Below are 71,013 nucleotides of genomic sequence, written 5' to 3' on the forward strand. Positions count from 1 at the left end.
CGCTGGAGGAGAGGTTCCAAGAGGCCAGAACTCAAAGGATCATCTACCTGAATTCAAAAATCACCAAGAATTGTAATAGGAGCAGCTTGAGTGGCAGTGAACCTGGAGCTAAAATAATGACGTAAGGAGCTCATAGAGCTGGGAACAAGAATGGGAAAAGGTGCTATCGTAGAAGCTTCAAAATTAAGGGCTTAGGCAGGAGACAGAGGGAGTGGTTTAGAAGTGGCAATGCGGAGCAAGGAGATCTTATCCCATGTAAGGCCCAGTGGACATCAGGGCTGAGGAGGAGAAAAACAGCTCCTGCGTGGAAGGGCTTCATGAAAGGCGTGTCTTCAGGAGGCAGCTAGGTTATTGTTAGAGCAGGAAGGTAGGTGAAAGGAAGGTTCACAAGGAGTTCAGGAGATGGAGGGATATTGGGAAAAGCCCTCAGTGCCTCCCCGATCCCAGCCTTAACCATTCTGCCTGTGTCTTCTCCATTCCAGCCCTGACCACTCTGGGCTGACGCTGACTGGGGACCGGTCTGTCTCCCACACTGGACTGGCAGCTCCAGGAGGGCAGGGCCCATGACTGTTTCAGTCAACATTGTGTCCCCAGCACAGACCAGAAGGCACGCACTAATCATTCACTGTGAGTGCCAGTTTCAGGTCTGAGGAGCAAGTTGGCAGGTGAAATACCTCCAAGCCAGGAGTTGGGGCCAGAATTCCACAAACTGGAGCTGGCAACCTTAAATCTGCACTGTACTCTGTACTCTGAAGTCCTCTGTATCTTTGTCCTTTAAGAAAAAAAAAAAGTTTTAGTTGGAAGGCAATCAGTAAAATCCATAAGAAGTGTGTAACATTATCCTAGTTGGAGTCATTTGAATTATAATACAGCTCCTAGAAATCCAGAATAGACTCAGTAGATTTTTCCATCTTAGCATTTAAACAGATTTTCAAGAATGATGCCCTGGCTGCTGTGACTCCGTGAATGAGCGCCGGATTGCGAGCCAAGAGGTCATTGGTTTGATTCCACGTCCCGGCTCATGCCTGGGCTGCAGTCCAGGTCTCCAGCATGGGGCACTTGAGTGGCAGTCACACATTGGTGTTTCTCTCCCTCTCGTTTCCCCTCCCTTCCCATCTCTGAAAATGGATAAATGAAATCTTTAAAAAAAAAAATGTTTCTGTGCTCTGGAACATCCTTCCCGGAGAACTCAAAACATTCTGAGCACCCACTCTGTGCCAGGCCCTGTCTAGGTATGGAGTGATACGACAGTGAAGGCCAGTGGATTGGTCCTGGGGGTTGTTTGTAACTTCTCATAGTAGCACTTGTTCTGCTTTGCAGAATAAATTTAAGCATTAATATTAATATGATAAAGCTACAAAGCACTAAATTCTCAATACGTATGCAAACTCTGCTCACTCCTCACCCATTCTTCTGCCCACACCCTGATCTTGTCCATCCTAGTCTTCTACCTGATTCCTTGTGAAAGGCCCCTCCACGGTCTTCCTGTTCCCACCCCTACTCCCACACTGTTTCCTACATGCTGCCAGACTGACTCCATGTCAGACTACGTTTTTTTTTTCTGTTCTCACCACGTGGCGGCGCATGAGGCCCCATACAACTTGTCACCTCTCTGCCTTCGTCTTCTCCCACTCCCGCGCCCCCCCCCCGCCCCCCCCCCGGCTCACACTCCAGCGTTTCTCAGTTCAACCCTCCTTACCCTCCTTACCTTTCCTCCCTCCGGGCCTCTGCAGCTGTAATCCTCTTTCCCTAGAACTCTCTTTCGCTGGACAAGTTCTTGCCTCACTCCTGCCTCACTCCGCACCTCCTTTAGCTTTTTGCTCAAGTCACCTGAAGCATTCCTTGGCCACCCTATGAGAAATTTCACCCCTCTCTCAAGGATTCCTATCCCCCTTCCCTGCTGTTACTGTCTCCAAAGCATGATGGCTTTCTAACAACCTGTTTTATTAACTTGTTTGGCGTCTGCTTCCCCGTTAGAAAATGAATTCCAGGAGAGTGGGGATTTGTGTGTCCACATGTTCACGGCTGTATTCCCAGCGCCTAGCACAGTGTCTAGGACAGACGGACGTATAGTAAAAGCTTTTCTAATGTATGAATGGGAGTCCGCAATCGTCCACGTTCTTGGGGGCCGAAATGGGCCGAGGAAAGCTTTGGGATGTAGAAGAGGGGACCTCAGGGAATTAACTAGAATTAGAGAAGGCGGGCAGAAGGCACAGCCCATGTGAAGGTCTAGGGATGAGACTCGATTACAGGGCGCCCGCATCGGTGAAGGGGGAAGCAGGGAGCACAGTGTTGTGATCGCAGTACAAGCAATGGTAGCGCCGAGCGAGTCGAAAACGCTAGGAGCTCGCGAATCGAAGCCGGAGCGGGCAGGATCCCGGGTTGGCCCGGCGCTCCAAGAGGCGGGTCTACGTGATTGCGTCTCAGGCCTTACGTCGCCGCGCGCGTGCGCTTCTCTCCACGTGCGAAAGCCCCGGACTCGTGGGGGCTCGGACGCCGCAGAATCCTGAGCCGCGCAGCTCCGCGCTCGCCATGAAGCCAGGTGCAGAACGGGTTTGGGGTCGGTTGTCAGGGACTGGGGTCCAGCGGTATCTGGGGTGCGGGGCCTTGGTCTGGGGGCAGGGGTTCCGAGACCCGGGTCCGGTGTGGGGAAGGGGTCCTGGTTCAGTGTCGTTTGGGAGCGGGTCTTGGTTCCGCCCTATGATCGATCCTGAGCCTAGGGGTTGGGTCTAGAGGTTTGTGACTGGTTTCGGAGGTCACGGTCATGTGTCTAGTCTTTAGCCTGGGATTGGGGGGTCCTGACCTGGGATTCGTCTCATTGAGGTTTTCATTAGGCTTTTGGACATTAGACCGGGGCTGCAGCCGGCGTTACTGACAGTTTGGGTCCAGGCATTTGGGGGTCGTCGCTCTCTGGGCGTGGGTTTTGGGGAATCTCTCTTGGTTTGGAGGTGTAGAATCTTCAGGAGCTGAGTCTAGGAAGTTCCTCGTTTGCCTCCACGGCTGCCGCCGCCCTTGACCCTTCGCCTCCCCCAACCTGCAATCTTCTCGATAAGGCTGGAGTGAGTGAGGACTCCTGCCTTGATTATATGTGGCCCTCTGGTCCACCTTCCCGCTCTTTATTCTCCCAAGGGGGCGGGTCCCTGAGGATGGAGTGAAGGTCTGAGGCCTAGTTATTCTCAAACCCCGGGTGAGGTGAAACTTCACAAGCCCAGGACAGGATTAGCGTGAGGTGGAGGAGGGAGGTAGTCACGGGGCAGGAGTGCTTCTATTCGATTTTCCTCCAGAGCTTGGTGAACCCATCCCATCGCCCTCATGGTGGAATGCTGAGAACCCTGGCTTTGACAGCAGAAGGACCTCAGTTCAAAGTTTTCATCCTGGCCCTGCTTCTTAACTTACTTTGCGACCTCGGGCAAGTGGTTTTACCTCTGAGCCCCGGTTTTTCTTCAATAAAATGACCCCCAGTTACAGCTTAGTAAGATGCTGTTAAAAAATAGCACTGCGTGGTAATCATTTTGCAAATAGAAGTGTATGAAATCAACACTTTAAAACTTACACAGTGTGATGTGCCAATTATATTTCAATATATTAAGTTGAAAAATTACACAGTGCTTGCAATATAATAGTATTGGCTCTAAGTGTTATCTTTATATTTCTTCTCAAGGGGAACAGATTAGGATCCCCTTGGTGGGGCTCAGCTTTTCCTAAATCAGGCTGCCTCCCTCCCTCCAACGTGCTCTACTGGAGTTGGAGAAATCTCCCACTGTGACCAAAGGCATCTCATTTTTCTTTTTAATTTTTAATTTTTCTTTTACTCCTCACCTGAGGAAATGTTTTTTAAATTGATGAGAGAGAGAGAGAGAGAGAGAAGGAAAACATCAGTGTGACAGAGAAACATCCATTGGTTGCCTCCCATATGTGCCCTGCCAGGGAATCGAACCTGAAGCCTTTTGGTGTGTGGTACAACGCTCCAAGCAACTGAGCTGCCTGGCCAGGGCAGCCTCTGTTTTCTAGTACACATTGTTTTTGTTTTTCTTTAAGCCTGTGGAGAGACAGGATCATCTGGTGAGGGGGGATTTGTGGATCCACAGCCCCTCCCAAGTTCTCTTTCTCCTTCATCTGGGGATCTGTTGATGGAAGGGGTGGGAGGTGTTAGAGGTGTATCTCCCACGAGACCCTGGCAGCCTCCAGGCGTCCTGTGGTCTGATTGTCCCAGGAATGGAGTACACACAGTCCTCCCAGCCCTTCCCCTTATTGTGTTAGGATAGGAAGTTTGAGAAGTTGTCAGGAGTCAGCTCTTCAATGGGGATTTTAGTCTGAATGAGGGAGGAAGCCTTTGGGAGATTCTTAGTGGTGTCAGTCAGACTTGCTGTCTGTCAGACTTGATTGACACTTTTTAAACGGATCCTCTTGCCTTTGTGTGTGAGACTTTAGCGGAGCAAGAGTGGAAGCAGGCACATCGGGAGGAGGTCTGTTGCTGTGGTCCACTAGGAGATGATGTGGCTTGGACCAGGCAGGTGGCAGTCAACCTGGCTGACAGATTACGGTTTGGGAATAGATTTTAAAGGCAGAGCCAACAGCTTGTATGTGGGTGTGAGAGAGAGGAGTCAGGCACAACTAAGGGTTCTGGTGCGTGTGACTGGAAGGAGGGAGTTGCCATTTTTGAGATGAGGAAGGCTGTTGGAGGGGAGCAGTTTTCAACCAGCAGGTCTGTGGGCCCCTCCACCCAAAACTTCTAGAAGTGCATGCGAACATGTGTTTTTTTTGTGAGGAATGGGTACTTTCTAAGAGCCCCAGGACTTGAAATGGATTGAGATAGGTTTTGAGTATCTGGGACTGAAAGTTGATTCTTGTGCCCACTGTACCCCATGCTACGCCCCTAATTGCCAGGTCTCTGTTCTGTCAGGCCTATGCTGAGAGCCTTAGGCCTAGTGGTTTGTCCCCTCAGTAGGGGGGAGCACACATTTCCCATTCAGACTGTGCTAGGCAATGAATTAAGTGCTTTGTATGTATTAAGTCATTTAATCTTTTCAAGTCTATGAGGTGGGCACTGTGTTATCTCTGTATCTCTGTCTTTGAGATGTTTTCAAGACATCCAAGAACCTTCCTTTTCTCTAGGGTTGCAAATGAACTGCGTGAGGGGAGGAACCAGGGCTCCGGTCACCATCTAATCAATCACCTGCTTCTTGAATGAACAGACTGGCTGCTTTCTCCATGAGGCAGAACCCAGAGGTTTAAGCATCATCAGCAGGCAGTGTTCTTAATACTTTGTGCCAGGTGTTGTGCAGCGTGCTGGGGATGCAGTGGTGACCAAGACAACTAAACATCCTTGTCCTTTTGGAGCTTGATTCTAGTGGGAGAGGCAGGCAGTACTAATGTTGAGAATACCATGGATGGTAATTGATAAGAAGAAAAAGAGTGGGGTAAATGCTGGGTAGCCAGGGACGGCCCTTTTGAGGAAGGAAGATTTATGAGAGGCCCAAGTGCAGCAAAGGAGTGGGTGAGCCGAGCAGATGTCCACAGGGGCCAGGCCGTGGGAACAGAAGATGTGAAAGGTTGAGAAGCTGGAGAGTGAATTCTGGGGGAGGGAGAGCATGGTGCGCAGCATAGAGAGAGTGAGGTCAGAAGAATCGGCAGAAGGCAGGGCCCTGTGATGGCAGGAGTCCATTTGGGCTGCACATTAGGGTAACCTGGGCAACTTGGAAAAGCTCCCCCACCCCAGACACTTACAAAAGGATATCTAGGCTCGAGGGATTGGCCGAAGGTGAGACCCACTGCTTTAGGGCTTTGGGAGCCAGAAAAAGGAAATTTTATTTCATTTGAATGTGACGGGAAATCACTGAAGGAACTTGGGAAGGGGGCTGGTGGGATCTGGTGCCCTGTTTTAAAAAGGGCATCCCTGGGCCCTGGCCTGGTGGTTTAGCTGGGTAGAGTGTCCTCCCGATACACCAAGGTCGTGGGCTTGTTCCCCAGTCAGGGCACATCAAGAATCAACCAGTGAATGCGTAAATAAGTGGAACAACAAATGGATGTTTCTCTCTCCCTTCTTCTCTCTCTCTAAATCAATATAAATAAATAAAATAAAGTAAGTAAATAAATAAATAAGACATCACTAGCTCCCACGCAGACATTAGTATGTAGAGGGAGGTGAGGAGAAAACGTAAGCAACTCTGGGTTATGTGCAGGAGTTTTGAAACTGTTCATTGTTAAGAATCAAATTAGGAATAGCCATTAAAAAGTTGTACATGTTCATCTTTAACACCATTAAGATGCACGAAGCTTTCATAGATAGGATGGAAATACAACACATCTTTACAAAAAACTTGAGCACGTTTGCTGTTGAGTAATTTATAATGATCAAGTCCAGTCATTTTAAATCAGCAGTTTCATAGTGGGTGGCTTTCTCTCACTGTTATTGTTTGACAGTTTCCAGAGCTTTTGAAACTGTCAGAAGTCAGATATTGCATCTGTTAGCACCAGGAGAACTCTGTTCACCTCAGACATTGTTTTGTGCTCAGTGAGGACCGTTTGCACTGTCCCAAAGTGATGAAAATGAAGTCTCGGAATCTTTTCTTTCTTTTTCTTTTTTTTTTTTTTCTTAATTTTTCAATCTTGTTCACAAGCCCTAAACTCCTCATAGACTGTTGCCCATCCATAAAGCATAATTTGTTTTATTTTTCCCTTCTTTTTTTTCCCCTGAGCTGGCAAAGACTTCTGCAGTTTTGGAAGCAGGAGACCAGTTAGTGGGCAAGACGTTGCGCTGGGTTCCTCTCTGTTTGGGTGCTGGCAGTTTTGTTCCAGGCACAAGGTCGGGCGTAGGACGACAGGAAGACTTTTCCAGGGTCTCAGGAACCTACTGCCATGGTGGACACACACTCAGTGTTTGGCAGACTAGTTACTATTGAAAATAGGATGAATTTTATCAATCTGCCATCCATCCAAGAAGACCAGAATATTGACAGTAACCTACATCTACCTATGTACCCCTCCCCTATCCTAACCCCATCATTTCTCCCTCCCATTACCCAGTATCATAAGTTTGGCATTTATCATTCTCTTGCCTCTTTTGGGGTGAGGGTGGGACATGGGTCACCACACATACCACCGCAGCATAGCGTTGTTTCACGTCAAACTTCATAAAAAGGATGTTATGTTGGATGTGGTTTCCTTGGACTTGCTCTGTCATTTAACACTTTGGTTTGAAGATTTACCTATCTTTGGCAGCTAACTGTAGGTCCTTTTCACTTTGATCGTGACTGTCACCCCCCCCCCCTTTTTTTGGTCCATCGTGCCAGTGGACATCTGTGTTAGTCCTGATTTTTCTGCTGCTGTGGACATTCGTGGGTGTGCCTCCTGGTGCGTGTTTCTCCGTTCTCTCTCCTGAGTAGAACTGTGAGGTATAGCAGTAACTTTTCAAGCTTCATTGCTCTTGATTCCCGTTTCTGTTTCCACCACAGGTTTCAGCCCCCGTGGGGGTGGCTTCGGTGGCCGAGGGGGCTTTGGTGACCGTGGAGGCCGAGGTGGAGGCCGAGGTGGCTTTGGTGGGGGCCGAGGTGGCTTTGGTGGGGGCCGAGGTCGTGGTGGAGGCTTCAGAGGCCGTGGAGGAGGAGGAGGAGGAGGAGGAGGAAGAGGTGAGTGGGTTGGGGGAGGAGGCTTTCCCTGGGCTTGCGGATCTGGGAGGGAAGAGGTGTGGGATGTCCCTCTCTCACTGCATCTCTCCCTTGTAGGTGGCGGGTTCCAGTCTGGTGGCAGCCGGGGTCGTGGTCGGGGAGGAAAAAGGGGAAATCAGTCAGGGAAAAATGTGATGGTGGAACCTCACCGGCACGAGGGTGAGTGAGAAAGGCGGGGAACCTGCTGAGGTTAAGGGGGAGTGGGGTGGGGTGGGGCCCAGAGTCCTCACTGCTGCACTGATCCCTTCGCCCAGGAGTTTTCATTTGTCGAGGAAAGGAAGATGCACTGGTCACGAAGAATCTGGTCCCTGGAGAATCAGTTTATGGAGAGAAGAGAGTCTCAATTTCGGTGAGACCTGGGCCCCTCTCAAAGCCACCAGGGCTCCAGCTGCTGTTGTACCCTGCAGTGTGGCCTCCTTGCCTCCACCTTGTGCCCTGCCCAGGAGAGCCAGGGCATCATCTTAATACATAAGTCAGATCATGCACTCCTCTCCCCAAGCCTTCTGTGACTCCTGTTGCCTTCAGGTTTATGATCCGAGTGTGACCCAGGACACCCTGCACATTCTAGCTTCCCCTTCCCACTCCCTGGCCTCACCTCCTCCCATTGTCCTTCTGACTGAGTGTCTTCTAGCCCACGACTGTGCTGTTCTTTCTGCCTGCTGTGCTCGTCTCCCAGCTATCTGTGGGGCTGGTTCCCTCTCATCACCAGCGTCCCTGGTTAGGCATCACCTTGCCTTTCTCAAAGGCCTCCTTACACCACCCCATCTGTCAAAAACAGCCCTCACCATCGATCCCCTGTTGTGTTAGCCCATGTCGTTTTCTTTATGGCTGGGTGCACTCCTGCCTCAGAGCCATTCTGCTGCCTTTCCTGCCGCCTGGAGTGAGCCTCCCCCCAGATAACTTGAGTGGCCCCTCATCTCCTTCAGGTCTCCACTTGGCTCTTCCCTGGCTGCCCTTTCTCATTTGCACCTGGTCCTTTCCCTGCTTCCTGTGCTTCACAACTACTTTCCTGTCTTGATCCTTTCTCCTTAGCACCTTTCACCGCTCTCTGTCTGTGTGTGTCCGTCAGTTCAGTGCATCCTCACTCTTTCAAGGCAGGGGTCTTTGTCTTCTTCACTGTGTATCCCCAGAGCTGCTGCAGGGTCTGCACACAGTATGTGCTGACACCGCAGATGCTTTGGAACGAATGCATAGATCTTGCCGTTATCTGGTAGGCTCTTCTCTTTGTTTATTGTCTGTCTTGGCCCCTTTTCTCTGAGTCAGTAACTTCCATGAGAGGTCAGATACCACATCTGTCATGGCCATTGATACATACCCACATTTCATCCTTGTACAATGATCGAGTGCCTTTGAGGGCCCCAGGGTGAAGGGCAGTGGGGACTCGCAGAAGAGTCTGGCACTGACTGCCATCCCCATCTCTCCGGCCCAGGAGGGAGATGACAAAGTTGAGTACCGTGCCTGGAACCCCTTCCGCTCCAAGCTGGCAGCAGCGATCCTGGGCGGTGTGGACCAGATCCACATCAAGCCAGGGGCCAAGGTGCTCTACCTCGGGGCTGCCTCAGGCACCACCGTCTCTCACGTCTCTGACATTGTAGGCCCGGTGAGTGGAGGGAGGTTTGGGGGTTGGATATGAGTAAAGGCTGGTGGGGAGGTGGGAGGAAAAGGAAGGTCTCCTCTTCTGCCCTGTACTGTGTGGCTGGAGCTAGGCCCCTTTCTCACAGAGTGCCTGTGAGAAAAAGGAGCAGCTTGAGTCCAAAAGCTCATTCAGCTTCACTCTTGAGTCCTTGGCCCACAGAGAAAGGGACCTGGGCATTGGGGTAACCAGTTATCCAGGCGTAGAATCGAGTGTATAGATAGATAGATACCAAACTACGTGATTCAGTTACCCTCTTAAAAAAATTTATGCCCCTGTAATTTGATCTTCCGGTTTCTCTGGAAAGAACAGGAGATCTCAGTTTCTGGGCCTGCATTTCTGTGTGGCTCCACGGGCTCCCTGTATAGAGGGAATCTGTGCATCTGACTTTATGACCTCTAGCTCATCTACATAACTATAGACTGTAAACCCAAGGCTGTGGTGGAGGTCTTTTAACAAGGAGACTTTCAGCAAGGTATTTAATCTGTCCAAGCCTCAGTTTACTCCTCTGGAAAATAGAGTTGTTGTGAAGGTAAATGATTTAATTTCTGTAACATGCTTAGACCAATGCCTGGCCCACCACAAATACTCTTAGCTGTTAAGATTTTACCTCTCTGCCCTACCATCCCAGTTTTAAGCCTATGTTGGGGGCCTGGGTTTTCAAATCAGGCAGAGTGGGAGTGAATAACCCTTGGCCTGTGGTGTCACGTCTCTGAGCCTCAGTTTATTCCTCTGTAAAATGGACATAATAACAACAGTTGTTAACTGGTGGGGTTTTGATTTGGGGGTTTGCAGAAATGCTTCCTGCAATATGTGGACCCAAAGTAGGTGCTCCATACATGGGAACTAGTATCATTGTCATTATTATTTGATTTTTTTTTTTTAGGACGGTCTGGTCTATGCAGTTGAGTTCTCCCACCGCTCTGGCCGTGACCTCATTAACTTGGCCAAGAAGAGGACCAACATTATTCCTGTCATTGAAGATGCTCGGCACCCACACAAATACCGCATGCTCATTGGTGAGGGATTCCAGGGTCGGCCCAAGTGGGGTAAGACAGGCCTCTCCCAGTTTCCTGGAAGAGGCCAGAGCTCTGACTCAGATGGACTTGGAATGGATGAGGAGGCCTCTTGAGTCTACAGGAATGAAAACGGTGGGGTGAGCCAGGTATAGATAATGGTCCTGCTTCAGGATCTCGGATATCTGGCACCTTCAGAGAGCTGGCCTCCTCTTCTTTGACCTCGTGGCCCTCTTCCTAGGCCGCCCTACACTCCCTGTAAAATATGGAACTTTTACATTGGCCCTGGCTTATGTATAAAAGCCTCCTTCAGAGGTCTTCATCATCATTGTCTGGTGAGATCATAACCCAGAGTGCACAAAGAGTGTAGCCTGGACTAGAGGAGCCCATTGTGAATATCAGTGACTTTGATTTTTTTTAAAAAATTCAGAAGCAAAATGTAAAAATGGAATGCTTTATAAGTCAGTCACCCTCTGAGGTAACTTACATGAACAATTTGATGTCTGGTTTTCCCGATTTAAAAAAGTCAGTTTCGTTACAACATCTTTCCTTTTTCTTTTTTTTTTAAGTATCGTTCACTGCCTTTTTAAGGCAGTATGATTTTTCTTAATCATACTGTCTTAAAAATATTCCTTTGCATTCTGCTGGTTTTTCTTTCTGTGAGCTTTTCCCATACACTTATACCCTTTGTCATGCAACTTATTTTTATCTGACAGTCCTGCAAACACCCCTGCCTGTAAGTGGTCACCTTTACTTGCCTTTTTGATGGCATGTCTGTCTCCCCTGACCTTTGTCCCTCCTCCTCTCCCCTCCCCAAACCTGGGAGTGTCTGGAGAGCAGGGTCCAGGTCTGACTTGTCCTTCCGTTCCCCCATGCCCAGCATGGGGCTGGCCACAGAGTAGGTGGCAGCCATGGTTTACAAGTGGCGTGAATGAATGGTGTGACTGTGGATTTCTTGGGGTCACAGTGTAGGGTGAGGGATCATTGGTGGGGCAGTGAGACCAGAGGTAGGGAAGACTCCTTCACCAGGAATCTGCAGGCCCCATGGGAGGAGCTGGGAAGATCCAGTGGGCCCAGCTTTTAACTGCCACTTCTTTCTCCCTAGCAATGGTGGATGTGATCTTTGCCGACGTGGCCCAGCCAGACCAGACCCGGATTGTAGCCCTGAATGCCCACACCTTCCTACGTAATGGAGGGCACTTTGTGATTTCCATTAAGGTGCGGGGCTTGGAGGAGTCTAAGATGGGGTGCTCATATCTTCTCTACCATTAACTGCCAAGCAGCCAGTCAAAACAAGGGAGCCTTCATCCCCCCTAATCTAATTAATCTCTTCACAGCTGTTATCCCTACTCAGCTTCCTACAAGCCATCCCCTGGCCCAGGTCAAATAGCACGTGATGAAAAATGTCTGCAAAACTAGAAGCTTTGGACTTAAAGAGGCAGTAGAATGTAGTGGTCAAGTACCTGATCACAGAGTCTGACAATTCGAGTATGAATTCCAGCTCACTGTGTGACTTTGAGCAGTGAACTTGTGTGCTTGTTTTCTTCACTCGTAAAATAGAAATATCAGTCCTATGTTTTTTAGTATCTGTGTAAGTATTAAATTTAGCAATATATGTGACATGTTTAGAATAGAGCCTGGTATAGAATAAATACTAGATAAATGCTAGGTGCGTTGTTAAAAATGTTTTCTTTTGAGTTACTGAGAACTCGGCTGTGTGCCATTCAACCAGATTCACCATTTTGTTAGCCTTTCGCTACATTTGTTTTCCTATTCTCAGCTGCATTATTGTTGAGGAAACAGAAGAGGAAAAAAAACCCGAATGTAAAATTTAGGGCTGGCTTTGAGATAAATAGGACTCTGTTGAAGGGTACCTGTTCCAAACCCAGACCAAAGTGAAAGCTTCTAAAACCTGAGCTTTGCCCTTTCCAGTAAAAAAATAAGTACTAATTTAAAGAGCACAGAAAAGAAATAGCCCAAAGCCTTGCAGCAGACTTCAAATCCTCTCCCCTCTGCAGGCCAACTGCATCGATTCCACAGCCTCTGCCGAGGCAGTGTTCGCCTCTGAAGTGAAAAAGATGCAACAGGAGAACATGAAGCCCCAGGAGCAGTTGACTTTAGAGCCATATGAAAGAGACCACGCTGTAGTTGTGGGTGTGTACAGGTGAGCCGGGGACTCAATACTCCATCAGGGCTGATGTGTCTGACCCCTGCATCCAGAGCCACACGGGTCAGTACTTGTTAGTACTTGTTAGGCGAGCTCCTAAAGTGGTGACAATCTCCTTCCTCACAGGCCTCCCCCCAAGGTGAAGAATTGAAGTCCAGCGCTCCATCTGGATTGCGAGAAATTATGTTGCTACTGTTACACTTGTGTTTTTCTATTAAAAGACTCATCCTTCCTTCCGGTTTGTTTCTGCTGCTGATTGGCGACTTCTGTTGACAACAGGGCGTAAGCGCCCTTGGTTAACTTGCGTGACGGTAGGAGTGCAAGCTCCTCCATGCAGCGCAACCTCCTTTCTTAGCTGTCTTTTGTGCTGCCCCAAGTTCCCCACGGTTCTTAGGCGGGGTTGGTAGCTCACTGCGCATGTGTACTGGTAAGCGCCCCTGAGCGCAGGCGCTGTGTATATGTGTGTTGCCCTGGGTCACGTGAGGGAGAGCAGACTGAGGGTGTGTGGGGGCGGAGCTGGGGCGGGGTGGGGGTGCGGTTTGTTGTGGTCGCCATTTTGCTGGTTGCATTACTGGGTAATCAGGGCCCTGGCTCGCTGCGTCTGCAGGATACCCTCAGCCAGTGGGCAGGTCCGAGCTCGGGCTTCCCGAGCAGTTTGAGTTCCCTTGCCTGCGCTCTCAGGTAATGAAGCGGCTACGGACAGGGCGGCTCGCACTCAAGTGAGCGGGGTGGTACGGGACCCGCCCTGCCCTTATCCTGGGGAGAGTTAGGAGGCCAAGGGAGGAGAGGAGTGGGGCAGCGAGCAGGTTCAGGCCACTGAGCCTGGCTGTTCATAGCAGGATTGCTGGGAGGGTATGAGCCCTAGGAAAGGTGTCTTAGGAGGGGTTACTGGGACCCTGCTCCCGCCCTTTGTTTGGGCTCAGTTCTGCTGGCTGCATCGTCGTCGCCTAGCAACAGCTGCCCTGGGTTGTGATTCGTTGAGCTGTTGGCCCCAGCGACCAATGGCACGGTTGTTGCCATGGCAGGTGTGGACTGCCAAGTTCAGGCCGGCCGTGCTGTAGGGGGGTCCTCCAGGGTGGGGGGCGGGACATCGGTGTCCCTGGGGCCTGGGGGCGGGTGGCTTTACGGGGCGGGGGTGGCGGGAGGAGAGTTAGCCCGCCCCTCCCCCCGTCCACCTGCTTTTCCCTTTTCTCGTGCCCTGGGCTGACCCTCCTCTCCCCTCCCCGCCTGTGGTGGCTGTTCTGGTCACCCATCAGGCCGCCTGTCCCGCTTGCCCTCCCCGCCGCGGGGCTTGCCGGGCCGGTCGGGCCGGGACAGGCGGCCGTCTCCTCACCGCCGCCATGCTGGCTGCTCGCCCACCCCACTGGGGGCCCCACCGCGCCCCAGCCACCCGTGGGCCCAGCGCCAGCCCTGACCCTGGTAGGGGGTAGGGGCTGGGGGAGACTGTCCTGGTATGGGAGGGTCTGTGGGAGAGAGTTTGGGGGAGGCTGGAAGCTCCAAGAGAAGAGGGGTCGTGGAGTGTCAAGGCTTGGCATAAGAGAAAAGGACTGACATGGGGGAAGGCCCGGTGCGGAGAGGATTTTGGTGGGACATACTCTGAGAGGAAAGAACTCCACGATATTTGGGGGATTTGTCTGTGGGAGCCTTCTAGGAATGGGCACAGTTTTGGATCCACCCCAGTGGACAGGAGTAACTGGAGAAAGGAGGTTAGGAGGAGGTTGGTAGACACCAGTGTAGGAAGACAAGGACAATCACTGTAAACCGTGGGAAGAGACACCTCCCCTTTGATCCCCTCAGGAGGAGTGGGCCTTGATTGGGAGGGGCACCTTGATTTAATATTGGGAAGAGCTCAGATTTGCATGGGGAAACTGGAATATGGTATAGAGGAACTAGGTGGAGGGGTGGTCCCTGATGTAGGAGGAAATAATAGAGGGAGAGGTCTTGGCATAGTGTGGGGAAGGTCCGCTGGGAAAGGTGTGCCCTGGTAAGACCAGCAGGCCATAGGGGTAGGACTCTGTTATATGGGAGTTCTCAGATAACAGTGTGATCAGGAGGTCCCCAAGGACCCTGCTGGGGTTTTAGAGGACTTTGTTGTGGTTTGATGGGAGCCTAGAGGACTCTAATGTCATTTGGTGGGGGCATCCTAGTCTTCTCTGGATTGGGGGATCTACTGGGAATGGTAGATTTTGGGGCAAAGGGACCTTTCTTCCATAAGATGACATCCTAAGCTTCAGAGAAGACTGCAGGATCCTGTGTAAGGGGCCCTGGGGAGGGCCAAGGGGAAATGGGAAGAAAAGGGTGAACCCTATTCCCTATTATGCTGTTTGTGGTTTTTTTTTCTCATCCTCCTCCCCCCAATTATTGCTGTCTTTCTGTCCTTTTCTGTCCTGGCCCATATTCCTGTCTGACTCCCTATCATGTGCCCCACTCTGTGCTGCCCACCTCATTGATTCGGTCATCATTTGTTGAGGGACTCTGCTGTGCCTTCCCCCCTACCCCACCACTTCTCTCTGTCCCCTCTCTCCATTCCTACCCATTGCTCTTTTGCACCCTTTTCATCTGCCCTCTGTGCCCTGCCTTCTATCCAATGTCCACCTCTTTCCTGCCTGGCACTGTCGCACACATCCTCTTCTTCCTGTTGTTCCCCTGCCTCCTACCTGCTCTCAGGTCTCAGCGGCGGTGGCAGCCGAGGTGCAGGATGCGAGAAGGCGCCCCCCGGCCGGGCTCCCGCTCCAGGCCTCGCTCCCCTGCGGCCCTCTGAGCCCACCATGGCCGTCCCACCGGGCCATGGTCCCTTCTCTGGCTTCCCGGGGCCCCAGGAGCACACACAGGTATGTGTTCAACTGGCTTCTCACCTGCCTGGGGTAGGGAGAAGATGGGGAAAGAAGGGTCTTGGGGCCAAAAGATAGTGTGGTTGCCTAGAACAATCTCCCAGGGGTATGAAAAGAGTTGAAAATAATAGAGGAGTTGCTGGCACAGTCAGGGTTTGGAGGGTGTGGGTTCAAATCCAGGCATGATGGTAAAATTACTTAGGTTCTGCATGCTTCAGTTTTCTGTTCTGTAAAATGGGGCTAATAATAGTACTACCTCACAGGGTTGTTGTGAGGATCAAACCAGTTAATGACATGCATGTAAAATGTTGAGGGCAGTGCCTGGCACATAGTAAACAACAAATGTTCACTAAGAAAAAAGAGTCCAGAGTGAAATATGGGGAAGGGGTGAAAGGGGAAGAAAGTGGAGCCTCAGGGGTGTTGTAGCCAGCAGGGCCTAGGGGTGCAGGGTAAAGATATCCCCAAAGGTAGAGACTGTTCAGGCTCTGAAATACAGAGCTTGGAATGAGAGGTCCAGGGTGCTGCATCCAGATCCAGGACCCTTGGGGTGAAATAACTGGACAGAGATGCTCAGAGTCTGGGTTAAGCATTGTGAACGCCCCAAGGAACGGGAGTAAAGCAAGATGGGGACCCTTAAGGTGGGATACCGAAATGGATGGTCTCGGGCAAAGAGTTGGAAGGGGAGAGCCGGGGTTTTCTGTAAGATCTCTCCCACTGAGATTCAGAAAGGAGTAAAGGTGTGAGGTGAGAGAAAGGTTAGGGAAAATAGGTATCATGCATTCACTCTGCCAGTCTTTCATGATTGCCCGCTACACGCCAGGCCCTGCTCCAGACACTGGAGATACGTGGCAAGAACAAGACATAGCCTCTGCCCCTGGGGACTTTCTCCTCTAGTGGGGTTGTCAGACGGTGACCAAATAAATATGCATGTGGTGATGATCAGCCAGCCGCCTTAGTTCTCCCCCTTGAGGATGAAGGCAAAGGCCTGTCCTAGGTGCTCACCTCTTACCCTGCCCAGCAGGTATTACCTGATGTGCGGCTCTTGCCTCGGAGGCTTCCCCTGGCCTTCCGGGACTCGACCTCGGCCCCACTGCGTAAGCTCTCCGTGGACCTCATCAAGACCTACAAGCACATCAATGAGGTAGGTAGGGGATGGGGAACCCGGGCTGAGTGCTGAGGGGCCCTGGCTGATGGCGCAGTTCACTCAGCAGTCCACTCACCTCCTGGCTGTCCGGCTGGGCAGGTCTACTATGCGAAGAAGAAGCGGCGAGCTCAGCAGGCGCCTCCTCAGGACTCAAGCACCAAGAAGGAGAAGAAGGTCCTAAACCACGGTTATGACGATGACAACCATGACTACATAGTGCGCAGTGGCGAGCGCTGGCTGGAGCGTTATGAGATTGACTCCCTCATTGGCAAAGGTTCCTTTGGCCAGGTACGGGATGTCCCCCCCATCCTGATCCAGAGATCAGGGGACATGGGTGTCCATTGGTACTGATTCACACCATCAGTGGGTCAGTGGCCACTCACCCCAGCCCAGTCATTTGGGTTCCCTGTGCCTCAGATTTCTTTTCTATAAGGAAAACTGCAATTAACAGGACTGTTCATGTGAGGTGGCTGTGTTATTTCGTGTCCAGTGTTTATACCTGACTGTTGGTGAGCACTTGGTTTTGAGTTACTGTTAGTAACATTGACGGTGATGTTGGTGGGCCCCCTTGCCTGGAGGGACAACAGTAGTGCCAGGCTCTGCCTCTGTACACCCCCTTCCCCTGCCAGTTCCCTCACTTTGGGACATACCCTGCCCCTACAGGTGGTGAAAGCCTATGATCATCAGACCCAGGAGCTGGTGGCCATCAAGATCATCAAGAACAAAAAGGCCTTCCTGAACCAGGCGCAGATTGAGCTGCGGCTGCTAGAGCTGATGAACCAGCATGACACGGAGATGAAGTACTACATAGGTGAGGCCCAAGGCAGTGTGAGCTGCCAGTCCCTACTGTAGGACTGGGGTTGGTGTCCCAGGGCAGGGTTTGGTCTGTAATTCCCTAACATCAGTGCTGCTTCTGCTGCTGTCATGATCTTTGTCCTATTCACAAGATAATGCTGGTCAGAGTTTGGGTGCTAGGGGTCAGGCTCTATTGTAAGCACTTCACATAAATTAGCTCACGTACGCCTCACCACAGCCCCGTGGAAAGGGCATCATTGCCCGCAACTTGGAGGTGAAGAAATTAGGCATTCAGGTGCTAACACTTGCAGAACATCACAGAGCTTGTACTCAGTAGAGTTTACTTTGACGAGGCAGTGGATTCCAGAGCCTTTACTCTTAACATCTGTGCCCGTTTTTTCCCTCTTACCTGTACCAATTGCTCATAGAAAAAGCAACAGGATTTAAAGAGTATGTGTCTATAAATATAAAGAAGGGGTTTACTATAAAGTCTTATAGTAAATAGAAAATGAGCATTCTTTGCTACACACCTCACACACACAAAAAAAACAAGGGCTGAGACCTTAAAACAATGTTGTAAAACTAAATGAGGCAGGCTCTGGTGGGTGTGTCTAGGTGGGTTGGGCATCATCTTGCAAATCTAAAGGTCACTGGTTAGGTTCCTGGCCAGGTCCCTGGTCGGGGGCGTGCAAGAGGTAACTGATCCACGTTTCTCTTTCACATTGACATTCCTCTTCCTCTATCTGTCTCTCTTCCCCTCTCTCTAAAAATAAACAAACAAAATTTTTTTTAAAATTAAATGAGGTAGTGTAGAATGGTGTTAAAGACCTGTCAGCACAAATGGGAACTTTCTGTTTGGTTCATTTATTTATTTATTTAGATTTTATTTATTTATTTTTAGAGAGAGGGGAAAGAGAGGGAGAGAAACAGCAATGCGTGAGAGAAAAGCATCCATCTGTTGCCTCTGGCACACCCCCAACCAGGGACCTGGCCCACAACCCAGGCACGTGTCCTGACTGGGAATCAAACCAGTGACCTTTTGGTTCACAGGCCCGCACTCAGTCCACTGAGTCACACCAGCAAGAGCTCTCTTTGGTTTAATTGACAGTTCAACAGAGACTTGAAAATAACTTGTTTCCCTTAATCAAGAAAATCAGTCTTTTTCTTGGTGTGATTCAAGAGATAGACCGTATAAAAACATCCTGAGTGGCAGCTGGTACCTGTAGGCACACCACACTTGGGCAAGTGCTCCAGAAGCAGAGGCACGGATTGCCTTCTGGCCTCTCTTCTGGATTACCGTGCACCCCAGGCCACCACTGGCCCTCTCGAGCTTCATTTCTTTCTCCATCCATCCCTGTCGGTCCCCTTCCCTGCAGTGCACCTGAAGCGGCACTTCATGTTCCGGAACCACCTGTGCCTGGTGTTTGAGCTGCTTTCCTACAACCTGTATGACCTCCTGCGCAACACACACTTCCGCGGCGTCTCGCTGAACCTGACGCGGAAGCTGGCGCAGCAGCTCTGCACGGCGCTGCTCTTCCTGGCCACGCCGGAGCTCAGCATCATCCACTGCGACCTCAAGCCCGAGAACATCCTGCTCTGCAACCCCAAGCGCAGTGCCATCAAGATCGTGGACTTTGGCAGTTCCTGTCAGCTTGGCCAGAGGGTAGGGCCTGGTCTAGCCGCGGGGGCAGGACTAGTGGTATGGGTGTGGCCAGGACGAGGGCAGGGCCAACAGGTGGTCTGAGAGCAAGTGGTCCAGGTAGGCTGGGATGGGGTTGTCGAGGTACATCCTTAGGCTGATGCCTAAGGGATAGTGATTAGGATGGGGTGTCAGAGGGTGTGAAGGGCGGGGCCAGTGGATGAAGGGACTAAAGGGGGCGGCCACAGGGTATATATACTGCCCAGTAGGAAAGGGAAGAGTGAAGCCTGAGGTCAGGGCCAGTTTTGAGGCTGTGGGACGTTGGCTGGGGAAATTGGGTTGGCTTTGCGTCTAGGTGGCACATTGCTAAGTTCTGTGTACCCTGTGCTCTTAAAACGGGATGGAAGCGGGGAGGGTGCTTCAGCTTTGCAGCTTCCTATAAGCAGTCACTTGAGATAGTGGTGGTGGAGGCATGAAAGGGTCTGGACTGGGATGGTGGGAAGGGCCTGGGTTTGCAGACTGCCACCTGTGACTGGCGACTAAAAGGGGCCCAGAGTTAGGCCTGTGGATGGAGATCAGGGTGAGACTAGGTCAGTAGGCTCCTGAGGCTGATGAATAAAGTGGAGGTAGTGGCTCCTGTGCAGTTGGTGCTGATAATATCAGTTTTGGGAGCAGGAAGCTTGTCCTAGCTTTGGGTGTGTTGGTGGCACTGGTAGGGGAGGCTTGAACCTCTGATTATTGCTCTCTCTTCTCCCTCAGATTTACCAGTACATCCAGAGCCGCTTCTACCGGTCACCTGAAGTGCTCCTGGGCACGCCCTATGACCTGGCCATTGACATGTGGTCCCTGGGCTGCATCCTGGTGGAGATGCACACCGGCGAGCCCCTCTTCAGTGGCTCCAATGAGGTGTGCTCCTGAGGAGGGGGTGTGCTGGGCGGGGTGGGGGCTGGCTGGTCTGATGACCCTGACTGCCCACATGCTCGCAGGTGGACCAGATGAACCGGATTGTGGAGGTGCTGGGCATCCCACCAGCCCCCATGCTAGACCAGGCACCCAAGGCTCGCAAGTACTTTGAACGGCTGCCTGGGGGTGGCTGGACCCTACGAAGGACAAAGGAACTCAGGAAGGTGCGGCCCCTGCCCTTTGCCGCTCCTCCTACCCTGGTGGCCCCTCACTCTCTCACACTTGGGGCTCCCTCTCTCCCTGCTTCCTCTCCCTGGTGTCTTTCCCTTCCTTCCTCTCCCCCTGGTCTGTCTGTCCCTTCCTCCCCAATCCACCCTATCTCTCCTACCCACCCCAAAACTCTTCTTAGCTTCTCTTTTTCCACTTTCTTTCTCGTGCCTCTGTTTCCCCCGTGTGTGTCTCCCTGCCCCTCCTGCCCACTGACGGCCACTCTCTTGCCCCCCCTCCCACCCCCTCCCTGCCAGGATTACCAGGGCCCCGGGACACGGCGGCTGCAGGAGGTGCTGGGCGTGCAGACGGGCGGGCCCGGGGGCCGGCGGGCGGGGGAGCCGGGCCACAGCCCCGCCGACTACCTCCGCTTCCAGGACCTGGTGCTGCGCATGCTGGAGTATGAGCCCGCCGCCCGCATCAGCCCGCTGGGGGCTCTGCAGCATGGCTTCTTCCGCCGCACGGCTGATGAGGCCACCAACACGGGCCCGGCAGGCAGCAGTGCCTCCACCTCGCCCGCGCCCCTCGACACCTGCCCCTCCTCCAGCACCGCCAGCTCCATCTCCAGCTCTGGTGGGTGCCCAGTGCCCAGTTGGGTAGCACAGGGGTCGGGGCAGCTGTGGTTTGGCCTGACCTGGGGTACCTTGCCATGGGCCTTCACATAGCGTTTTGAAACTGCATGATCCTGAACTCCAAAGGTTGGGGCAGGAAAGCTCCAGCTGGCCCTGACCTGATTTCTGAAACAGCTTGTGCTCAGACCTCTAACTGGTTCTGACTCCCAACACCCAAAACTGAACTCTGACCCCTAATCTCAAAATTGGGCCTAATTCTTCAAATGAACACAGAACCCAAAGCCCAAGCCCAGGCCTGCCCCATAAACCAGACTCAGCCACTCAGAAACCCAGCCACCACCGTTCCTCACATAAGGCCTCTTCTCTCCTCCCCTGGCACTTCCAGGAGGCTCCAGCGGCTCCTCCAGTGACAACCGGACCTACCGCTATAGCAACAGATATTGTGGGGGCCCCGGGCCCCCCATCACTGACTGTGAGATGAACAGCCCCCAGGTACTGGGGCCTTGGGACCTTTGGACGTGGGTGGCAGAGTGTCTGGGACACCAGGACCTGGGTCTCCATCACCCACTGTTGTTTGCTTCTTTAGGTCCCACCCTCCCAGCCGACACGCCCCTGGGCAGGGGGTGATGTGCCCCATAAGACACATCAGGCCCCTGCCTCTGCCTCATCACTGCCAGGGGCTGGGGCCCAGTTACCCCCTCCACCCCGATGCCTTGGCCGTCCTCCATCACCAACCTCACCACCACCCCCGGAGCTGATGGATGTGAGCCTGGTGGGCAGCCCTCCGGACTGCTCCTCACTCCACCCCGCGCCTGCCCCCCAGCATCCAGCTGCCTCAGCCCTCCGGACTCGGATGACAGGAGGTCGTCCACCCCTCCCACCCCCTGATGACCCTGCCACTCTGGGGCCTCGCTTGGGCCTCCGTGGTGTACCCCAGAGCACGGCAGCCAGCTCATGACCCTGCCCCTTCCCTGGGGCCCCTCCTGAAGCCATACCCCCCATGTGGGGGCCCTGGGCTCCCATCCTCATCTCTCCCTTTGACTGGAATTGCTGCTACCCAGCTGGGGTGGGTGAGGCCTGCACTGATTGGGGCCTGGGGCAGGGGGTCAAGGAGAGGGGTTTGGGTATACCCTCCCCACAAAGGACTGCACCCTTGGCCCCCTCTCTCCCCCTTGTTTTCTATTTATTGTACCAAAGACAGTGGTGGCCCAGTGAAGGGGAGACCCCCCCTTACCCTGTGGCCCTAGGAAAGGGTGGGGATAGGTAGGGGGAGATGGCCTTGCTCCTCCTTGTTGTACCCCCAGTAAAGAGCTTTCTCACATGCCCGGCTGAGCGTTTGCAGGGCCCTGGCTCCCTTCACCCAGACCTCGAAGGCATGGTGCGGAATAGTGTTAGGGAGGGGGTGCTGGAGGAGCTTTGTCCTGTGGGATATGACCCTAGGGAAATCAAGGCTGTTGGTACAAACACAGGGCTGTAGGGGGTCTGGGCCTAAGGAATCCTAGACAGAGATCCTGGATAGTATCCTAGGCCACATTTGCCTTTTCCAGGGTGAACTGGGCCCTGAAAGGGTAAAAGCCCAGCTCTGGCCTATTTTTAGGAAACAACAGTTTCTGCCATAATAAGCCAGCGTTTCCACAGAGTGTGCAGGAGTGGTTCCTCTTGCCCCACAAACAAACAGGTGCGGAATTACACGTAACAGGACTTACTGGTGCCACCTGGGGAATGGCAGGCAGGCAAAGGGTACAAATAGTACCCTCTACACCCTTTACACCCCTCTTTCCCACATCTGATCTCACCCTTTGGAACAATTGTGGAGTAAGGTGTTTTGAGATTCTCAGGCCAAAAAGAAAAAATCCCCAAGGGTTCCAGGTAAGTGGGCCTATTTCCCCGGCAGTCTGGAAATTTGTGTCTCCCGAATGGCTAATCAAGAGCCTGCTGGTTCAAAGTTTATGGTCTTCCACCACTGGAGCGCCACGCCTCCCGGGAAATGGAGCTGTGTTTAGCAGTCTTTTTCCACCTTTCGTCGGGGAACTCCAAAGACCAGAGTTCTTTTCACTCACGTGTTTAGGGGCGGGGTGTCAGGCGGCCAATCAACAGTCAGTCGCCCGAGGTTTGAGGCGGCTCGAAGAGCAGAAGGCTGTGGTTGGGTGTTTCTGGCCGCGCAGTGCAGGTGACGATTTCTATACAGGCGCGATGGCTTTTCGGAGAGAGCGCAGGTAAGGCGTTTGTAGTTACTGAGCTGAAGTAGGTGTTGAGGCCGCCTTTCTATCTTCTGTACCTGGCCTAGCTCCTGGAAATGACCCAGTAGGTGGGAGAGAGAGGCCGGTGCTCCATTATGGATTCGCAAGCTTTGCTAACCGTGGTAACGTTAAATGCAAGGGAACCCAGATGAAGCATGGGTTGGGAAACCTGCGGGCGGAGGAGGAGCTGCCTGAGCTGAGACCTGAAGACGGAAGGGTTCTTGGCGGTGCGGTGGAATGGCTTGCTCAAAGGCAGCGATGAGAAACAGCCAGGTGATCTGGTGTTGGTGGAGATCTTACTGAAAGTTCTGTATGAATTAGATTGTGGAGGGTTTTGTTGGTTGGCTATTTAGGAACTTCGGACTTTGTCCTGACGGCAACGAGGAGCCACGAGAGGATGCCTAAGAGAAAAGGCCCTATTTTCTGCCATCTGGCAGTAGATTGATGAAAAAGAGACTTGGATCTGGGAGCCCAGGGTGGCCTCTGGCAGGATCCTAGGTGTGACACAGCAGGGGATGAAGCAGGGAACGGGTATTGGTTGGGAGGAGGGGAGAGGGTGTGGGTTGGAGAGAGTGCCACAGGTTGAGTCGACAGGCTGTATGTACCGCTTGCAGTCTGCAGACAGGGACGGGAAAGGAGTATCACCAGCATGTGAGGACAGCGGCTGGCATATTTTAGATGCTTAGTTTAATTTTTTTTCCTTTTTTGAATGAATAGTCCTCAGAGGCCAGTACTATCATGATGACCCTTTTGCAAATGATACTGAGGGCAGAGAAAATTACTTGCCCAAGGTCACATAGCTGGGAAGTAGAGGGCTCAGGATGGGTGTGTGTGTGTGTGGACCGTTGACTTAGCCAGGTGAAGGGTGAGCCTTGAGTCATAAGCAGGAGCCACATCATGTGGGTTCTGTAAGGAATTTGGAGCAGGTGGGCATGGAAATATGTATCTCAAATGTCTGTTTCCAGCCCAGACCCTCTCCCATGACCCGGGACTGACTGACTGCATGCTCTCTTTTCTTGGATATCAAGAGACATCTTGAGAGTACTCTTGGCCAAATTGAACTGTTTGCCCCCCAAATTTGTTCTTCCCAGGTTCTTCTCAGTAAATGCCACCTCCATCCTTGTAGCTGCTCAGACCACAAGCTTTGGAACTGCTCTTGAGTTTCCTTTTTGTCTTATACCTATTTCTGGTCCATCAGCGAGTTCTTTCAAAGTATATCCAGAACCTGACCATTTCTTCCTCCTCCATTGCTGTCATGCTAGTCCTGTCCACTCTCATCACCTGCCTAGATTATCGTGGCAGCCGCCTCAGTGCAGCCTCCCCTGCTCCCTACAGGCAGCCAGAGGGACGCTGTGACCACCTACCTCAGGTCACATTCCTCCCCTGCTCAGTACCCTCCTGTGCCTCCATCTCACACAGTAAATGCCAAAGTTTTCTCCACAACCTGCCAGGTCCTGTGTGACCTGTTCCTGTTCCTGCTCTGACGTCATCCACTCGTCTCTCCTTGCTCACTCTGCTCTGTCCACACTGACCTCGGAGCCTCCGTGCTTGCTGCTCTATTTACCTGGGACGTTTCCCCAGATAGTCAAGGCTACCCTCACCTCTTTTAGGTCTTTATTCAGATGTCACCTCCCCCCTGAGATCTTCCCTGACCACCCTTCCAGAATTGTACCACGAACATTCATAGGTTAACGTCCTCTGAACTTTTCCTTAGCATTAATCATCACTATTTAACGCACTATATAATTTATTTATTTTGCTGTCCATCCCTTCCCCCTCCCCCTCCCCCCTCCCCATCAGACCATACACTCATGAGGGCAGGAGTTTTGTCTACTTCATGCTTTATCTCTGACACTTAGAAGAGTTCTTGGCACACAGTAGGGATTCAGTAATTCTCTACTGAATGAATGGGTGGCTAGATGATTTCAGAGCACAGATTCTGACGCCAGCATCCTAGAGACTTGTCAGTCCCCTTTCCACAGAACGTTAAGGCCCTTCCTTAATATTTTCTGAGGTCTCGGACATTCAACAAGTGTTTTCATCTTGCCTCAGCTTTATGCTCAGCATTGGGAACACGGCAGAGAACATGATAGTTTTCCTGCCCCCAAATCGCTCACAGTCTCAGGGGTGGGAGTTCCCTGACATCAACTCATGACACAAATATGAAATAACAGAGAAAGGTAGAAAGTGCTATAAGAGCATTTGACAGGAAATCTAATCTGGAAGTGAGGTTTGAGGTAATGAAGGAGTAGCCATTAACTCCATTAAGTGGGGGCGGGGGGCGGTGTGAGAGAGAGAGAGAGATGGAACCTAGAGGATGAGAGGGAGGGAGGAAGAGGTCAGACTGTAGATTCTGTAAGGAGTGTGTGCCTTTAACCCATGTGTGGTAGGAAGCTGTAGAGGAATTTTAAACTGTGGAAGGAGCCCTGGCTGGGTAGCTCTGTTGGTTAGAGCATCACCCCATGTGCTAAGGTTGCAGGTTTGATCCCTGATCAGGGTACATAAAAAAATCATCCAATGAATGCATAAATAAGTGGAACAACAAATTCATGTTTTTTTCTCTCTCTCCCTTCCTCCCTCTCTCTAAAATCAAGTAAAGATTAAACAGTGGTAGGAGGCATGGTCAGTTATGCCGCTGTATAGGGCATCAACTATAGGGGATGAAGGACTGAAGTAGGGATCAGTGATAAGGCTGTTACTGTGCGATTAAAATAGCTGCTGCTAATGAAGGCCACACATTCTTGCTGTTTCTCCAGTCCAGAGGTGCAGTCTCCTCCCCTTTCATCTGGGCTGACCTGTGACTTGTTTTGACCAATGGAATGCCGTGGAAGTCGTAGGGAATGGGGCGGGGCTGGGCTTTAAGAGGCCTGGCAGCTTTTGCCTTCACTCTCTGGGGGCGCTGGGCTTCTGTATGAAGAAATCCAGCGACCCTGCTGAAGAGAGATGTGGAAGGAGGCCCAGACGCCCTCTAGCTGTTTCACTGTTTTAGCCGATGTGCCAGACACGAGTGATGCCATCCAGGGCAGCCCCCTGCTGGCACCCTGTGGATGGAGGTGAGCCATCCTGACTCACCTCACCCGCTGAGCCTTGCTGAAATTACAGAATCACAAGCAAATAAATGGTTGCTACTTTAAGCCACTGTGTTTTGGGATGATTTGTTACCCAGCAAGAGCTTACTGAAACAAGCTAATATTTTTGGAGGTCTTAACATTTTTAATGTATTAGTCTATTTAATCCTCACAGTCATACTGTGTGGTAATATATCATTAACCCCATTATGCAAATGAGGAAACAAGGTCACAGAGGAGTTAATGAAGTATTAGCAAGATAGCTGGCACATACTAAGCACTATATGATAGTTTTTATTAGCATCAAGTTAACCATTAAAACGTCCATAATTGTTAAAGAGGTGGTGTAAGATGAGTAAAAGCATCATTCTCTCACTCATGGTGTGATTTTAGATAAGTCACTTCACCTCTTCGTGGCCGGAATAACACCCACCTGACAGGGTTGTTCTGAGGAGCAGTGTCAGTACGGTCAGCCCTTGAACAGTGTGGATTTGAACTGTGCAGGTGCACTTACATGCAGATTTTTTTCCAGTTGACCCACACAGTTCAAATCCAAGTTGTTCAAGGGTCGCCCTCTGCGGCCGGGGCTCCATGTCTGTCTGCAGAGGACCAGGGGTAGTCGTGTGCAGGTTTTCGACTGTGAGGGCGGTTGGTACCCTTAACCCCGACATTATTCAGGGGTGACCTGTACCTGCGGTATGGCAGGTGTGATAATTGCAATTAGTCGGGCAGGCAGGCCTTGAGGGTCTGTGGTAAGGACGTGAATTTGGTTCTCGGTGAATGGGAAAACATCAGAGCATTTTCTGTGAAGAGTGTTGTGATGTAACATGTCGATGGGATTCCTCTGGCTGCCCTGTGGACACCAGGGTAGAAGCAGGACTCCAGTGAGGAGGCTGCTGCACTGATCCAGCCAGAGACAGTGGGGCTTGGCCTCAGCAGTGGAAGTGGAAGTGAGATGAGGTCAGATTTCAGATATAATTTGAGAAAGAATGGGCAGGATTTGGGGTGTACATGTGGGGCGAGAAAAAGGAATCAATGACTCTTAAGGGTTTTAGCCCGAGCAGAAGGACAGAGTGCCATTAACTGTGTGGGGGGACTAAGAAGCTGTGAATGTGGGCATGTGGAGCATCCCAGTGGACTTGCTGAGCAAGCGGGGGACATGGGAATCTGGCATTCAGGGGTGAGATCTGGGCTAGAAGTACAAATTGGAGAGTCATTTGCATTTTGGTGGTATGAAGGCCCAGGGTGAGATCACTAAGGCCGGAAGCACGGGTGGAAACGGAGGCCTGGAAGCAAGGGCAGGGAGGCCCAAAAGGAAGGTGTGCCGTAATCTAGGTGAGAGGTTAATGTGGTGTGGACTCGGGCAGGGGCAGTGGTGAGCAGGAGTCTGGATCCATTTTGAAGGCAGAACCAACAGAGAGTGTGTTGTTGGCGATGACAGAAAGAGATGGACCAGGCCTCATGCAAACAGGAGAGAGTGAGAACTGGGGACAGCAGCTCTGCTCTCCTCCTCCTCTGGGCACTGTCGTCTTGCCTCTCCCCATGTGCTGCTTCCTCTGTTTGCAGGCAGCTGGGCCAGTCCTGGGTCACTCGTGCCCCAGCTCCATGCAACCTTCCAGTACAGCGCCCCACAGCTCCTCTGCCCACATTGCGGATTCCCCAGACAGGGGCTGGGTCGCTGGGTTGCTGGGCTGGGTGTTGAACTCAGCTCAACGGGCTGGAGCCCTGCAGGTGGTTGGTCCTGCAGAGACATCTGTCTGCTGGGAAGAGCTGTGGCCCGGGGACCTCAGATAGTCCCAGAGTGTGTCTGACAGTTGGTGTATCGAGGACAGGTATCAGGCAGGACTTCCTGGAGTGGAGAGCACGTGAGGTGTGATCTGAAGTGTCGGGTGAAGGGAGGCAGGGACTCTACAGGTGACTGCTTGTAGCCAGGCCAGTAGATACTTTAAAAAGTTTTTTATTTAATAATTTTAGATTTACAACAAAGTTGCAAAGACAGTGCAAGAGACAGACTTCCTATTAGCCTACACCCACCTTCCCCTAAAGTTAACATCTTACCTGTTTATGGTACATTTTCAAGGGAGGAAATTGAGGTTGATTATTATTCTAACTAAACTCCAGACTTGATTCACATCCTACCCATCTTTCCACTAATGTTCTTTTTCTGTTCCAGGATCCGGTCCAGGGCCCCACATTGCATTTATTCATCGTGTCTCCTTGGTCTCCAGTCTGTGACAGTTTCTGGTCTTTCCATGTTTTTTATGACCTTGACAGTTCTGAGGCGTACTGGTCAGGTATTTTGTAGAATGCTCCTCAGTCTGGGTCTGTCTAATATTTTGCTCATGGTTAGACTGAGACTGTAGGTTTGGGGAAAAATCCCACTCAGGTGATATTAACCTGGATCTCTACATTAAGGTGGTATCTACCAGGTTTCTCAGCTATAATGTTGCTGTTTTTCCCTTTCCTCACTCTGTTAGAAACAAGTCACAAAATCCAGCCCACATGCAAAGGGGGGAGAATTAAGCTCCAGTTTCTATAGGGGAAAGTATCAAAGAATTTGTCTTCACATATTAAAATCACCACAGTAGATAATATGGGAAGGTACTTTGAGGCTGTGAAATGTCCTGTTTCTCCTCAGAGTTCCACCCACAAATTTTAACATTCATCATGTATCTTGCCTGCGACATTTCTTCCTGTGGTGTTCTGGAGTTGATTTTTTACTTCCCTCATTTATTCTGCATTTATTATTCATTATTCTTCTATAGGATCATTTGTCTCTTCTACCCCATTTATTTTATTTGAATAATCATTAGTTTATATCAGTATGAACTCATGGCTATTTATTTTATTTTTGGGGTGTAATCCAGTATTATTGTGATTTTTTCACTCTACTTACTCCCATTTTGGCTTGTGTTACTGTATTTTGCCGTGTGTAATGTGTTCCCATGTATAATGCTCACCCACATTTGAGTGCATCGTACACAGGATTATTATACCCATGGTATGTAATCGTTATATTCGTGTATAATGCGCATCCTTATTTTTCCCTCAAAAATTTTGGGCAAAAAAAGTATACACTATACACGGCAAAATACAGTATTTGCTTCTTTATATTATTTTTCTTGAGCACCTCCTCACTCCCTGTCATCATAAGGTGCTCCAGGCTTACCTGGCATTTTCCCTGTTCCAGCCCTGGTATCAGCCATTTCTCCAGGGAGCCCAGGTTCCTTTGGTTGGAGAAAGGTATTAGAAACCAAGGTCTGGGCACTGAGCATGGTCATTGCTCCTGGGGCATCACTGTTTCTGGTCCCTGTCAGCTGACAGAACTAGGAAATGGATATATGTGTACAAACACAGGTACATACCTGCATTTCTCTGTGTGTGTGCGTATAGATACGGATATTTGTTTATAAAAATAAACATGAGTCCATACTGATTTTTCTGACTCTGACCCAGCCCCAGGCAGTTCCTTCTCACCTTCCCTCCTTGCTTTCTTTGTAACTGCTTTCTCTGACCGTGAGAAACCTGGCTCAGTGGGCATGTTTTAGGGCTTATCTTACCAGTTCGGCAAAAATGACCAGTGTTGGCTATTTCCTTCTACCAAAAAAACCCTTGCCCTTTGGTTTCTCTGATGCTGCTGCCCCCGATTTTTCTTCTGTCTTGCTTCTTTGCAAGAAGTTCCTGTTTCCAATGATCCTTTAAATGTGGGGAGAGCTTTTCTCAGCTCCCCCAACCCCCACTGTGGGCCACTTATCCTCTTTTATGGTTTGTTTGCTGTCTCGGTGCTGATGAGCCTACTCTGCCCTGAGCCCCTGCCTCTTCCCTGGGCCCCAGCCTGGGGTCCTGAAGCCTCATGAAGGCCACCACTCTCCCTCCCCCTCCCCCAGCCTTGGGTGATCCCTGGGTCCCTAACACACACTGTGTCTAAATTGCAAACCTGTTCCTCTCTGTCTCTATCTCAGGGGTTGCCCCAGGCTCTCAGGTAGCACTGGGATTCACCTTTGATGCCTCCTTCCCCAGCCCACCCCATCAACCTCCACAGCTTGTCCACTGGGACTCCTGGGTGTCTCCCATCTTATCCTCTTCTCGCCTTCATGGCCCTACCTTGGTCCAACCCTGTCCTCTCCCACCTTGTTTCTACCTGGCCTCCTCCTGGGCCTCTGGCTTCTCATCTCTTCCTTTAACCCACCCCCACCTGGCAGTGAGAGGGAGATTTGTGAAACGCAAATCTGATCATGTCCTGCTTTAGGCTTTCCTCCTTCAGGTTTTCCATGTTTCTCCAGTGTCCTGAAAATAAGGTCCTAACTCCTTCTCCTGGGACTGGAGGCTTAGTTGGCGTGACCTGGCCCCTGACCATCACTCAGCCCATCTCCCCAACTGCCTGAGCTCCAGAGACACTGAACTTGTGTTTCTTTGAATGTGGCCAATGCACTCACCTGGGCTGGTACCTAGATCTTCACCCAGCCAGTCCTGCGCCATCCATGCCCCATACCCACTTTCTTCCTACTCATATTATTTTGAAACAGTCCCAGACATCATCTGTCATCTGTGAGGATGCTGAATACAGCATCACCAGTGGTCATTGCTGACTGTTGGAAGTTGGGGTCAGGGAGGGTGCTTTACATTAAAACAGTTTTTGCAATGAACATGTTTTTATTGAATACTAACATAACACTGTAGCTGTTGAGGGAGAAAATTTTAAATAAGAAAAAAAATCACATTGTGTTCGAGTTTAAGAGGAAAAAAAACTTTTAAGAATCATTTTATTAAAGAATTCTGTAGCAGCAAGAAGAGCATAGAGGGGTATTTCTCTGCATGCTGGGACAGAGCACCGGACGTAAAACCGCCAGAACGCACTTTTAAGGAGTGCTTGTCAGCTTCCTTTTGAGTCATGTCAGCAGAGGGAATTTTCAACCATGGATTTTCACAATTATGATTGTAAACGTGACTTGTGTCATTTGTCTAAATGGCATCTTACTAGCATTTGGAAGAGCTGAATGTATGAAAGGATTTGGTGTGTGTAGGGGAAAGCTACTAAACTCTACGGCAGGGGGACAGCGCTATGATGTCAGTGACTGTTGCGACAGTGAGTTTGGTGAGTACATCCACTTCGAGGCATTTTGTGGTTTTACACCTGGCTGGCATGTGCTTCAGTGATAACTGCCAACATTTACCGGCACCTTCTTCACGCTAGGCCCATTCTAAGTCTCTTCCATGGACTAATGCAGTAATTCAGGCAGCTTCTGCTCTTCGTCCAGTGTTTCTGTGAAAGGCATTCAGAGTTTCACTCACATGCTTTGGGTTCCACAGCTGGTACGTGGCAGCAGCAGGACTGGAACCCGAGAGTCCTGCTTGGTTCCACTGGCTGTGCCTGGATTCCTTTCTTAAAGACATTTGCCTTTCCGATCTGGCAGTGTCTTCTTTTTGGAAGAGGGACTTACTTCTTCTCCAGCTACTACAAATCTCTTTTCAGCATCCCAAATTATTTATAAAGGAAAACGCTTTAAAAAAATTTTTTTAGGGAAAACTTCAAAAGTAGAGAGAAAAGTGTGATGGAGGCTCATGTCCCCATCACCCAGTTCCAACAGTTACCAGCATGTGGTCCTGCTTGTTCCATTTGTGTCCTGCGCATTTTTCTCTCCTGCTCAATTATTTTCATGCAACTCCGCATATTTTATTAAAAGGCACTTTAAAGAAGAGGGAACTTGTAGTTCCTTGCCCCAAGTCCTCCCCTTGCTGGCAGATTGACTACCTACCTAACCCTCTGCTGTCCCCCACCTCCCACTCCTTTTCCAAATGCAGACTGATCTGTGTGTGGTGTGTGTGATGCCATCACCTGGCTCCGTCTCTGGGAAACCCTATCCTCCAGGCGCTTATCCCCATTGCTCTGAAGCCTGAAAATGATCCTGCTCAGTGACCGTGGACAGGCCAGTGTTGCTTGGCAGGCCCCTCCCCTGCAGTGGGACATTTAATCTGTCCATGGCTTTTTGCCCTGATCGTGTTTTCTAACCCTATTTGGGTTATTTTCTGGATGCCCCCTCCACTCAAAACCAGGTCAGGCCCCCTATAGCCCTCCTCGCACACTTCACATTATGTTTATCATGGTCAGAATGAAACCGGGGTTTGGGTACTTGCCTATTAATTGCCTAGGAGCTTCATGAAGGCAGGTATCAGGTCTGTCTTCATCCCTCCTGTGTCCCCAGCATTACCCAGTGCAGGGCCTGGCACTCAAGGAGGTGCTCAGTAACAGTGAATGAATGAATGAATGATTGCCAAGGTCAATAGCTGTTATGGGGCAATAGGAAGCTGCAGAGAAGTGTTGTAGGCAGAACTGGACCCATTTTTTTTTTCAAACTAACGTGCATAAAAATCCCCTGGGATCTTGTTAAAATGCAGATTCTGGGTCAGTGGGCCTGAGGAGGGACCTGAGATTCTGCATTTCTCATAAGCTCTCAAGTGATGCCAGTGTTTTGAGCATCAAGGGTCCTGCTCTGCTGTTCAGGACAGCGGCCACCAGTCACATGTGGCTGTGGAGCACTTGGAATGTGGCTGGTGTGAATCGAGATGTACTTCATGCGTGACATACCCATCAGATTTCAAAGACTACTACAAAAAAGAATGTAAAATATCTCAATTTTTATATCGATCACATGTTAATATGGTGATATTTTGGATATATCAAATTAAATAAAATATATTATTAAAATTAAACTTTTTTTTAATGTGGCTACTAGAAAACTCAGAATTACATTTGTGGCTCTCCTTACATTTCTGTTGGACACATAAGACTCCCTCTCACCTCTAAGCATTCGCACATGCTTTTCCCTCTTTTTGGCGTACCTCTCTTCCTCTCAACTTCCTTCTCACCAGTAATTTCATACATCTTTCAGGTCTTGATTAAGATGTCTCATCCTCCAGGAAGCCTTACTCAGTCCCCCAGGGTGAGTCAGGTGACTGTTCTGGGCTCCCAGCAGTCTTTGGGATTCTCCCATCTCAGCCCTAACCATCTGTGATGTGAGCATCTGCCAATCTCAAGTTTCTGAATGGGGACTTTTGTTTGTTAATTTGCATTAGCTGTTACTAGTCCAACATGGATTTTGATATTTTTCCCGCTTAGAGATTTCCCTAATTCTTTTTCTTTTAAAAAAAAATTGCATAGAGAAGCCCTGGTTGGCATAGCTCAGTGGATTGAGCATGGGCTGCAAACCAAAGTGTCGCAGGTTCAATTCCCAGTCAGGGTACATGCCTGGGTTACAGGCCATGACCCCCAGCAACCGCACATTGATGTTTCTCTCTCTCTCTCTCTCTCTCTCCCCCCCTTCCCTCTCTAAAAATAAATAAATAAAATCTTTTTAAAAATTGCATAGAAACATTGCCTTGAAAAAATAGTCATTAAGAAATAGCCTATCGGTCTTTTCCTTTGAGACTCTACTATTGCTTCAATAATTTTGTGATTAACTTGCTATGAAAAGATGCTCAACTCCATCAGTAATCAGGGAGAGACCAGTTAAGACTGCACTGAGATCAGCTTGCTCGTTCAGGCACCCCTGCTGCAGCCCCTGCTTTCACCGTGACCATGGCCTTGGGTCCTGCTCTCTCCCTATCCATCACTTCCCTCCGTTTTATCATTCCACCCGGCCCACTGTCCCTGTCCAGCATAGATTCATAATTACAACCACTTTCTAAATTTCTCCCATGTCTTTTGATCCCACACATTTGATGAAAAGCCAGCTCTTGCCTAAAGAGGGAAAAAGAGGCAACGCTGAAATGGACAAAACTTGAGATGACCATAGGTGAGGAAAAGGATTAGCAAGACATCGCAAAGATGTGGACCATCGCACTGCTGGTGGACGTGCACATCGGCACAGCCCTCTGGAGAACAGTTTGGTGTTACGTTGAAAATTTCAGTTGAAGATTTGAGTCCCTTATACTCAACGTCTCCATGCCCAGATACTTGCTCGAGAAGAAATGAGCATGTCCACCAGGTGGGCAGTCCAAGAAAATTTGTGATAGCACTGTCTGATAGCAAAACACCGAAAACACCTGATGTCCATTCAAAGGGGAATGAATAAGTAAATTGTGTCTTCACAGCAGTGAGAGGCAGGAAAATAATGTTGAGTGAATAGAGCAAAATTCAGAAGACTCCATATAGGATGATACTCTTTATAAAGCTCAAAACCAACCCAAAGAGACATTGTATAGGCATACAAAAATATGTGATAAAACTATACCTTAAAATAGCAAGGGGTGAGGGAACCTTTTGGGATTTGTTGATTGTACACTTAAAATGGGTGTTTTTTATTGGGTGTAAATTATAAGGTGAATGAGAGAGAGGCCAGAGTAAACTTGCTCTGGCTCTGGATGTGTTGCTTAAGGAGGTGATGTGGGGGCAGGAGCCACCATCTGGCAGCTCCGCTGTCATGCTGAGGGTGATAGGACAGAAGAGGAAGGGGACCCACATTTCTGATAATGTCACTGAGCCAACTAAAGGACTTGCTTTGCTGTATCTCCAGCTCCTAGAACTGTGCCTGGCAATTAGTTGGCACTCAGTAAATATATTTTGAAGAAAAATTTTATTGGAGTATAATTTAAAACGTTTTCAATGTTTGAATTTAATAACCCTGGGACATCCTACGTCTGGATTTCTTGCTCTGTGAAATAATGCATTTCCTTTTGACTTGGGTTCTCTTATCCTCAACCAAACACATCTTAACTGGGACCCGCATTGTGAGTTACTGCTAACGTTTTCAGGGGAACCCACTACCTGTTAAGCCTTTCTTTGAATCCTCCCAACACCCCTGTGAGATGTTTCAGATCCTCCATCAAACTGAGTAGCCCCAAAGGAGACTACAGATCTTCGTGCCTGATCTTGCCATCCATTGGATGCCTCCTGGGCTGAGACACACTTCTGTGTCCACCCATCACCTTCCAGAAGGCCAATGCTGCAGTAACATGTAAGATCAAGGGAAAGGTTTTCTTATTCACCTTAAGACGCCATTGGAGGTAGCTCATGTCTCCTTGCTGCTGCTGCATAACCAACCACCCCAAATCCTAGTAGCTTAAAAGAACTTATTATCTCCTGTGGTTCTGTGGGCTGATGGGACTCTGCTGGCCAGCTCTTGTTTAGGAACACTTGTGCCATTGCAGTTGGATATCAGCTGGTGTGCAGTCATCTGAAGGCCCTACTGGCTGTATGTCAGGATGGCTTGCTCACATCCCTGGCAGTTGACACTGGCTGTGGCCTTCGGCCGTGGGCTGGAATGCCCATACATGGCTTCCCCTGGGTTCTGAGAGGCAGCGTCCAAGAGTAAACTTTCCATAAGAGCCAATCAGAAACTGTAAAGCTTCTTATAATCTAGCTCCAGAAGTCCCAGGATGCCACTTTTTCTGCATTCTGTTGGTAGAGTCAATCCCTAAGGCCAACTTAGATTCAAGGAGAGAGCCAGCCAAGCACCGTTGCTGGGATTCTTGCCATGCCAGGTGTGTATTAACATTGACTTTTTACAGTGAATTATGCCTCATCACCGAGACATGCCTGGCTTCAAGCCCCTTTTCTTGCTTCCCCATCTCTTCGTGGTGCCACCCACTCTCCAGGGCTCTCGGCTGGAACCTTTGTCTGACAGTGAGCCAGCTGTTGGAAGGGCCAGAGGTGGCTTAAGTTTCCTGCCCCTTCACTCTACCCTGACTTCTCTGATGTCCTTCAGCTTTGAAATTGTACTTTTTTTGTTAACTAAACTTTCTAACTGGAGTAAAATAATACGTACTGTAAAATGTACAAATACTAAGTTTAGGTGAATAAATTTCCACAGCCAGCTCAGTGGCCAAGGATACTGAGGTGAGAAAGACAGACTGCCACCTGTCCTCACCAACTCACAGTCACTGTGGTCTCTGCAGAGGGTTCTGGTTCTCTAGGGATTTTTAGACAAACTTTTGTGGTGGAGAGAAATATCAAAAAGTCAATACATCACCACTTTTCTATCATTCTTTAAGCATTTCTGTTTTAGTGCAATTTTATATTATATGTATTAATATACTGCAACTCATCTGCTACACTCAAATCTACATATACTAGAGATGCACGCTCATATACTTTTATGGGGTGTGTGGTCAAAAAGGTTTGGGGACTTCCGGTCCAGACTGGGGATAAGAGACAAACAGGACAATTTAAGAGGACCAAGGTTGAGAGGGAGTGTGGGGTGTCATGAGTGGTTTTCCGGAGGAGAGGACAGTAAAGCTTAGATGTGAAGGGTTAGTTAAGTCTGGAGCTGCTTGTGCAGAAGAACCTGTAAATGACATTGAGTAATTTTAAAAATTGTGCAGCTGGCCATAAGCAGCATCCAGATCAAGAAACAGCATTACTAGCCCACAAATCCTTCTCATGCCCCCTCCTAGTCATTACCTCCCCGTGACATATTTTCCAAAAGTGACCAAAACAATGTTCCACATGCTCTTCCAATGTGCCACTCCCACATCAAAAGATAAAGTCTGTGACCACTCTCCTGATGCTGGGCAGACATTTATGATTAGAACAAGGAAGAGAGTGTGACAGAAATGACACCATGTGACATCCTAAGAGAAATGGAAATGCTCACCTTTGGAGCCCAGCTGCTTTGCTGCGAGGAAGCCCAGGCCACGTGGATGGTCAATGGGTGAGCATTCTGGCCAACAGCCAGCACAGCTGCCCCATGTGCGAGTGAGGAAGCCTTGGAGAGGCCCCCAGCTGCAGCCACCATCTGATCTAACCACATGAGAAACCCCAAGCGGGAACCACCTTGCTGCACTCAGCCAGCATCCAGAAACTTGATGGATAGTAGTGATCAGCGAGCATTGTTTTATGTCACTAAGGTTAGGGAGGTTTGTTACGCCACAATAGAGAACTGATACACCCACTCTCCCCAAGGGGGCTACCAAGTCAGCCACCAAGCTGACTTCAACGCCTTACATTAGTTTTGCTTGATTCTTTAGCTAAATGAAGTAACAAAATATATCAACCTCTGGGTTTTCTCAATTAACATGATCTCTGTTAGGGTCCATCTTGTGAGAGACCACCCGGGTTCCCATCTTGGCCTCCAGTTTCTTGTCCTTTGAGGGTGGTGTAGTGGACATTGGTTACATGGGCCTGTCCAACAGCCTTTCCCTTTTCTGGTTACAGCACCCCAAATCCCCTTCACTCTCGGTCTGAGTCCCCCTACTGACTCTCTGGGGATGAGCCCATCACCAGGGCCTGACTGAAGAGAATCTTCCATCTCACTGACCACCATGATTGTTCAGAAATGGGCCTGTGACCTAGCCTGGCCAATGAGAGCCAGGGTGGGCTTATGCTGAGATGGTGGGGAAGGGGATCTGCTTTAGTGTGATGTGGTTTCCCAGCTGTAGAACCCAAGGCCAGAGCTGCTGGGGGTCACTCTCAGTGGTGAGCTTGCCTGAGAATGAAGACAACACAGAAAGGAAGGCAGAGATGAGTGATGGAGACAAAGAGAAGTCCTGCCTCCTCGACCCTGGGTCCTGCTGTGCCTGAAGAGAAACTTACCTGTTTTGATAGATGAGCTCATAAATACCTCTTTGCTTAACCAGTTTGAACTGAGTTTTCTGTCATTTGCAAGCCAGCAGGTATCTACACACATAGACTTTCAGAACAAAACAACCCATCAACATTTCCATTTGCTGGACTAATTTCACATGCGGAAAAGGCGGTATAACATAGTACGGCGGTTCTCACATGTGGAGTCTGGCCCAGGAACATCAGCATCACCTGGGGCCGTGTGAGAAATGCAGATTCTTGGAGCCAACTTTAGTGAGTCACAAATTCAGAATGGGTTCTGGTAAGAATGTTTTAAGAAGCAACCTGGGGGCTGTGCGCTAAAGTCAGAGAATCATGCAGTAGATAAAAGCACAAACTTGAGTTTCAGTTTTCATTCCGCCTCTATCTGGCTCTCTGATTTTAGGTAAGCTGCTTATATCATTCTGCTTTACATTTCCCATCTGTAAAATGATGTATTTCCTACGGTGCTGTTTGTGGACCAGTGAGTATAGCGAGTGAATCACACAAAATAATTTGTGGCATGTAGGCTGTGTTCATTAAAGTTAGAGCCACAGTCCTCAAACTTTCTCAGACATTAGAATCACCTCTGGGCCCTCCCCTCAGAATTCCTGATCCTCACAAAAGGAAGCTGGGAATTTTCATTTCTAACAAAATGCTGGTCCAGGGGCCCTCACTTAGAGAACCAGGGAATTAGATGTTATTGTTACTGGTCTCCAGCTTCCTTTAGGGTGACTGCAGTCACCTCAGGTGCTCTGGATTCACTTTTTCCGCTGACTCAGCCTCTGTCTTCTCTCCCTCCCTTCTGGCAACGGTTTGATAGATGAATTCTCTGTGCTGGTAACTGGAGCTCTGAGCACAGCCTTCCTCAGAGAGTAGCCCCAGTCTCCACCTGTTCAGGACACCTGATTGATGGTTCCTTCAACCACAGCCTTTTTAGAACTGTCTCCAGCTTTCTTATATAAGCAGACACCTTCCCTTCTAGCTTTGGGAGGCTGCAGTTGCCTCATCATTCCTGACGCTAGCTGTCCACTCCAACCCCCATCACCTACTCACTCTTCCCCAATTACAGGCATTTCTTTACTCTGCTAACACAAATGGTTTTTAAAAAATAAGATTTTATTTATTTTTAGAGCGAGGGGAAGAAGGGAGGGAGAAAGAGAGGGAGAGAAACATTGATGTGTGAAATATCAATTGGTTGCCTCTCCTATGTCCCCAACTGGGGACTTGGCCCACAACCCAGGCATGTACTCTGACTGGGAATTGAACCAGTGACCTCTTGGTTTGCAGGGTGACGTCCAACCCACTGAGCTATGCCAGTCAGGGCACAGATGGCTTTAAATGCAGGGCCAATCAATGACCCTTCAGTATACTGCTCTGCAACTTGGCCTGCTAGCTGGAGCAACAAGGTCAGTGTGGCTGGAGCTGAGATCGAGGCAGAGGATGGCAGGGGAGTAGGCCAGAGACATAGGCAGAAGACTGTACAAAAGACTTTCTCTGTTATGAGAAGTGCTTGGACTCTATCCTAATAGTGGTTAAAAAATTTAAAGCATTTTTTAAATTGCAGAATTTTATATACACATAGGCACTTATATATAATGCATAAATAAAAGTATACAGTGAACACATATAACCACAACACCAATAAGAAATGGATTTGCCAGTCAAACCATCCCGAACATTTGTGGGTCCCGGACTATACCCTTCTCTTCCCATTTCTATCTACATATTGAACCCTGAGGGGTCACCCATGCATGTATGTGGACACCCTAATCTGCATGTCGGAGCTTGGACCATCCCCCAAAATCACTTCTTGCACACCCCTGGATGTGCAGGTGTACATACCGGCATGGCCTACCCATGGTGCAGTGTGCAAGATGGACTGGGGAGAGACCCACACAGGTACTAGCAACAGATTCAGGAACACTTGAGTAGGGGATTCTGTAGAACTGGGTACTCTGAGTCTGGTCCAGAACAACACTGTCCAAGAAGGTAGCCATTAGTGACATGTGGCTACTGAAATTCAAATAAAATGAAATAGAAGTTTAAAATTTAATTCTACAGTTACACTAGCCACATTTTAAGTGCTCAGTAGCATATTGGCTACTGCCTGTCATATTGGACAGTGCAGACATAGTACATGTCTCCCATTGCTTAATGTTCTATTGGACACTGCTCATTCGGAAGGAGGAGTGGTTTGGGTTCTGTAAGACAGGAAAGTATGACCCACATGCTGGATAAACACAGGCAACAGAAATAGCCTGTGAGAACATTCAGAGGTTGTATTTAACAGACAAAGCCTTCAAAGTAGTCACTATAAATATGTTTAACTAAAAGTAATCTTGATTTAAAAATAAAAGGAAGATATAATAATGACTTATCTAATGGCAAATATTGATTAAAAAGTTAGGCATTATAAAATAGAACCAAATGAAATCTGGAGCTGAAAAGTACCATAACTGCAATGAAAAATTCACTAGTGGGTTCAGGGCTGAATTTGAACTGACAGAAGAGTTAGCACACCTGCAGATCGATATCACATGATCCAAAGAATGGAGAGAAAAAGAACAAAGAAAGAAGAACAGAGCTTCGGAGAAGGGCAGGCCACCATGAAGGAAAACAACACCCATGGAATGGGAATCCTAAAAGGAGAGGTGAGAAAGGAGCAGAAAAATTATTTTAAGAATAATGGTACACACACATATGTACACATTTTGGGGGACTATAACATACAGAATTGTAATATAATCACCACTAGCAGCACAAAGAATGTATGTTGGAGCAAAGCTGTACTGAACTAAAGAGATGACTCCAGAGGGGAACTTGAACAAGAACAGACAAAGAGAACCAGAAATGATAAGAAGGTTGATATAACAAACTATAAATATATATGTCCTCTTTGCTCAGCCACTTTAAAAGGACATAAAATTATATAAAGTAATAATTACAATAAATTTATGGTAATATTTATAGATTTAATATGTATAACAAAAATATAACAAAATGGGGGAAAGGTCATAGACTGATAGACGAGCAACATTTCTGTACCTCTCTGGAATTAAGTTCATATAAATCCAAAGTTCGTTCTGATTAGTTAAGATGTACATTGTAAGCCCTAATCAAATACTAAGGAAATAGCTCAAAAATTAATGAAGTAAAATTAGTAAAGAAAGTTAAATGCTACATTGGAAAGATTCACTTAATGTAAAAGAAAGCAAGGAAGGAAGAATAGAGGAGCAAAAAAGGTATAAGACACACAGAAATAGGAAGTGAAAGGGGAAGTGTAAATCTAACTGTATCAATACTAACACTAAAAGTGAACATATTAAACACTCCAACCAAAAGGCACAGGTTGTGGACTTCCAGCCAAGATGGAGGCATAGGTAGACACAATGTGCCTCCTAGCACAACCAAGATAGGAACAACAAAAATTTTAAAACAGAATAACAACCAGGCTGACAGAAAATTGTATGGAAGTCAGACAACCAAAGAGTTAAAATAGAAATGTTCATCCAGATCGGTAGGAGGGGCGGAGTCAGGCAGCTGGGCAGAGAGGGGCTGAGGCACAAAGAGTGGTGGGACCAGATGTGTAAGGCATCCCGGGCTCACAAGGCATCCAGGGCATGCAAGACCGCCGAGGGCGGACCCTGGGTGTGGGGTGGCAACCAGCAGACCCAGCAAGGCTGCAATTGTGAAGCAAGGCACTGCGCGCAACCCAGGGTTCCAGCACTGGGAAATAAAGCCTCGGGGCACTGATTGAAAGCACCTGTAGGGGTTGAAGCACAGGGAGCAACTCCCAGCCTCACGGGAGAGTTCACTGGAGAGACCCACAGGGTCCTAGAATGTGCACAAGCCCACCCACATGGGAATTAGCACCAGAAAGGCCCAGTTTGCTTGGGAGAAGCGGTGGAAGGGACTGAAGTCCGACAGAGAGTGGAGCAAGCAACATTGTTCCCTCTCTGACCCCTCTCCCACATACAGCATCACAACCCAGCAACTGGGGTGACCCGCCCTGGTAAACACCTAAGGCTCCACCCCTCATACGTAACAGGTGCAACAAGACAAAAAAAAAAAAAAAGGTCCAAACGGAAGAACAGATCAAAGCTCCAGAAAACATACAACTAAGTGATGAAGAGATAGCCAACCTATCAGATACACAGTTCAAAGCACTGGTGATCAGGATGCTCACAGAATTGGTTGAATTTGGTTGCAAATTAGATGAAAAAATGAAGTCTATGCTAAGTGAAATGAAGGAAAATGCATCAGGGAACCAATAGTGATGGGAAGAAAACTGGGACTCAAATCAATGGAGTAGACCAGAAGGAAGAAACAACCAAACAGAAAAGAAGGAAGAAACAAGAATTCAAAAAAGTGAGGAGAGGCTTAGGAACCTCCAGGACATCTTTAAACGTTCCAACATCTGAATTACAGGGGTACCAGAAGGAGAAGAGGAAGAGCAACAAGTGGAAAACTTATTTGAACAAATAATAAAGAACTTCCCCAATCTGGCAAAGGAAATAGACTTCCAGGAAGTCCAGGAAGCTCAGAGAGTCCCAAAGAAGTTGGACCCAAGGAGGAACACACCAAAAGCACATCATAATTACATTAGCCAAGGTAAAAATGAAGGAGAGAATCCTAGAAGCAGCAAGAGATAAGGAGACAGTCACCTACAAAGGAGTTCCCATCAGACTGTCAGGTGATTTCTCAAAAGAGACCTTACAGGCAAGAAAGGGCTGGAAAGAAGTACTTGAAGTCATGAAAGAAGGACCTACATCCAGGATTGCTCTATCCAGCAAAGCTTGCATTTAGAATGGAAGGGCAGATAAAGTGCTTCTCTGATAAGGTCAAGTTCAAGGAGTTCATCATCACCAAGCCCTTATTCTATGAAATGTTAAAGGGACTTATCTAAGAAAGAGAAGATAAAAAACATGTATAGTAAAATGACAGCAAACTCAATTATTAACAACCACGCCTAAAACAAAAACAAACTAAGCAAACAACTAGAACAGGAACAGAATCACAGAAATGGAGATCACATGGAAGGTTAGCAACAGGGAAGTGGGAGGAGGAGAGAGAGGGAAAAGATATAGACAATAAGTAGCATAGACTATAGGTAGAAAATAGACAGGGGGAGGGCAAGAATAGTACGGGAAATGTAGAAGCTAAAGAACTATAACACATGGACATGAACTAAGCGGAGGGAATGTGGGTAGGAGAGGGTGTGCAAGGTGGTGGGGGATGAAGGTGTGCAAGGTGGTGGGGGATGAAGAGGGACAACTGTAATAACATAATCAATAAAATACATGAAAAAAAAAGGCACAGGTTGTCAGAAAAAAACACTCCAGATCCAATGATACGATATCTACAGGAGACACACTTGTGCATTTGTCTGCAGGAGGTAGAGGTAAATTGAAAGTGAGAGTGAAAAAGGTCTGTCTGTCATGCAAACAGCAACCACAAGGAAGCTCTAGTAGCTGTACTCATATCAGACAAAATAGACTTTAAAGCAAAAAAATTTACTATAGGTAGAGACATTTTATAACGATAATTGGATCAACCTATCAGGAAGATATGACCATTATAAACACATGAACAGAGTAACAGAGCCCCAAAATACATGAACCAAACACTCGCAGAATTGAAGGGAGAAATATGCAATTCAACAATATTTGGAAACTTCAATACACCACGTTCAATAATGGACAGAACAATTAGGCAGATCTACAAGGAAGTAGAACATTTGAACCATAGTATAAGCCAAGTAAATTTGACAAACACCTATAGAATAGCAGAATATACATTCTCAGGTGCATATGGAACAATCTCCAGGATAAACCATATGCTAGGCTATAAAACCTTGATAAATTTAAAAGGATGGACATAATACAATGTATGTTCTCTGAGGACAATGGAAAGAAATTAGATATCAACAACAAAGAAATCCAGGGAAATCACAAGTATGTGGAAAATGTGAGAGTACTACTCTCCGCAATACCAGTGGGTCAAAGAATTAAGAGAAATTAGACAACACTTTGAGAAGAAATGGAAATGAAGACATATCCCAAATTATGGTATGCTGCAAAAGCAGCACTGAACAGGGAGTGTGCAGCTGTGGATGTCTCCCTCGCTGGAATGTACAGAGGCACCATCTGTCACAGTGCCTTACCAGGCCTGATGTTTCCCTAACCCACGGACTGAGTTGTCTAAACAGGTGGCAGAGGTTCTACAGATGAGGAGGAAAGGGAACCTAGCTGGGAGTTGATGTTCCATACCTCCACATGAGAAAAAAAGGAGAAAACAGTCCTGGATTCTTGGTAACTGTTTCTTTTTTAAAAAAAGTTGAATTTATTTGGGGGTGGGTATTGGTTTGCAAAACCAGACAGGTTTCCTGTACAGCTCAATAAAACATCATTTGCACACTGCATCGTGCACCCCAAACAAAGTCTCTTTGCATCTTCATTTCCCTCCATTTTTCCCATCTCCACTCCCTCCCCTCTTACCTCCTGGCTATCACTGTACTGTTGCCTGTGTCTGTGTGTTATGAGTGTATGTTTTTTTGTTTAATCCTTTCACCGTCTTTCATCCCAACCTTCCTCCCCTCTGACAGCCGTTGATCTGTTCCACGTACCATGCCTCTGTTTCTACTCTGTTCCTCAGTTCCTCCGTTTATTTTGTTCATTAGATTCCACATGTAAGTGAGGTTACATGGTATTTGTCTTTCTTTGACTGGCTTATTTCACTTAGCATGATAATCTCCAGGCCCATCCATGCTGTCACAAAAAATTATTTCCTTTTTTTTTTTTAACAGCCTTGCAATATCCCATTGTGTAAATAACCAAAGCTTTTTTATCCACTCATTTCCTGATGGGCACTTGGGCTGTTTACAGATCTTTGTTATTGTAAATAATGCTGCAGTGAACAGAGGGGTGCATATATTCTTTCAAATTAGTGTTTCAGGTTTCTTGAGATATATTCCCAGAAGTGGGATTGCTGGGTCAAAAGGCAGTTATATTTTTAATTTTTTGAGGAAACTTCAGAGTGGCAGCACCATGCTGCATTCCCACCAGCAGCGCATGAGGGTTCCCTTTCTTCACATCCTTGCCAGCACTTGTTATTTGTTGATTTATTGATGGTAGCCATTCTGGAAGGTGTAGTAAGGTGGTATCTCATTGTGGTTTTAATTTCCATCTCTCTGATGATTAGTGATATTGAGCATTTTTTTCTTATGTCTACGGGCCATCTGTATGTCCTCTTTGGAAAACTGTCTGGTCAGGTCCTTTGCCCATTTTTCAATTGAATTTTTTGTCTTCCTGGTGTTGAATTGTATAAGTTCTTTATATATTTTGGAGATTAACCCGTTATCACATGTGTTACTGGCAAATATGTTTTCCCATTTGGTGGGTCCCCTTTTCATTTTATTTGTTTCTTTTGCTTCACAAAAACTTTTTAGTTAGATATCATTCCATTTGTTTTTTTTTTCTTTTGTTTCCCCTGCCCTAGAAGATATATAGGAAAAAATATTGCTATGAGAGATGTCTGAGATTTTACTGCCTATGTTTTCTTCTAGAATTTTTATGGTGTTGCAACTTACATTTACCCATTTTGAGTTTATTCTTGTGTATGGTGTAAGTTGGTGATCCAGGTTTTCTTTCCTCTCTCTATTTCTTTCTTTTTTGCATGTACCTGTCCAATTTTCCCAACACCATTTATTGAAGGGATTATCATTACTACATTGTATGCACTTGTTTCCTTCATCAAATATTAATTGATCATAAAGGTGTGGGTTTATTTCCTTATTGCTTTGGGTGAGGTGCCATATTCCAGGCAACTCACTGAGGGAATAGGGTGGTTTTGACAGTAAACAAGAGGGCATTAACTCCAGCTGCAGTTCCTCCTGCACATCTTGGATTGAGCACATGTTCAGTGCAGGCCCAGCACTAAGGAGCCAACATGCACTATCTCTCAGTTCTGTGGAGTTGTTGCCCTGCCACTTACTTTCCTTTACTCTCTTTACCTCTCACTGACACACACATGACCTGATTCAGTAGGGACTCTAAGAGCTTTGTAAGTGTTGACTGATTCCTCAAAATACTCTCCAAAACATGCTGTACACATTCTTACTCCCACCAACATTACATAAAGGCACTGAATTTGCAGGTCATCACCAACATGGCAGATGATTCACCTTTTTATTGTTGCCTGTATGAGAAGCAAACTTACCATTGATCTTGATGTTTACATTTTCTTCATTTCAAGTGAGTTAGTACATAATTTCAGGCACTGCACATTTTTACTTCTTCTGTGATTTAGCCTATTCTTGCATTATTCTTAAGTGGTTCTTTCATTATTTTGTGTTTTTATGTACCACATGTACAAATTGATGTTTGAATTATAGTTCCAAAATTTTCTCCTAGCTTATCATAAAAAAGGATAGCCAAGTTACTGAACTCAATTGCATTAGTAACAACAGCCTGCTCACACTCAGCATTTGTTCTTTTCATTCCTTGTTAATTAAAGTTATACTTTCAGTTTATTTTTACATTGACTGAACTTTGAAGCACTACTGAAAATATGTTTCTACTTCATTTTCTCTTCCAATCATAAAACTTTGAATAGATCCTGAAGAAACACACCATGTAGATGTATTTCACTGCTTGTATCTGAGAATGCTACTGTGTGTGTATTTTAGCAACTTGTAGAAAAAAACATTGATTCATTGATTGATCAAATAAAGAGTTGTCGAGCATCTTTTGCAAGTAAACACAATGCACAAAATATGTTCCCTCAATGAACTGCAGGTGATAAGATGTGGTCAATTTTTGGTTGTTTTATAAGGTAAGACTACAGGAATTTCAGAAAGAAGACTGTCTCAAATATCTTGTCTCCATGGCAGAAACAAGACTTTCAGAGGAAAACTGATAGGTGCTTATGTTTAAACTTTTTGTAGTTCAGATAATTTTAAATCAAAAGCTTGTTTTACCCAAAGAAACCATGTTGGTAGTTTTCCATATACCGTTCCAGAGTCAAAGTAAGGTGACTAAAAGATGAGAACTTAATGATAAGAATTATACTCTACATATTTCATAATGACCTGGATACTACATTTATTTAGAGCTATTCTCTCTTTCAGTTCCCAAAGCTCACGCAAAAAAACAGATGAGGCCCACATTTTGCAGAGTGAGACTGGAGAAAAAGCTCCTTTACTGTGTCTTTCTTAGATTACAACCTTATATGCTTTTATAAACATATTCTCCATCTAAACAAATCAATGAATAGAATACGTAAAAATAAGTACCTTATGATTATCACATAAACACCAACACATCTTGAGGATTTTCTGGGGCACAAGCATCACTGAGACCAACCTCACAGAGGATGCCCAGGGATAGTTGCTATGCAGAAACCCTGAGTGACAGGAAACGACCCCATTTGCTGCCCCAAATGACTGAAAGGCTTTTTACTCTCAAGCTCTGCAGAGCCACAGGGAGAAGCATCACTGGACTAGACTAATCAAGAGTTGTATGTGCAGGAGATGAGAATGCTATTTGTTGTCAAAGATTATTGAATTTTAAATGTTCCCTTTTTATTTTTTATATTTTTATTTTTTAAAATTTATTTTTCAATTATAGTTGACATACAATATTGTATTGGTTAGACATTTCTGTAACTTATGAAATAATTGCTCTGATAACTCTAGTACCTGTCTGGCACCATACACAGTTACTACAATAGTTTTGTTATTCTGATTGGGGGTTCTTTTGCTCCCTTGTCTTCTACATCACCAGTTCAGTCCTCTGTTTCATCCATTTTGATGTTGATTCCCTCAAATGTGGTTCTTCATTTTAGCTATCATATTCTTCATTTCTGACTGGCTTTTTAATGTTTTATATCTCTTTTATTTTGTTTTTATCTCTTTAAGATATCGTTGAGTTTATCTACTTTTCCCCTAAGTTCTTTGAGCATCCTTATAATCAATATTTTGAACCCTGCTTGTCTCTATTTCATTTCTCTCCTTTTCTGGAGTTTTGTCCTGTTCTTTCATTTGGGACATGTTTCTTTGTCTCCTCATTTTGGCTGACTCCCTGTGTTTGTTTCTGTGTATGGGGTAGATCTGCTACATCTCCCACTGTCGACAGAGTAGGATTATGTAGAAGGTGTTCTGTGTGCTGCAGTGATACAGTCTCCCTGGTCACCTGAGCTGGGATCTCTAGGGTATTTCCTGTGTGGGTTGTGTTGAGCTCCTGCTGTAGTTGAGCTTCAATTGCTGTTGGCACTTCATTGGCTGTGGCTGACCATCAGGATGACTGGCTTTGAGGGCTGGCTGTGAGTACAGTGGGAGTCACTTTAGCATGGCTGGTGCCAGCCAAATCTACCATCCAGTGTACATCTGGTTGGGTGGTACTCTGGTATGGTATGAAGCTGGCCACCAGGTGTGTTGGTTCTAGAGCATCTTGGGATGTGCTCCATTGCAGGCCAAGGTCAGCCACTGCTTGTGCCTGTTTGGGAGCCTCTTGGTGGGAGCTACAAAGTGATTTGCAGTTAATTGTTGCGTGTTTCGGGCTTGGAAGCATTTCGGAGAGTCTATGCTGTGAACCAAGGCTGGCTGACACTTGTGCCGGGCTTTGAACTCTTTGGTAAGCATCATGATGTGAGCTGAAGCCAGCCGCTACTTGTACCAGGCGTGTGGTCACTTATTTGAAGCTCCATTCCAGACCAAGACTATTGGCCACTTATGCTAGGCTTGGGGCCACCTGATGGGAGTTACAGTGCACGTTGAGAATGGTCACTGCTTGTGCCAGGGTTGGGGCCACTTAGGAAGAGCTGCAAGGCACACCAAGACTGGCTGCTGCTTGTTTGGTGTTTCAGGACCTTTGAGAGATTTTAGGAAAACCCACAGCATGAGCTGAGCAGGCTGCTTGTGTGGGGGATGCACTGGAATAGGCTTGGGTGGGGCAGTGAGTTGAGTGGAATGGAGGGTCTCAGAATCATTAAAGCATGGTGAATGATGTTAGCCAGGTTAATGGAGAGCTCAGATTTGGTACCCACCTGTGCCAGGGTGGCTGGGTGGGAGAAGAGTTCAACAAAGGAACAGTGGTGACTGCCAGCACCTTCATCCCCAGAGAGAGGTGCCTTTGCCCTGAAGTTAGTTTAGTTCCTCTCAGCATGTCCCCACTGTTCTTCAAGCTGCTACCCCTGCACTAGGGCTTAGAGCAGGTAGGTGTGTGAGTGAATCTGTGTTCAGTGCCAGGATGCCTCAGTCTCTAGCAGCCCTTTATTGTTTTTGGACATAATCCCTGCTGGTTTTCACAGTCAGATGTTATGGGGACTCCTCTTCCTTGTGCCCTGGGCTGGGGAGCTGACTATGGGGCTGGGACCCCTCACTCCTCAGAGGGGATTTCTGAAACTGAGATATCACTTCCAGTTCTTAATCACCATGCAGTGTGTGTGGAACCTGCCCATTCCACTTCTCTGCCCCTTCCACCAGTCTCAGTGTGACTTCTTCTTTATGTTCTTAGTTGTAGTAATTCTGTTCAGCTAGTCTTTGGATGGTTCTCAATGATGGTTGTTCTATAACTTAGCTGTAATTCTGATGTGGTCATGAAAGAAGGTGAACACAGAGTTTCCTACTCTGCTACCTTGACCAGAAGTTTCTAACATGTCCTTTCTTTAAATTCCTAATTTAGGTTTTAAACTTGAGGAGCATCCCCCAGGCCTTCACCCCAGGAAGAGACTGCATTATGGCTGAAGCTCCATCACCTGTACTTGTACCTGTCCTCAGACAGGCCTGGAATCAAAGAACACACAAATCAAGGAGTATGACTCAGATCTCACATTTCTCCCAGAATTAAAGGAAAATCAAGGTCACTGAGAGTTTGATGCACAGATACCCTTGGGAGAAACAAGAAGATATGGATGGAGTGCAGGTGTGTGATAAAACAGAGTTTGAGCAGCCCAAGGACAGCTCCACAGGTTAGTTGTGATTGAGTCCATTTGTGACAATCTGCTGAGAAACCTTTCACTTTGCTGGAAGAGACTTAGAATAAAGGCAGAGAGGGTAGGGCTACCAGGAGTCATTTCTATTCTACAACTTGCAAAGATCACACACAAAACTAGACACAGTTCGAAAGAGCTGCCCAGCGAAAGACACAACAATGACAGTGGTACAAGTGAGTTGAAAAGGCACACCCTTCAATGATCCCAGGTCCCACAAAGGGAGGAAAGAGTGTGAGATTATATAGGATGAAAATATTTGGAATATTTACTAGGGGTTGTGAAAGGGTGGAAGAGAGAGATGCTACATGTATGACAATGGAATCCTCATGGTGAATCATGAGTTGACCCTGGACCAGTATAATCCAGTGCCATCATTTGATGGTGTCTGACTGAGGCTGAACTCTATTGAGACACTGTGCCTTTGTGTGGGAAGTGGATAGCTGACTGGGGTGAGACAGTGTATATGCGGGTGCAAGGGGTCAGATTACACATTTGTCTTCATAATGCTGAGCGTGTGTGTCTGTGTAGCTTGGCTAGTAGATAAGCAGTTGTACATGTCATAGTGACTACGAGTGTTGGGAGGTATGTATGACACAGTGAGTCCCATGTCTCTGGGTGACTGTGTGTGTGTGTGATAATCTATGACTGTGTTTGAACTGTGAATATGTATGTGGCTATGTCTGCATGTGAGGGTTCTCCCCTGTATATTGATAGTAGTGGCTGTTTAAGTAACTGTGGGTCTTTCCATATGTACCAATGTGGATCCTGGTTGGCAGAACTGGCCATCTTGGGGACAGTGAGTTACCCAAGGCTCTTCTCTGGATATTAATGAGAGCAGAATGAGTGAGTCCTGAGATGCCTCTTCTCAAGAAGAGTGGGGAGAGATAAACTCACACTGTGGGCACCAGATCTCCTGTCTGGGTCAGCACAGAGTGACCCCCTTCCCCCACACTCCTGCCTCAGGTCTCCTCTCCTTGCCAGTCCTTCCCTTGAACTACAGGAGGTGGGTGAGCAGATCCTGGCCCTCTGGGGAAGACTGTTGGGGAACTTGGTTTCAGAGAATGGATCACTTGAAGTCAGAAGGAACAAAGTCAGCTTCAGTTCATGCAAAACTCACAGTAAATATCCGTGAACAACCTGTAGATTTTTTCCAATTACTTTCCTGTCTCCAATGCTGTGCACAGGTACTGACTGTTTTCAGCAACTTCCACACACTCCTGAAAGGACACGCACTGCCTTTGATCATTTTGACGTATATACATTCCACACACAGGGCATCTCCTTTTCCCTTATCATTTCCCTCTCTTTTAACAAATGTTTTTCATTAGAGTGAATTTATATATTTTTATAATTTTGTCTTGTCTTCACAGTTTCAGATAGAAAGTGATCCAAGGATGGTATTTCAAAAAGGGCCCTCCCCTTCTCACAGGTCACCCTGTTTGGACCCACTACATACCAGTGATCAGGCTAAAGGTTTTACATATATTAGGTCATCTGTTCCTGAGAAATAGGAATTTGTGATAATCCTCCTAGTACCAAGAAGACTGAGGCAAGGAGAGTTCAAGCAATGGATCTAAGATCTCACTGCTATTAAGAGGCAAAATCAGTGTTAGAATTGAGGAATCATGGTTCTTGAACACTTTCTTTCCACTACAATTCTCTCATCTCTTCAAGGACACAGGATCTTGACTGTGGTGAGGTGGGACGAAGGGGGTCCTCAGAGTTTGTTCTTTGATATCTAACCTGCTTTGCCACTGGGAACTATTGTAGGAGGGGATCCCACACTGTGCCTTGCCCCTCTCATCCACTTTCATCTCCCCATGGCACATCCCATGCATACAGCCTGTGTCCTTGTTTATTGGTTGTTTGGTGATAATCAGAGGAAAACCTACCTTGTCTTTCAGGCAACTACTCTGTCACTTATGGGTAGGCAGAAAAGAATTGAGAATTTTAGAGCTTTGGGGGTCACTTCATTTATGAGTGATGTTAAAATATTGGATTAGCATAAAGGTAGCATAGTGCAGGTGCAGGTCCTGGAGGCCTCTACAGTACCAATCACTAAATCTACAGGTGCTGGGGGAGAAAGGTTCAAGATAGTGGTGTAAGAAAAGGCTTATTTCACTTCCTCCCATGGACACACCAAATACATATGTACATACAGAGTAATTCCTCTTGAGGAATGACTGAGGGCTTATTGAACAGCTTCTGCACAATAAACAAGAGAAGGATCTCATTAAGAAGAGTAGGAGAGATAAACAGACAGTAATTGTGGGAATCCCACCCCAACAGGTTATCACTGGGGGGCCTATATGGGCTAACCCACCTGCACTGGATACAGTGACAAAACAGCAATTCAAAGGGCACCTAAGCTACACATGAAAAAAATCTATTTGCTAACCCTAAGGTGCTTGTCAAAGGGGTTGGAAACTCTGGGAACTCTCTTGGATTGGATCAATTGTTGAGCACCATTGTTTACATTCCCCCCCCCCCGCCACCTAAATTGCCCTGACAGGAGCTCACTCCAAATGCTCTAGCCACACTGCAAGAATGCCACTGCATGCAGTGGGTCACATTACCAGTACCCACTGCAGCCCCAGCCAGCAATCTCCCCAGTGAGCCCCTCTAGCCATGTGTACCAGGCCACCTCACCCCGCACCCCCTGTAGTCTTGGCCAGCCAAAACACCAGGACATCCCAGGCACCACACACACACCAACTTCAGGTCCAGCCAGCCTGCCAAAACCACTTGGCACATGCAGTTTACACAGATGTTACTCCTAAAAAAGACACTATTTTAAGATTAGGAGACAATAGCTATTTTCTCTGATTCATGAAAACAAACAGGAAGTCAAACAAAATGAAAATGAAAAGAAATATGTTGCAAATGAAAGAACAAACAAAAAGACCCAAAATGCTAATGAAATAAAATTGCCTGACAAAGAATTCAAAGTAACAGTCATAAGGATACTCATCAAACTTGGGAGAAGAATAGAGGGACCAGTGAGAACTTTAACAAAGATTTAGAAAATATAATAAAGAATTTATGAGAACTGAAGAACACAAGAACTGAAATGAAAAATTCACTGGAGGGAAACAACAGCAGATTAGATAATACAGGATGGATCTGTAAGACAGAGTAGAACTCATCCGGTCAGAATAGCAATAAGAAAAAATAATTTTAAAAAATAAGGATAGTTTAAGGGACCTCTGGGAAAATATCAACACACTAACATTTGTATTATAGGGATCCTAGAACGAGAAGAAAATAAAGGGGACAGAAAACTTATTTGAAGGAATAATGGCTGGAAACTTTCCTAACCTGGGGAAGGAAACATACATTTATATCTAGGAAACAGTCAGTTCCAAACAATATGATTCCCCAAAAGATACCCACACCAAGATATATTGTAATTAAAATGGCAAATGTTAAAGATAAAGAGAGAATCTTAAAGGCAGCAAGAGGAAAACAACTGATCACATACAAGGGAAATTTAAGTCTATCACCTGATTTCTCAGCAGAAATTTTGCAGGCCAGAAGAGAGTGGCAGGATATATGTAAAGTGCTGAAAGGAAGAAAACTACAACCTAGAATATTCTACTTAGCAAGGTTATTATTCAGAATTGAAGAAGAGATAGAGTTTCTCAGGCAAGCAAAAATAAGAGTTTATGATGACTAAACTGGCTTTATAGGAAATGTTAAAGGGCCCTGGCTGGTGTGGTTCAGTGGCTGAGTGCTGGCCTGTTAATCAAAGGGTCACCAGTTTGATTCCCAGTTGGGGCACATGCCTGGGTTGTGGACCAAGTCCCCAGTGTGGGGTGTGTGAGAGGCAACCACACATTGATGTTTCTTTCCCTCTGTTTCTCCCTCCCTTCCCCTCTCTAAAAATAAATAAATAAAATATTTTAAAAATAAAATGAAATCTATTTTTAAAAAGAAATATTAAAGGGTCTTCTTTTAGCAAAATAAATTTTCAAAAATATATATCTCAGAGGGGAGGGGTTGGGGCATTAGAAGAGATCAACCAAAGAACATCTATGCATGGTACATGGACACAGACAACAATGTGGTGAAGGCAGAGCAGGGGGAGCTCAGCTAGATGGAGGAGGGCAAGGGTGGAGGGAATCAGGAACATCTGTAATATTGTCAACAACAGTAATTAAAAGAACATACTAAATATATATATATGAAAAGCATCTCATGGGTAAAGGCAGATACATAGTAAACATAGTGGACCAGCCACTTAAAAAGCTAATATGGAGGTTAAAAGACAAAAGTAGCAAAATCAAATATAAATACAATAAGTAGTTAGGGAGTATGCAAACAATAAGATCTAAAATATGATCTCAAAAACCAAATAATGAGTCTGGTTAAAGGTTTATAAATTTTATCTTTTCAAAAAACCAGTTCTTAGTTTCATTGATTTTTTTCTATTTTTTAAAATTCTCTATTCCATTTGTTTCCATTCTGACCTTTATTATTATACCTTCCTTCTACTTATTTTGGTTTTGTTTTTTCTTCTCTTTCTAGTTCCTTTAGGTATAAAGTTAGATTTTTTGAGATTTTTTTTCCTTGTTTCTTAAAGTAGACCTGGGTTGCTATAAACTTGCCTCTTAGAACTGCTTTTTATGCATTCCATAGATTTTGGAGAGTGGTGTTATCATTTTCATTTTGTCTCAAGGTATTTTTTTATTTCCTCTTTGATTTTTCTTTTTTGGGCCCTTTAGTTATTTACTAGCATGTTGGTTAGTCTCCATGTGTCTGTGTTTTTTCCAGTTTTTTTTTTTTTGTAACTGATTTTTAATTTCATACCACTGTGGTTGGAAAAGATACTTAACATGATTTAAATTTTCTTGAACTTAATGAGATGTTTTGTGGCCTAATGTGGTATATCCAGGAGAATGTTTTATGTGCACTTGAAAAAAATGTGATTATGTAGTTTGGGGATGAAATGTTCTATAAATATCTGTTAACTGCATCTGATCTCATGTGTTATTCAAGGTCAATGTTTCCTTAATGATTTCCTGTCTGGATGATCTATCTGTTGATCTGAGTGGGGTATTAAAGTCCTCTAATTATTATTATCAATTTCTCCTTTTATGTTTGTTAATATTTCCTCAGCATATTTAGGTGCTCCTATGTGGAGTGCACAAATATTTACTAATGGTATCTCCTCTTCTTAGATTGATCCTATTATCATTATGTAATACTGTTCTTTGTTTCTTTTTACTGTCTTTGTTTTAAAGTCTTATTTTGTCAGATATGAGTATTGCTACCCAAGTTTTTTTGTTTGTTTGTTTCTATTTTCATGGAATATCTTTTCCATGCCTACATTTCAGTGTCTATGTCTTTGCATATGAAATATCCCTTGTATGCACCATATAAATAGGTCTTGTTGGGTTTTTTAAAAGATTTTATTTATTTATTTTTACAGAGAGGGGAAAGGAGGGAGAAAGAGAGGGCAAGAGATACATCAATTGGTTGCGTCTTTTATGTCCCAGCCGGGAACCAGGCCCAAAACCCAGGTATGTACCCTGACTAGGAATCGAACTGGAGACCCTATGGTTCACAGGCCAGCACTCAATCCACTGAGCCACACCAGCCAGGGTAGATCTTGTTTTTTCAATCAACTTAGCCACTGTACGTCTTTTGATTGGAGCATTGAGTCTATTGTGTTTAAAGTCACCATTAATAGGTATGTACTCATTGCCATTTTGTTCATTGGTTTTTGGTTGTTTTTGTAATTCTGTTCTGTTCCTTTCTTTTTCTCTTGGTTTCTTCCCTTGTGGTTTGCTGGTTTTCTTTAATGTTATTTTTGGGCTCCTTCTTATTTTTTGTGGATCTTTTGTAGGTTTTTGGGCTTTGGTTATCATTAAGTTTACATGTCTATGTATATCTTTAGATATATATGGTAAGATAGATATATATACATAGATAGATACGATAAGATACATATCTATATGGCAGTCTAGTTTAAGCTGATAGGTGTTTAAGTTCAAATGCATTTTTAAAATGCTACATTTTAAATCCCATAGAATACTCTCCAGCTGTCTTACTCCATTTCACCTTTGCCCTGCCTCTGATCAGTTGAGTAAGGAATTTTATCTCATTGTTTTCTCTCTCCCTTTTTTTTCTTTCTTTTTTTTCTCTCCTTCTTTTTTCCCCTCTCCCGACCTGAACTTTACTCCTCACTCTTACTAGTTTGCTTCTCCATCCTCTCAAAATCTTTTTTCTTTACTCTAGACATCTCATATTCACTTTTCACTTTTCTACAAAATTCTTATTCCTGTTCTATCTTTATTAAACTTCATTCAGCTGTCATTGCTATTGACCCCGCTGTGGGTTTTCTGTAATTTTGCTACTGTTTGTCCTGCACCTTCTCAATTTTACTTTAAATCTCATAGTATACTCTTCCCACTTCTTACCCCATTGTTCCCATCACCCTTTCATGTTTTACTTACATTGCAAATTTTGCTCTCTCCCTTTCTTCACCTCAGTTCTGTTCCAACACTTCTTCTCTTCCCTCTGACCACTCCATAACATTGTCCCCTTTTTTAGTCATCACACGTTCCCTTTATCATATCTTACAATATCCACAATCCCTCTTCACATTTATTGATCTTAGCTCAATCGTGGTTGAGATTGTTGATGCGGTAAAAGGGGTTATTTTTGCTGGCATAGGTTTGGTGGTCTGGTAATACTGCTTTGTTAACCAACACCTGTACATAGCATACAAGACAAGGTGGGAATTGTGAGTACCCATAAACCTACTGGAGGGGAAAACCCACCAACAAAAGAGCCACCCACAGGTAAAGCCCAAGTACAACAAGAGAGCCCAGACAAACAGAACAAAGGGCAACCCTAGAGCATCCAGACAAGGAGATCAAAGAGACTACACTGCTGAGTCCTACAGAATCCCTACCACAGAAGTCCACCTGATGGAGACAGCTAACAAAGCAGAGCATTGAGAAATGCAGAAACAAGCAAAAGGGTCACCTAAAATGGGGAGACAAAGAAAGGACTTGCAATTAAAAGGAATGGATGAATCCCCAGTAAAAGAGCTAAATGAAATGGATGCAAGCAAACTATCAGACATAGAATTCAAAAGAATGGTTATAAGGATGCTCAAGGAACTCAATGACAACTACAAGGAACTGAGTGGGAACTACAAACAGCATGAAAGGAAACAGAGACTATAAACAAGAACCAGGAAGAAATGAAGAATGTAGTATCTGAAATAAAAAAATATACTAGAAGGAGCCACAAGCAGGCTGGATGAAGCACAGGACTGAATTAGGGAGCTGGAAGACAAGGTAGAAATAAATACCTAGGTAGAGCAGCAACATGAAAAAAGACTAAAAAAAATGTGAGGATAGCTTAAGGGAACTTCACAACAACATGAAACGCAACAGCATTCGAATCACAGAAATACCAGAAGGAGAAGAAAAGGAGCAAGGGATAGAAAACCTGTTTGAAAAAATAATGACAGAAATCTTCCCTAACCTGAAGAGGAGTACAGCCATGCAAGTTCAAGAAGCACAGAAGGTCCCAATCAAGATGGACCCAAAGAGGCCAACTCCAAGACACATCATAATTAAAATGGCAAAATTCAAAGACAAACAGAGAATTTTAAAGGCAGCAAGAGAGAAAGAGGAAGTAACATACAAGGGAGCCCTGATAAGGCTACCAGCTGATTTCTAACAGAAACACTACAAGCCAGAAGAGAATCACAAGAAATATTCCAACTAATGAAAAGCAAAAGCCTACAACTGAGACTGCTCTACCCAGCAGGCTCTCATTTAAAATGGAAAGCAGCCCTGGCTGGTGTGTCTCAGTGGATTGAGTGCTGGCCTGCAAGTCAAATGATTGCTGGTTTGATTCCCAGTCTAGGGTGCATGCCTGGGTCACAGGCCAGGTAGGTCCCCAGTGGAGGACACGTAAGAGGCAACCACACATGGATGTTTCTCTCCCTCTCTTTCTCCCTCCCTTTCCCTTTCTAAAATAAATAAATAAATAAATAAATAAATAAAGTCTTTAAAATGGGAGGTAATAAGGAGTTTCCCAGACAAAACAAGGCTAAATGAATACACATCCACCAAACCAGCATTGCAAGATATGCTAAAGGAACTGCTTTAAGAAGATGAAAAAAAAAAAAAAGACTGTGAGAGAAACACAGGTACAAAGGGGAAAAATGAATAAGTGTCTATCAATAATAACCTTAAATATAAATGAATTAAATGCTTCCATCAAAAGACATAGGGTAGCAGGCCCTGGCTGGTGAGGCTACATGGATTGAGAGGTAACCTGCAAACCAAAGGTTCACTGACTCAATTCCCAGTCAGGGCACATGCCTGGGTTGCAGGCCAGATCCCCAGTAAGGAGTGTGCAAGAGGCAACCACACATTGATGTTTCTCTCCCTTTCTTCCTCCCTCCCTTCCCCTCTCTCTAAAAATAAAATCTTAAAACAAAATACATAGGATGGGTAAGAAAACATGACCAGCACATGTGTTGTCTATAAGACACACACCTCAGAACAAAAGACCAACATGACTGAAAGTGACGGGTTGAAAAATATATTCCAAACAAATGGACAGGGGGAAAAAAGCCAGGGTAGCAATACTTATACCAGGCAAAATAGACTTCAAAACAAAGGCCATAAAAAGAGACACAGAAGGACACTTCATAATACTCAAGGGAAGATTCCATCAAGAAGACATAAACATTATAAACATATATGCACTCAACATAGGAGCACCCAAATACATAAAGAAAATCTTGGAGTACTTCAAGAAAGATATAGACACCAACACAGTTATAGTAGGGAATTTTAACATCCCAATATCAACAATGGAAAGATCTTCAAAAAAAATATCAACAAGAATATTGCAGCATTGAACAACACCCTAGATCAAATGGACTTAACTGATATATATAGAACCTTCACCCCAAAGAAGCAAAATACACATTTTTTTTTCAAATGCACATGGAACATTTTCAAAGATAGACCACATGATAGGACACAAAATAAGCCTCAACAAATTCAAGAAAACTGAAATCATATCAAGAATACTCTCAGACCACAAGAGCCTGAAACTAAAAGCCAACCTCAAGGAAAAAACTCAAAAACAGTCAAATTCATGGAGGTTGAATAGCATGCTATGAAACAATGAATGGGTTAATAATGAGATCAAGGAAGAAATAAAAAAGTTTCTGAAAACAAATGGAAATGAATACACAACCCAAAACCTATGGGACACAGTGAAGGCAGTCCTGAGAGGTAAGTTCATAGCAATACAGGCCTACTTTAAAAAGATAGAAACATTTCAAATAAATGACCTAACACTACATGTACAAGAACTGGAGGAAAAACAACAAACAAAGCCCAGAGCAAGTAGAAGGGAGGAAATAACCAAGATCAGAGAAGAATTAAATGACATAGAGACTAAAAGGACAATAAATCCAAGAGCTGGTTCTTTGAAAAGGTAAAATCGACAAGCCTTTACCAGACTCATCAAGAAAAAAAGAGAGAGGACATAAGTAAATAAATAAAATCAGAAATGAAAGAGGAAAAACTACAAGTGATACCATAGAAATGCAAAGGATTGTAAGAAATTACTACAAAAAAAAAAAAAACTATATCCCAAGAAATTTGAAAACCTGGGTGAAAAGGACAAATTTCTATAAAAATATGATCTTCCAAAACTGAATCAATATGAAGTGAATCAATATGAAGCAGAAACCCTGAACAGTCTGATAACAGCTAGTGTAATTGAAGCAGTAATAAAAAAAACTCCCAGGAACCAAAAGCCTTGGACCAGATGGCTTCACAGGAGAATTTTACAAAACATCTAAGGAAGAACTAACCCCTATCCTTCTGAAACTATTCCAAAACTCCAAGAAGAGGGAAGGCACCCAAACTCTTTTCATGAGACCAACATCATCCTAATCCCAAAACCAGATAAAGACACAACAAAGAAAGAAAACTACAGGCCTATATGGCTGGTGAACATAGACAATAAAATCCTCAACAAAACATTGGCAAACCACAACCAGCAATACATTTAAAAGATCATACACCATGATCAAGGGGGATTCACCCCTGGGATACAAGGATGGTACAATATTTGCAAATCGATAAACATAATACATCACATAAACAAAAGAAAAGACAAAAATCACATCATATCAATAGATGTGGAAAAAGCATTTGGTAAAGTACAGCACCCATTTATGATAAAAACAAAGTGAGAGTAGATGCCTTTATTATGTTGATAGGCCATATACAAGAAACCTACAACCAACATCATACTCAATGGGCAAAAACTAAAACTTTTCCACTAAGATCAGGAACAAGACAAGGGTGTCACCTTCCACAACTTCCATTCAACATAGTATTGGAAGTTCTAGCCACAGTGATCGGACAAGAAAAAGAAATAAAAAGCATCCAAATTGGAAAGGAAGAAGCAAAACTGTCATTGTTTGCAGATGATATGATAGTATATATAGAAAACCATATAGACTCCACCAAAAAACTATTCCACCTAGTAAGATAATTTGGAAAAATGGCAGGATACAAAATCAACATTCAGAAATTGAAGGCATTTTTGTACACCAACAATGAAACATCAGAAACAGATATCAGGGAAAAAAATCCCATTTGCTATAGCAATAAGAAAATAAAGTACCTAGGAATAAACCTAACCAAGGAGGAAAATTACTTGTACTCAGAATACTACACAACACTAAATTCCAGCCAAGAAGGAGGCATATGTACATATACTTTGCCTCCTCCCACCAACAAAAGAAGGAGAACAACAAATTTAAAAACAAAAAACAACCAGAGCTTCCAGAAAATCAAACTATATGGAATTCTGACAACCAAAGAGTGAAAGAAGAAACATTCATTCAGACTGGTGGGAGGCATGCAGATGGGCAGCTGGGGTGGAGCGGACATCTGACAAGGCAGCAGCTAGAGGACCAGGAGGGTGAGGCAGCAACTGGCAGACCAGGGCTGGCAAGGTGGCAGCTGGTAGACCAGGTGGTCCCACATATGTGTGCAGATAACCCAGGAAGAACAACAGGGGAGCAAGATAGACTGCGCAACCCAGGGTTTGAGCATGTGGGGAAAAAGCCTCAAAACCTCTGGCTATAAATGTCTGTGGGGGTGGGAGAAACTCCCAGCCTCACAGGAGAGTTCATTGGAGACCCACACAAGCCCACCCACCCGGGAATCAGCACCAGAACAGCCCAATTTGCTTGTGGGTAGCGGGAGAAGTGACTGAAAGCTGGCCAGGAGTTAAGCAAGCAGGATTGCTCCCTCTCTGACCCCTCCTCCACATACAATGCCACAATGCACCATGTGGGTTGCCCCACCCTGGCCAATAACTAAGGCTACACCCCTTACAATGTAACAGGTATGCCAAGACAAAGAAATATAGCCCAAAAGAAAATCAAAACTCCAAAAGTGAACAAAACAATGAAGAGATAGCCAATCTATCAAATGCAGAGTTCAAAACACTGGTGATCAGGATGCTCACAAAAATGGTTGAGAATGATCACAAAAATAGAGGAAAAAGTGAGAGCTATGCAAAGTGAAATGAAGAAAAATATACAGGGAACCAACAGTGAAGGGAAGGAAACCAGGACTCAAATCAATGATTTGGACCAGAAGGAAGAAAGAAATCATCAACCAGAACAGAAGAAACAAGAATTCAAAAAAATGAGGAGAAACTTAGGAACCTCCAGGACAACTTTAAATGTTCCAGCATCTGAATCATGGGGTGCCAGAAGGAAAAAAGGAAGAGTAAAAAATTGAAAACTTATTTGAAAATACAATAAAAGGAAAACTTCCCCATTCTGGCAAAGGAAATAGACTTCCAGGAAGTCCAGGAAGCTCAGAGAGTCCCAAAGAAGCTAGACCCAAGGAGAAACACACCAAAGCACATCATAATTACATTACCCAAGATGAAAGAGAAGGAGAGAATCTTAGAAGCAGCAAGAGAAAAAGAGACAGTCACCTACAAAGGAGTTCCCATCAGAATGTCAGCTGATTTCTCAAAAGAAACTTTACAGGAAAGAAGGGTCTGGAAAGAAGTATTTGAAGTCATGAAAGGCAAGGGCCTACTCCAAGAATACTCTATCCAGCAAAGCTTTCATTTAGAATGGAAGGGCAGATAAAGTGCTTCCCAGGTAAGGTCACATTAAAGGAGTTCATCATCACCAAGCCACTATTATATGAAATGTTAAAGGAACTTATCTAAGGAAGTTAAAAAATATGAACAGTAAAATGACAACTCACAACTATCAACAAATTTACCTAAAAAAAAAAAAGAAAAATATAATGAAAACAAAAACTAAGCAAACAACTAGAACAGGAACAGAATCAGAGAAATGGACATCACATGGAAGGTTTTCAGTGGGGAGGGGAAAGGGAGGAGTGGGGGGAAGGTAGAGAGAAGAAGCATAATTGGTAGGCATTCAATAGATGGAGAGAGGTCAAAAATGGTATAGGAAACAGAGAACTCAAAGAACTTATATGTACAACCCATGGACATCAACTAAAGGTGGGGGAAAGCTAGAGGGTTGAGGGGTGGAGAGGGGATAAAAGGGGGGAAATTGGGAAAACTGTAATAGCATAATCAATAAAACATACTTTTAAAAAACCCTAGCACTCCAATTCTCATAGCAGCACAATTTACAATAGCCAAGTGCTAGAAACAGCTTAAATGCCCATCACGAAATGAGTGGATCAAAAAACCATGGTACAGGAGGACTTCTGGCCAAGATGGAGGTGTAGGTAGACACACTGTGCCTCCTCTCACAACCAAAATAAGGACAACAAAAATTTAGAAACAAAAAAACAACCAGAACAGACAGAAAATTGAACTGTACAGAAGTTCCAACAACCATTCATCCAGACGGGTAAGAGGGGCGGAGTTGGCGGCCGGTGGAGAGGGTTGAGGCAAGAAAATGTGGTGTCTTGCAGACCTGAGCATGCAAGACAGCAGCGGGCAGACCCCAGGTGCAAGGTGGTAGTGGGCAGACCCAGTGAGGTGCACAAAGTGGCTGGCTGACCGGATGGTCACACATTTGTGTGCAGATAAACCTGGCGAAACTGGGAAACAAGACAGACCACACAATCCAGCGCCCAGCTTGGGGAAATAAAGCCTCAAAACACCAATTGAAAATACCTGTAGGGGTTGAGGCAGCCGGAGAGACTCCCAGCCAACCGGAGAGTTTGTTGAAGAGACCCACAGGGTCCTAGAACATACACAAACCACCCACATGGAAATTAGCACCAGAAGGGTCCAGTTTGCTTGGGGGAAGCAGCAGAAGGGACTGAAATTTTGAGAGAGAGCAGAGCAGACACCATTGTTTCCTCTCTGACCCCTCCCCCACATACAGTGTCACAACCCAGCAACTGGGTTGACCCACCCTGGTGAACACCTAAGGCTCCATCACTCATACATAACAGGTGCAACGAGACAAAAAAAAAAATGGCCCAAATGAAAGAACAGATCAAAGCTCCAGAAAACATACAACTAAGTGATGAAGAGATAGCCAACCTATCAGATACACAGTTCAAAGCACTGGTGATCAGGATGCTCACAGAATTGGTTGAATTTGGTTGCAAATTAGATGAAAAAATGAAGTCTATGCTAAGTGAAATGAAGGAAAATGCATCAGGGAACCAATAGTGATGGGAAGAAAACTGGGACTCAAATCAATGGAGTGGACCAGAAGGAAGAAAGAAACAACCAAATAGAAAAGAAGAAAGAAACAAGAATTCAAAAAAATGAGGAGAGGCTTAGAAACCTCCAGGACATCTTTAAATGTTCCAACATCCTAATTACAGGGGTACCAGAAGGAGAAGAGGAAGAGCAACAAGTGGAAAACTTATTTGAACAAATAATAAAGGAGAAGTATCCCAATTTGGCAAAGGAAATAGACTTCCAGGAAGTCCAGGAAGCTCAGAGAGTCCCAAAGAGGTTGGACCCAAGGAGAAACACACAAAGGCACATCATAATTACATTACCCAAGATTAAAATGAAGGAGAGAATCCTAGAAGCAGCAAGAGATAAGGAGACAGTCACCTACAAAGGAGTTCCCATCATACTGTCAGCTGATTTCTCAAAAGAGACCTTACAGGCAAGAAGGAGCTGGAAAGAAGTACTTGAAGTCATGAAAGGCAAGGACCTACATCCAAGATTGCTTTATCCAGCAAAGCTTTCATTTAGAATGGAAGGGCAGATAAAGTGCTTCTCAGATAAGGTCAAGTTCAAGGAGTTCATCATCACCAAGCCCTTATTATATGAAATGTTAAAGGGACTTATCTAAGAAAAAGAAGATAAAAAATATGAACAGTAAATGACAGCAAACTCACAATTATTAACAACCACACCTAGAACAAAAGCAAAAGCAAACTAAGCAAACAACTAGAACAGGAACAGAACCACAGAAATGGAGATCACATGGAGGATTAGCAACAGGGGAATGGGAGGAGGAGAGGGGGAAAATGTACAGAGAATAAGTAGCATAGATGGTAGGTATAAAATAGACAGGGGGAGGGTAAGAATAGTATGGGAAATGTAGAAGCTAAAGAACTTGTGACACATGGACATGAACTAAAGGGGGGAATGTGAGTGGGAGGGGGTGTGCAGGGGAGGAGAATGAAGGGGGAAATGGGACAACTGTAATAGCATAATCAATAAAACATATTTTTTAAAAAAGCATGGTACATTTACACAATGAAATACTATGCAGCAGAAAGAAAGAAGGAGCTCCTACCCTTCATGACAGCATGGATGGAACTGGAGAGCATTATGCTAAGTGAAATAAGCCAGGCACTGAAAGACAAAAACCATATGATCTCACCTATAAGTGGAACCTAATCAACAAAACAAGTAAGCAAATTGAACCAGAGACATGGATATAAAGAACAAATAGACAGTAACCAGAGCAGAGGGAGAAGGGGGATAATGGGAGAAAGAAGGAGAAGGGTCATCAAGGAACATGCATAAAGGACCCATGAACAAAGACAAGGACGAGGATTGAAGGTGGGTGATGGGAGTGGGCAGGTCAAGGGAGAGTAAAGGGGGAAGATGGAACAACTGGAATTGAACAACAATAAAAAAAATTTTTTAAGATAACTAAGTATTCTGACATGTTCAAATGGATAGGGAAAAAATTATTGTCATATTAGGATTAAGATAGGGCATCTTTTCATATACTTAAAAGCTGATTAAAAATAATATCATAGAGGAGTGGGGGAAAATAGTATCATAATACTTAGCCATCAGTACTATTTCACTCCTTTAAGAATACTTGAATTTCATTCTTTACCATAAGCGCCTGAAATCTGGACTACTCAAAGATAAAACTGGATTATCAGAAGCAAATGGCAGCACAACTTTAGTTTTGCAAAACTTTAAGTAATGCACTCAATAAATACTTATCAAGCACTTAGCCTGTGATCTCTGTGCAAGATACAGAGACTCAAGATTCATGAGACAGTTCCTGGCCATGAGAATCTTCTAGGCTAGAGGGAAGGCCATGCAAACATAGTGTGCAGAGTGTGATATCACAGGAAACAGAGTGAACAACTGTCTGAAATAGTCACAAAAGATAGGCTATAAAAAGAAGCATATCTACTGGGTTTTGAAGTGTGACTAGCAGATTCTAGATAGATGATATGTGTATAGGGCAGAAGTGGAAAAGAAGGTGGTGAGATTGTTTGGTGGCATACTGTATTTCTGACACATTTCCCCTTCCAATTAATGGTAAATGGTCACCACTATTACCCTTTCCGCCCGTCAACTCCTGTCTGTGGAGATGATCCAGGTTTGGAGAGATGTCTCCCTGTCCTCAGTGTCTGCTAGAGAACAATGTGGCCAGACTCCCAAGTCAAGGGGATCCCTGCATCACAGTGACCATGTGATCCCCGGAGCTCACTAACAGAGTGGGTTCTCTTCCCCTACACTTGCTCTATAAACTCTGAAAATTTTAACAAAATTTGCATCTGGCCTCAGAAGGAAAAAAGAGGAAGAAGATTAAATGGTCATCACCAAGAGGGGCATGATTCCTCATGAGAGATAGGGGAATCAAAGATATAAATATTTCCCTGATGCAAGGAGTGAGGGACGGGGTCACTGAAATATCTGAGAAGATATTAGAACAATATCCTTCATCGTACTTACTGTGTATCAGACATTCTGAAGCAAAATCCTTCCCCAGTTCCAGAGAACTAAACTAAAATATTCTGCATCTGTCTAAAGCCACAGATCTATGATTGGTGATTTGGGGAAGAAACTTTGTACTTGGGGGACAATCAGGTAAAATTTCTTAATTCTTTCTCTATTCTAAGGATGTTTCATATATATTGATGCTCTGCGTGGCTTTGTGTAAGATGTACTAAAAAAAAGATAAAATGACAATACCAGCACTTAACCAAATATAATCCAAAAAATAGCTGGAAAAAAACAAGATTTACCTTAAAATTTTCATTTTTTTCTATTATTAAGACAATTGCAAGATTTTTCCAACTTATTGGGCAGAAGCCTGGGGCATGTTTGATAATGAATTGTTATGGCATTAGACCAGATAGGGATACAATTTATTATTAAAACAAGAACAATTTATACACATGGATGCAGTGACCAGACTCTAGTTTTGATGTTGTCTCAGGGAATCATTGCAGAATAACAAAACTCCCCAGAATATACTGGTTTAACAGTAATTTATTATTATCTCTCCCAGTTTTGCAAGTTTGCTGCACTCATATGGGTAGTGTGCCATGTATTCTTAATCAGATTGTGGTGGGAAGTTGAATTTTATGACAGATGCTTTCCTCACAATCAACACTTCACTTGGGCTGGCTGAAACAGCTGCGGGGGGCGGTGGGGCGCCCAGTTATTTCTCTTTACATGACCTTCACAACTCTCTTAGCCCTCTTCAAATCATAACTGTTTCATGGTTTTTTGACTTAACAAATGGTGACTGGCTTTCACCATAGTGAGTCCTTGAAAAGGCTCTAGCAGAAGGTGCAGGGTGTAGTAAGACCTAGCTCTAGAAGCCATGCAGCATCACTCTCATCACATCCTATTGTCCAAAGGCAAGTCAGAGAGGTGGCCGTAATCATATGGAGCAGACCACACCAGGGCATGGGACTGTTGACTTGGGGTTGATAAGAAGTCATCCCAGGAGACTAGCCCCAGAGACTTTCACATTTCCCACATACCCAAAGCGCTATGCTCTCTAAGGAATTCCCAAATGTGATACGATTACAGCAACAAGCTCAGGACTGAAGTCCAGGATCTCACCATCTAAACCAGGAACTGGTGCTCCTGAAGTGAACTGAGTATAACTTCTCAGGTGCAGTTCCTCTCAATATGTGCACTATGGGTACAAAATACCCACTTCATATGTGCCAAACATGTGTGTTGAAACAGATACAGAAAAATGCAATCCATACCTCCAAGAGGCAGCAATAAGAGATGTATAGTAGTCACTAGTTAGTACTGTATCTGAAAACCAGGCAGGTTCACATCTATCATTGTCTCTAGGACTGTTTTCTCTGTGGAAATAGGGTCCACCCTCCAATCTCAGCTTCTTTGAGTTTTTGCCAAGATGGTAGAATGGCAACTCCTTCCCTTTAGAGGTTCTGATAGCTTCTTAGCAAGTCTGAAGAACCTCTTGGGAGGCACAAGATATTACCTAAAAATAAACCAAGGCAGATTTAAGAAAACTATCCTGGAGTCCCTGGCTTACTGAGCAGAGCAAGAGTCAGATTTCATATCTACTTTCCTTTTGGCTTGTGGTCCTTTTACTTGAATAACCTACACAACCTTACCTAATGGCCCTACTAAACAAAGTCAGAATAACTGCCCTTCCTTGAATTATACTTGTCAACTCAGTCCACTTCCTCTTAGATACTGTTTTGTGCTCATTCTCCTCAAGAATAAAGGGTAGACTACTTTAGGCCATAAAACAAGTCTCAAAAAAATTAAAAGACTGAAATCATACAGAATATGTTGACAAAAATGAAATTAAATTTAGAAATCAATAACAGAAGAAAATTTGGGACAACCACAAATATGTGAAAATTACACACCACACTCCTAAATAACCAATGGGTCAAAGAAGAAATCACAAGAGAAACCAGAAAATAATTAAAAGTGAACGAAAACAAAAACACAACATACCAAAACTTATGAAGTATAGAAAATGCAGTGTTTGGAATAAAACTTATAGTTGTAGATGACTATATTAACAAAAAAGATTTCAAGTTAATAACCTAACCAGCCACCTTAAAAAAAAAAAAACTAGAAGAGCAAACTAAGCCCAAACAAGCCCAAGAAAGGAAATAACATAGATAAGAGCAGAAATAAATAAAATAGAAAGGAGAAAAACTATGGAAAAAATCAGTGAAACCAAAAGTTGTTTCCTTGAAAAGATTAATAAAATTCACAAACCTTTTTAGGTAGACAGACAAGGAGAAAAAGAGAAGGCTCAAGTTATTTTCAATAGCAAAGAAAATATTTTTAAAATTTTTGAAAATTTTTAAGTTATAACTGACATTATATATTATATTAATTTCAGATATGTAACATAGTGGTTAGACATTTATATAACTTATGAAATTATCCTCCAAAAATATCTTATACCCACCTGACACCATACACAGTTATTACAGGATTATTGACTGTATTCCCTATGCTGTACATTAATACACATGGCTATTTTATAACTGTCTATTTGTACAACTTAATTCCCTTACCTTTTTATCATAGCACCCTAACTCTCCCCCATCTGGTAAACATTAACTTGTTCTCTGTATTTTTTAATTTGTTTCTGTTTTGTTTGTTTATTTGTTTTGTTTTTTAGATTCCACGAGTGAAATCATGTGGTTTTTGTCTTTCTCTGTCTGACTTATTTTACTTAGCATAATGCTCTCTAGGTCCATTCATGTTGTCACAAATGGTAATATTTCGTTTTTTGTTATGGCTGAGTAATATTTCATTGTGTATATGTACCACACCTTCTTTACTCATTTGTCTTTCAATGGACATTTAAGTTGGTTCCATATTTTGGCTATTGTAAATAGTGCTTTAGTGAACATAGGGATGCATATAACTTTTCAAATTAGTGTTTTGGATTTCTTCAGATAATTACCCACAGGTGCGATTGCTAGGTCATATTGGCAGTTCTATTTTTAATTTTTAAAGAATCTCCACACTGTTTTCCATAGTGGCTGCACCAATTTATATTCCTACCAACAGTACACAAGGGTTCACTATTTTCCACATCCTTACCAATACTTGTTATTTGTTGATTTATTGATGATAGCCATTCTGACAGGTGTGAGATAACATCTCATTTTGGGTTGAATTTGCATTTCCCTGATGATTATTGATGTTGAGTATCTTTTTATGTCTATTGAGCATCTGTATGTCCATTGGCAGAAATGTCTTTATAGATCCTCTGTCCATTTTTAAATAGGATTGCTTTGAGTTTTGGGTGTTAAATTGACAAATAAAATATTTTAAAAAGTGTATTAGAACATATACACATTCAGAATGTTTACTGGACACAAGACAATTTATGAATCATTTGCATGCTTACATAGCAGCATTATCAATTCACAATAAAATTAATGTAATAAAAGGTATTGAAGATTTTATTGTGAAATGTATCAGGCACACAAAACACATATAGCAAACTAGAATAATTACACTACAAAAAATACAATATTTATGAACCCACCACCTAGCTTCAGAAACAAAACATTAGTGCCCTTGAAACTCCTTTCAGAGACTTAGATTGAAGAGGGAGGTTAAAGAAGAGAAAAGGGGTGGGCATGGACAAGGGAGGGAGGCATGGAGAAGAAGTAATAAAACAAGAAAGAACCCAGCCCTGGCTGGGTGGTTCAGTTGGTTGGAGTACTATCCTGTACATCAAAAGGTTGTGGGTCCAATTCAGGCCAGGGCACATACCTAGGTTGTTGGTTCCATCCCCAGTTGGGGCACATCTGTTGGTGGGGCAACCAATAGATGTTTCTCTCTCACATCAATATTTCTCCTCTCTCTCTCTCCCCCTGCACCCTGACCCTTCCTCTCTGCCTGAAATCAATAGGCATGTTCTCAGGTAAGGATTTTTTTAAATGCAAAAGAAGAAGGAAGGGAGAGAGAGTGAAGAGAAGGCTAAAGACAGAGAAGTGCCCTAAGTCTCATGTCCCTTCACTCTTTCCTTACTCTTCTATGATGTCCTTCAGCTTTGAAAGTTTTACCTTTTTCTTGAAGTTACGTGAAATTTTTGACTGAAGTGTAGTAATAAAAAAGGTACAGTGCACAAATAAATCTCCATATCCAGCTCAGTGGCTGGGGTGAGCAAGAAAGACTCTTCTGTCCCTGTCAACTCACAGTGACTGTGGTCTCTGAAGAGGGTTCTGGTTCTTTAAAAGTTTTCAAGACAAACATTTTAGGTGTAGGAAAATACCAGAAAGTTGATGTATCACCACTTTTTTTATCATTCTTTAAGCATTCTATTTTAGTTCACTTTTATATTATACATATTAATACAGTACAATACATCCATGACACTCAATCTACATATACTAGAGATGCACACTCATATACTTTTATAGGGTATGTAGTCAGATAGATTTCAGGACTCCTGGTCTAGAGTGGAGGGAACACATATAAACAGAACAATTTAAGATGACTAAGGTTAGGAGGGAATGTGGGGTGTCATGAGTGGTTTTCTGGAGGAGAGGATAGTAAAGCTAAGATATGAAGAGTTAGTTACATCTGGAACTGCATGTGCAGAAAACCTATAAATGACATTGTTGAGTAATTTTAAAAAGTGTACAGCTGGCTGCAAGTAGCATCCAGATCAAGAAACAGAATAAGTAGGACTTCTGGCCAAGATGGAGGTATAGGTAGACACACTGTGCCTCCTCACACAAACAAAAGAAGGACAACAATAATTTTAAAAACAAAAAACAACCAGAACTGACAGAAAATCGAACTGTATGAAAGTCTAACAACCAAGGAGTTAAAGAAAAAACCTTCATCCAGACTGGTAGGAAGGGTAGAGATGGACAGCCAGAAGGAGCAGACTCTCTGCAAGGCAGTGGCTGGAGGACCAGGGCAGGCAACACAGCGGCTGGCAGAGTGAGCAGTCCCACACTTGCATGCAGATAGAACAGGAAAAACAACTGGGGAGCAAGACAGACCATGCAACGCAGGGTTCCAGTGTAGGGAAATAAAGCCTCAAAACCTCTTGTTACAGGGTGCAGCCAAGAGGGGGGACCCCAAATGGGCATTTGAAATGGGGTCCGGAACTTAAGGTGTCCAGGAGATTTTAAGATGTCTCCATCCCCCCACCCAGGGTGTGGGTTGGGGAAAGGGACAAATGGAGCAAGGCCATTGAGAGCTGTTTTGCATAGCAACAGCCTTGCAGCTACCCTCTGGCATGGTCATTTAACATATCTATAGCCTTTGGCTGGTTGCTTAGATATGTTAAATAGCTGTGATCATCTCT

General features: G+C 45.3%; 2 protein-coding genes across 6 annotated transcripts; both read left to right on the top strand.

Annotated features, from left to right (window-relative positions):
• The first annotated feature begins 2,439 nt into the window (after nucleotides 1–2,439).
• FBL (fibrillarin) lies at nucleotides 2,440–12,715 on the top strand. 2 transcript variants are annotated; one of them, XM_045846823.1, is made up of 9 exons: nucleotides 2,440–2,542; nucleotides 7,455–7,628; nucleotides 7,725–7,826; nucleotides 7,922–8,016; nucleotides 9,097–9,267; nucleotides 10,187–10,319; nucleotides 11,422–11,534; nucleotides 12,335–12,480; nucleotides 12,610–12,715. In XM_045846823.1, the coding sequence occupies exons 1-9, from the start codon at nucleotides 2,533–2,535 to the stop codon at nucleotides 12,632–12,634; spliced, it is 969 nt and encodes a 322-aa protein (XP_045702779.1). In that variant the 5' UTR covers nucleotides 2,440–2,532; the 3' UTR covers nucleotides 12,635–12,715. The 2 variants fall into 2 exon arrangements, with proteins under 2 accessions (XP_045702779.1, XP_045702778.1); XM_045846822.1 differs by having other exon boundaries at nucleotides 7,455–7,826.
• Nucleotides 12,716–13,019: 304 nt separating this feature from the next.
• DYRK1B (dual specificity tyrosine phosphorylation regulated kinase 1B) lies at nucleotides 13,020–21,955 on the top strand. Of its 4 annotated transcripts, XM_045846657.1 has the most exons (12): nucleotides 13,667–13,902; nucleotides 15,151–15,314; nucleotides 16,336–16,455; nucleotides 16,558–16,746; nucleotides 17,122–17,269; nucleotides 18,630–18,916; nucleotides 19,652–19,798; nucleotides 19,879–20,019; nucleotides 20,320–20,355; nucleotides 20,440–20,635; nucleotides 21,020–21,126; nucleotides 21,221–21,955. In XM_045846657.1, the coding sequence occupies exons 1-12, from the start codon at nucleotides 13,824–13,826 to the stop codon at nucleotides 21,590–21,592; spliced, it is 1,986 nt and encodes a 661-aa protein (XP_045702613.1). In that variant the 5' UTR covers nucleotides 13,667–13,823; the 3' UTR covers nucleotides 21,593–21,955. The 4 variants fall into 4 exon arrangements, with proteins under 4 accessions (XP_045702615.1, XP_045702613.1, XP_045702614.1 ...); XM_045846659.1 differs by lacking the exon at nucleotides 13,667–13,902 and adding an exon at nucleotides 13,020–13,164 and having other exon boundaries at nucleotides 20,320–20,635; XM_045846658.1 differs by lacking the exon at nucleotides 20,320–20,355 and having other exon boundaries at nucleotides 13,670–13,902.
• The last annotated feature ends 49,058 nt before the right edge of the window (nucleotides 21,956–71,013 follow it).

This window comes from Phyllostomus hastatus, unplaced genomic scaffold (genome assembly GCF_019186645.2).
Source record: "Phyllostomus hastatus isolate PE091 unplaced genomic scaffold, TTU_PhHast_1.1 phas_contig_5, whole genome shotgun sequence".
Classification (NCBI taxonomy): Eukaryota; Metazoa; Chordata; class Mammalia; order Chiroptera; family Phyllostomidae; genus Phyllostomus; species Phyllostomus hastatus.

Excerpts from the sequence above, each read along its gene's own strand:
- FBL (XM_045846822.1), top strand. Across the intron at positions 7,827-7,921 it reads GGAACCTCACCGGCACGAGG|GAGTTTTCATTTGTCGAGGA; the intron begins GTGAGTGAGAAA and ends CCCTTCGCCCAG. Across the intron at positions 8,017-9,096 it reads AGAAGAGAGTCTCAATTTCG|GAGGGAGATGACAAAGTTGA; the intron begins GTGAGACCTGGG and ends TCTCCGGCCCAG.
- DYRK1B (XM_045846656.1), top strand. The coding sequence starts at position 13,824 with ATGCTGGCTGCTCGCCCACCCCACTGGGGGCCCCACCGCGCCCCAGCC. Across the intron at positions 18,917-19,651 it reads CCTGTCAGCTTGGCCAGAGG|ATTTACCAGTACATCCAGAG; the intron begins GTAGGGCCTGGT and ends CTTCTCCCTCAG. Across the intron at positions 21,127-21,220 it reads GTGAGATGAACAGCCCCCAG|GTCCCACCCTCCCAGCCGAC; the intron begins GTACTGGGGCCT and ends TTGCTTCTTTAG.